Source organism: Nuphar pumila, chromosome 14 (genome assembly GCF_984573655.1).
Source record: "Nuphar pumila chromosome 14, dmNupPumi1.hap1.1, whole genome shotgun sequence".
In the NCBI taxonomy this organism is placed as follows: Eukaryota; Viridiplantae; Streptophyta; class Magnoliopsida; order Nymphaeales; family Nymphaeaceae; genus Nuphar; species Nuphar pumila.
The window spans coordinates 22,247,353-22,319,441 of record NC_143262.1 but is presented as its reverse complement, the minus strand read 5'-3'; the positions used below and the strand labels follow the sequence as shown (position 1 = coordinate 22,319,441).

The following is a 72,089-nucleotide window of genomic DNA, read 5'->3' as shown; positions in this document are numbered from 1 at the left end:
TCGCTACCGTCTTCGTAGGTAACTCCCCCTCTCCTCTCTCTCTGTCTTCTTTGTCTCCCTCAACCCTCTTGTTCTCGGGTCGGTGGACCAGAGCCACCATCATGGTGGCTCTGGGTCTACCAGGGAGGGAGGTGTAAAGCACCTTGCCTCGTTCTTTTCCCCCTCTCATGTCGGGCAGAGGGCTCCTGGGGGAGGGGCCACACGTGCCTTGGTCGGCAGGATGACAGGCCCCCCTGCCTGCCTCTTGTTTAAGCAAGCCAATAGGGGTTGAGACCATGCCACCTCCCTTTTTCTTATTCTTGGTAGGTTGGCAAGGGTCGTGCCCCCGCCACCTCCCTGAGTCCGGGAACGATGGCAAGGACCAAGCCCTGTTGTCGTCTCCCTCTCCTTTTCTTATTGAATGGGCAGGGGTCGAGCCCCTGCCACCTCCCTATGTTCGAATGGGTCAGCAGGGACTAACCCCTGCTGTCTTCTTGCATTTTGGTCGGTCGACAGGGGCTGATCCCCTGCCACCACCTTGGGCTCTTCAGGTGAGTCAACAGGGTTGAGCCGAGCCCTGTCGCCTCCTTGTTTGTCTGGGTAGGTTGGCAAGGACCAAGCCCCTGCCACCTCCTCGATCATCCGTGGAGCATTAGGGGCTTAGCCCCATCGCACCTTCTGCTGAGCCGGTGGGGGTCAAGCCCTGCCGACTTAGACCCCCTCCTTGTCTCCCTGTTGTGGCTGAGAGGGCGATGCCCTCCCACCCCTTTCTTTTTCGACAGAAGAGGGGCTCAATCCCTCCTTGTCTCCCTGTTTCTGCACCTGTTTCCTCTGTTGCAGGGGAGGGGTTGAGCCCCTCCCTGCATTCTAGTTGGCGGGAAGTGGTCGAGCCCTCCTTGTTCTCCTCTTCCCTCTCTCTGCTTTTATCGGGCACACAGGGTCCTAACCCCTGTCTCTGCCTCTTTCCAGCAGGCAGGGGGCGGAGCCCCTGCCTCTGCGCTCTTCCGCAAGGCTGGCAAGGGGCTAAGCCCCTACTCCTCTTTATTGATCAGGCATGCAGGGAGCAAGGCTCCCTACCTTTGTCGTTGCCTGCCGTTTACAACCAGCAAGGCCCTGACAGAAGGCCTTTCTATTCCAGTAGGCAGGGGACCTAGGGTTCCCTGCCTTTGTTGTCTCTGCTGCTCTTCTGTAGGGTTCCCTGCTTGCTGGGTCTGGTACCACTATTGGTATTATCAGACCCCTCCTATTTTGGATTATGCTATGCTAATGCTTTTACGACTCACAGGTTGCATGACGGAGCATGCTCGCCCTCTCTGTGGCTTGAGCCCGTTCACACTTACGCTCGCTAGCGTACGAGGACCCGCAACCCCTCAAGGAAGAGGATTCTTGCGTAAAAGGATAATGAACAAACAAATGCTAAGATAAGAAAAAATAATTAAAAATAGAAAGAAATAGATAATTATACATGTATACATATAAAAATATATACGTATGTCTTTTAACTCAAGGATGCGGTTTCGCGATCCTTGTCCTCTTTACTTTCCCTGCACTTTCCTTTTTTGTTGCCGCTGCGCTATATATGCCCAAGCTTTTAATTCATGTCTTTTCATTTGACGTCTTTTAACTCAAGGACGCAGATTTGTGATCCTTGTCCTCTTTACTTTCCTTGCACTTTCCTTTTTTGTTGCCATCACATTATATGTGCCGAAGCTTTTAATTCTTGTCTTTTAATTTGATGTCTTTTAATTCAAGGACGTGGTTTCACGATCCTTGTCCTTCATACTTTTCTGCACTTTCCTTTCTGTTGCCCCACGCTTTATGGGCCAAAGCTTTCTTTTTTGTTCTTTTTTGGTTTTTAAGTTATTGATGCTCTTACTTTGAGTATTACTTGCTTATATGTATGTTTAGCCGATGTACGGTTTCGTACCTCGTGCATTGCCTTGGGTATTTCACTTGCTTACGTGTTTGTTTGGCCGAAGTCTGATTTTGTACCTCATGCATTGTCTTGCGTGTTCGCTTGCTTATATGGTTGTTAAGTCGAGGTATTGTTTTGTACTTGTGCACTGCTTACGAGGTTTTTGCGCTCAACCCACAATTTTGCACTTTGGGAATCGATCATACTTTACCATCACACTGTAACGTGCATGAGCTTGCTCTTTGTTAGCTTGCACTCACTAAGTGCAACTCCAAGCGTATTTCAACTTGTTCATTTGTCTTAAAGGATATGATGCACACTTATGCACTTAGTTCTCCAAAAAGATGACTTTTAAGCACCAACCTATTTTTGAAACATATAGTTTTGTAAAGCAGATTTTGAAAGCCTTTTGCGAGATAACGGTTGGATTTGCCAAATCGATGCGTTTAAGAGAAATGTTTTACAACTTCAATTCGTGTATTCGATGCAATTCAGATAACCCTGTTTAAGGCATGTGCATGGGGTGGGCGAAGGTTCTACTGAGGAACTTGCACCATCTCTAGACCATTGCTATATCACCTTTGATGTGAGACCTAGTTATTGGGTTTTCTGGCCAAACTAGGATAGCTGCCACTTTTTCTTTGCGAGATTATTGTTGATGGATTTCTTTTGAGAAATCCATGCCCCACTCTTCTTAGTCGTACCCTTATGTTTGGACTACGAGAAGCAAGATAAAAGGTCTGTAGTAACTTTGAAGCGTGTTTTGACACTTTATGATAATCATGTAATATCGACGTTCGCCTAACAGGCAAGAGGCTTGTGACGGTCTAAAGGACTTGAGCATCACAAGTTTAAACTTAAATGGTTACACCATATCTTATCAGCAAAGTAGTGTTGTGGGGATTTCCTTTGAAAAATCCATGCCCTCTCATCGTAGTTGTACTTTTGAACATGTACATTGTGTACTACGATGAGTAGGATGAGAGGTCTGTGTTTACTTCAAACGTGCAATGGCACGTGTTTGAGACCACAAAATTGGTGACATTTTCTCCCTTACTATAAATTGACCCCTCTTATTGTGGTTATATTTTTGAACAGGTACGTTGCATACTACGGTGAGTAGGATGAGAGGTGTGTGGTTGCCTCAAATGTGCACTGACGCATTTAATCACCTAATGGTGGTGGTTTCGCCTTCACAAGCAAGGTGCTCGAGCGGGCATAATGGACCCGAGCATGTAGAATGGGGCGGCGGTTAAGAAACCCTCGACGTGCCCGTTCGAAATGGTTCATCAAGAGAGAGGATGAATGATACAAAACTCTGATGGACAAGCCATTAATGGCTATTTCAGACAAATAACTCGGTTTTCCCAATCATCAGAGTTAGGGAAAATGCTACAAAGATAGCCTTCAGGTCACTTATGTAGAAGTTTGGATGCATCCACGGGCCACAAACGTTGTTGGGGAATTACTCTCTTGGTCACTGGTCATCCCCTTAGGAGAGGACTCCGTCAGTCATCTGGGGTATCATAAAATACATAGCATAATAAACCCCCGAATCGATCTCGACTGTTTCTACGTTTCCTGCCTTGTGTGTACTCATAATGACCAACTAATAATCAAAACAAAATGTAACCTACTCACATTATTATGAGATGTGTATGCTTGTTTGCTCTGTAGTTCGGTGTACACTATTCTTTGAGCTATGCACGCCTGTAGTGACGTTTCATTGGTTTCGTGCTAGTAATAACTAGCTGCTCGGACTAGTTAAATACTTATGATAATAACATTATGCTAGATGCAATAGCATGCATGCGACTTGCTTTGCTACTTGGTTGAACTGTTTGTGTTGGTGGTAATGTAGCACTTGTTGGCTTGCGTCTCTTATGACGAATGTGACTGCTTACAACTCGTAATATGCAAACTGTCTACAACTAGGACTAATATAGTTGCTTGTCTTACAAGCTGTCTACACTTTGTGCTTAATATATAACTGTTGTCGTGTGATTGCTTATCACGTGTAGCTTATAAACTACTTGTGGTGCAATAGCTTACACCTTATGGGCATATTTGATACGCCGTTCTCAACGAGATTCAGACGAAAATCTTGCTGGGAATAGTGATTTTCAACAAACGTTGGATGCGGCGGATGGCGTTCCGCGCGTCTGCTACGTCCATAATTATATGTAATTTTCATTCCACCTCCCCCCCTGTTACAAAATGAATAGGAATGGAGGAAATGAAAAATAAATGCATCGACGGGCGCGCTGCACCCATCGATCCGTCCCTCTCTCTCTGTGCAAGGGCTCCACTGGAGCAGCGGGTGGCAACACCACCGCCTTCGGCCCCAAGACCCAACGCTGCCCCACCCTCCTCCGCACCACTCACATTCATTTTTTTGGCAAGCAACCACCTACGACCATCATTGCCCACCACCTGACGCCTCCACACCACCCATGACCGGCCACCTCAATCACAGGCTCCCAATCTCTCCCCTCTCTCAGTCGAGCCCTCTCTGTGCCCTCTATCTCTGGCCACCACCATCACCGGCCATCACCCATCGCTGACCACCATCGACTCTCTATGCCCTCTATCTCTAGCTAACCACCATCACTGACCACCACCCATTGCCGACCACCATCGACCCTTCTCTCTCTACCCCCCCCCCCCCCCCCCCCCAAAAAAAAAAAAAAAAAACAAAACAAAAACCCACCATCGACCCATTATTCTTGTTTGTCCAAGTTGTTCGCACATCATCATCAAACAACGGACAATTAGAACATAGCATTTGAGTACAGTTCAAACAAACGTTGGACTTAGAACAGTTGTTATAGAACGAACAAAACCAATGCTCTGTTTCGTTCTTTTTGTTCATTTCGTTCAACCCTGGTCAAGCCATCAAACATACCCTATGATTAATATAGTTACTTGTCGGTGGACTAAAGAATTCAGTAGTAATTGCATGCATTGTGAGCTCTATTATGAATGCCTATGCTTATTCAGTTACCTTGCTTACTATGCTTGACTACTTGGTGGAGTTAGTCACTCATTGCCTATAAAATAAGTTGGATTGCTATAAATGCTTATTTTGCTTGTTCAATACTTTGTTCCTTATTGCTCTCGTATTTAGCTACTTGCTTTATATGAGTTTTGCTTGCAGTACTCGACAACATGTATGATTAACTCTGTTTTGTTTCTCCTGTTTACTTTAGTAATTATCATGATTATTGCAATCTTTGTTCCTTCTTGTCTTTTGCACCCCTACTAGTTTTTTGCGAAACTGACTCATTTGATTGGCAGGTGGTGAACATGTTGATACAACTTGCGATGACATGATGACGTGATGAGTTCAAGATGAGACCCTTTCCTTGATGTTTCGCTCTTGAGGACATTTTGATAAATATGGTATAGAGTTTCTTTGAAAGTCACTTTTGATTAAACTCTGAGTTATTAAAACTGTGTTACCAAAACTTTGTTTCTTCTTTTTATTTCAATAAATAAATTTGAGTTGCAAATCGGTTTGTAAAGAAAATTTTGCACTGTAATGCGCCCAATGTCCAAGGACTTTCAAGTTCAAACATGATTTTCCGTTGAACCTCTGTTTCAAACTTTGATAAGTGATAGATTTCAAAGCTTTCAACCCTTTTCACAAAAGGTTTCAAGTCCAAGATTTTTGGGGCATTACATTTTCAGTTCTGACTCAAACAAAAAAGTTACAGACCAGTGTCTCAGCATTTCAACAACTGTAAAAATGTAGGTTTTTGACGTCGGATCAAAGAGATATAGATTTGAGAACATAAATTGTTTTGCAGAAAATATGTGAATATCTTTCTAAACTTGCAAAATTTCTCATATATATGTGATTTTCTTTCAAATATATTAATTTTCTCCTAAATATGTGAGTTTTCTCTTAAATATATGCATTTCTTCTTAAATATATACATTTTCTCTCAAATATATGATTTTTTTCTAAATATGTGAATTTCTTCCTAAATATGCGATTTTCCTCCTAAATATGCAAATTTCTTTCTAAATATATGATTTTTCTCCCAAATATATGATTTTACTCTCAAAAATGTGAATATATGAATTTTCTCACAATTATGTATTTTTTCTCATAAATATGCAAATTTCCTCTCAAGTATGTGAATTTTCTCCTATATATATTTTTTTTCTTTCAAATATATAAATTTCCTCCTAAATATGTAATTTTTCTAACAAATATGCTAATTTCCTCATAAATATGCAAGTTTCCTCCCAAATATACAGATTTCCTCCTAAATGTGCTGATTCTCCTTCAAAATATTTGCATTTTCTCTTAAATATGTAATTTTTTTCTAAATATGTGAATTTTCTCTTAAATATGTGATTTTTCTCCAAAATATTTAAGAGAAAAACAACATATTTCAGAGAAAATTCACATATTTGGAAGAAAAATCATATATTTAAGAAAAAAATCATATATTTTAGAGAAAATTTGCATATTTGTGAGGAAAATCTCATATTTAGGAAAAATATGCATATTTGAGAGAAAATTTACATATTTGATAGATAAATAAGAGAAAATTCATATATTTAGAAAAAAATTCACATAATTTTTTTAGAACACTCTTTATTATCAGATTTATATCTCTCTAATCCTATGTCAAAAACATGTATTTTTATAGTCGTTGAAAAGCTGAGACACAATCCTATAACTTTTTTATTTTGAAGTAGAACCAAAAACCCCTCTAGGGTTCTCGTTGCTAAGTTTCAAAACCAGAACAAAAATATACTATGTAAACTAGAACAACAGAATAGTCTATCTTTTAAAGAATGTTTGTTCCCAACCGCTTATGAGATCAAGGTGATCTTGCTGGCATTGGAAAGATAACATGAAGGCATATCTCTGTACTTTTTATTGTTTTTTTAAATTTTCATCATAAGTAATCAAAAAATAACATAGAATAATCAGAATAGGTGCAATTACGCATGTTCATCTCTTATTTTAAAACACTGTCAGAGTTGTATCTCAACGCTCATTCATCATTTTCCAATGAATCAAGTGTTTTTGAAAAAGTATTTTTATATAGTTTCTTTGTTCTTTTATGTGTGTTTTTTTTAAATTCTTTAATGTCTTGATCGAAAATCAATGGCAAAGTCTGTCACAGATCTTGGATGCAATACTTGGGGACATATTTGGGAGTAAATTCTCATATCTAAAGAAAATTCACTTCTGCGAAGGATAAAAAGGTCTTTTTAAATCAAAAAATTTATAAATTTGAACATGAGAGGGATTTCAAAAATTATGAGGTATTTCAAAAAATATCATTTATGTCATACAGTACAATCACTTTCTAAAATTGTATGTTACAAAATTCATGTTGGCATATATGTCCACCAAGTATACCTTGGCAGAGGCAGGAGTTTGGAAAGGATCAAAAGTGGTGAGAAATGTTGTACAAATAAGGCGACCCTTCTCCCACATCAAATTGTTAAATATAGACATGCCAGATTGGTGGTGATATTGTGACCTTCCTAATTGATGATCTTATTTCTCTAATTGAAAGCTGGAGTTCATCGCTACCTGCAATGTCATGTAAAATGCTGGACATGAATACAACCACTGTACCCAAGCATTCTTTTTGTACTTTGATACTTCATGTAAGATCAAAAGGCCAAATTCAAAATTGAATGACCCTGCTAGCAATTATGTGACCTTGTGTGTGTGTGTGAGAAAGAGAGTTTGAATTTCCATTCCAAAACTGAAAGGTCTGCCAATAATTGTTCATGATTAAGCAATCAGCTTTCATAGAAATCTGATGATAGAGATCAGTTGCGCATCGTGCAAAGGTTCTGCGTTGCACTCCTGCTTACCGTCTTTACTTTGCCGTTGCGCGTTGTGCCGAGGGTTTGCATTGCACTTCTGCTTACCGCCTTTACTTTGCTGTCGCGCTTTGCGCCTAAGCTCTTGCCTTTGCATGTGTTGGTATTGCCTTGCTATTGCAGATGACGTGCAGGTTCTTGCTCTTTGTGTATGCCTTAAAGGCATCCTCGTGGAGGATGCAAGGGGCATTTACCCATCTCCCTCTTGCGACAAAAGTTCAGTCGGGAGCGAGTGGCACATCCTCGTCTAAGGAGAGGGATACCTCGCAAGGATCCTGACCCTTCGTGTGTGCAGTCTTGCAGAGTCAACTTGAGGTTTCAGGGAGCTGCGCAAAAGCATCAAAGACTGCTCCAAATCGAAGCATTTGGAAGGATGTGACTGGCTGGTTCGGCTCGCCTTTTTGGCATATCTCGAGTGATCCCGATTTGGGGGTTCAAGCGAACTTCTTAGAGGGTGTCTTATTGAGAAACCTGTATCCCGTCTATCGAGGTCGATGTCGAGTCATGCGAGGCATGTAGATACCCTGATAGCGGATGTGATTCGAGAAAATCACATGCATAATGTTGGCACAAGGTACTGCTGTTTTAAAAGATAAAGTAAAGTTGATAAACTTTACATCTTTGTGAAACACTCCTGTTGAGGCTTCTATTGAGGAGCTATACCCCTTTCATCCTAGAGTACTTGTAGTCGTGCACGACACGTCTAGTACTGCGATGATTGGATGAGATGGTTGTGCGACCTCGAACAACGCTAAATGCAAAATGTTGTAATCACATAAATGGCCTCACATTCGCCTTCACAGGCAAGATGCTCGAGTGGTTTAAATACCACAGCATAGAATGGGTCGTTAGTTAAGCAACCCCTAACGTACCTATTTGCTTCTGGTTGTCTGTCAAGGGAGAGGACAGAGCGGTACAAACTCCAATGGACAGGTTGTTAACAACCACCCTACGGGCAACGATCCAGCCTCTTCAGTCATTGGAGTTAGGGGAAAGGGGCTACATTAGTTAGCTCAACACTTCTGCAGAAGTTGGATGCGTCCGTGGCACAACCTCCTTTGGGGAATCCTCTCTCGGCTAAAGCCGTCCCTTTGGAGCAAACTCAATTAGCTATTCGGGTTATTGAAAATACATAAAATAACAGACGCCCGAACTAGTTTCAGTTGGTTCTACGTTTTGCCTGCGCGTACCCGCAGGTTCGTAATTATCAAAACATAAGATCTATTCACACTGGTCGTTGAGTCGTGAGATTCGCTTGCACTACTGCTTCTCTTGCACTACTGCTTCGCTTGCACTACTAATTCGCTTGCTTGCTCGATAGTTCAGTATGCTACTCGTTGAGTTGTGCACGCCTGTCAAGGCGTTACTCTAGTTGGTTAAACTGCTTACGCCGTTCTTTGCGGAGTAATAAGGAGCTTCTCATACTGGTTAAATACTTATAATAATAGCATTATGCCAGTTGCTACATATTAGCATCTGACTTGCTTTATCCCTTGGTCGAACTGTTTGATGTTTATTGTAGCGTAGCACTTGTTGGCTTGCATTACTTATGATTGATGTGATTGCATACAGCTCGTAATCTACGAACTGGTGACAACTAGGATTGATGTGGCCGCTTGTCTTATAAGCTGCTTACATATTGTGATATAACTGCTGTCGTATGATTGCTTATGAATGGCTTGTGATGCAATGGTTTATGCTTTACGATTTATTTAATTACTTGTTGATGGACTGAGCCATTTTATGGTAATTATATGTTTTACGAGCATTGTTATGAGTGCTTGTCTTATTCAGTTGTTTTGTTTGGCTGACGGGTAAAGTTAGTTACCCTTCGCTTATAGAATCAACTGAATTGCTATATCTGCGCGTTCTCATGTGTCGTTTACACATGCTTTGAGGGCCCATTTGAGGATTGCAATATTCCTTGTGGCAATAACACGATGCGTAGGATATTATGCTTCTATGTGAAGTGATACGATGCATATTGCTGATATGCATGCTTGTGCCCATATTGTGGCTACCGACCTCGAGGTGGTCAATGCTTTAAAGCAGTCGATTATTGATGCATGCATCATTGAGTGGGGTGTCTGTCGAGCACCTGATCTCCAAAGGATTATCTGCGAGGGCGTGTATGATCAAGACCAGGTACCCGACTAGAGTGGTAGATTCTCTGTGAGGATGTACACTGTCCACGAACGGGTAGCCGCAAAGACGGTGAACTCATGTGAGGAAGTGTATGGTCCAAGACCAGGTATACCATCTAGGGCAGAATTCCTTGTGAGGTTATACATGTCCCAGACCAGGTGATCCGGGCGTTGATCTTGTTGTTTGTATTAGTGGCTATCGACCCTGAGAGCGGTCATTTGTGTGGACGCGTGTATCGCAATGATTTTCATTGGATATGACATTTGTTAGGGACTGATCTCCCAAAGGTTTCGCTGTGAGGTTATACATTTCCCAGATCAGGTGACCCGGCTAGAGTGAGAGATCTCTGTGAGGATGTACACTGTCCACGAACGGGTAGCCGCAAAGACGGTGAACTCCCGTGAGGAAGTGTAGGGTCCAAGATCAGGTATACCCTCTAGGGCGGTAATTCCTTGTCCGGTCGTATATCTCGCGGACCGAACGATCCGACGTGGATCTTGTGTTTTTGCTTACCATAAAAAGTTATGGTGAGCTGTGACGATCTTCTGAGATTGTTTGTGATAGCCAACTATGAATTCATAGTTTCAGCTTTTTGTTTTAGCATGATTACATGCTTGACTCAGGCGTGAGAAGCAGATCGTTAGCGATTTGAGTTAGTGATCATGTTTTGGAGCTTCTACGAAAGGGTGAGCTTTTCTGAGAAAGTATGACGCCTTAGTGCATCATAACCGGTGACGGTTAGCCGCGTAAGACTTTGAGAGATGAGGATAGATTAAGGTCGTTCAGGACAAAGCGTTGGTTAGAAGTAGTGAGTGACAAGCTATGTCCTGATGGTGATTAGATGCAGAGACCTCGTTCTAGGAACGAGGACAAGCTTGTTGCGTAGTAGTTCACAGCTTACGATCAAATTGATCGTATGCTGCGTTGGTCAGTTGCACTGCTTACTTGCTTTGAACTGCTTACTTGCGTTGAACTGCTTACTGTTTGCACTACTTACGCATTTACACCGCTTACTCGCTTGCACTACTTACTCGCTCGCACGCCTTATTCGCTTGTACTGCTTACGTGTTTGCACTATTGACCTGCTTGCATTGCTTACCTGTTTAACTGCATATCTGATTTAAACTGCGTAACCTACTGAATTAAATGTACTTAATTCAGTTCTTGTAGTCTCTCTTGTGCACCTACTAGTTTTTCGCGAAACTAACTCATTCTATGGGTACATGTGATGATTAGGTACACTACAGGCGATGACGCAATTGCAAGATGACTTCAAGACTTTTCTTCCTGCTCTTAGCTCGCGTCCTGGACACTTGGGTTTGTATCATATTTCCCTTAGGATATCCGAATCTTGTGAATTTTGGTTCTTTTAGCTAACGTGCCCAAAGTTGTCAGCTTGCCTTATGATTTATCAACGAAAAATCTTCCGCTGATTTCATAATCAAACTCTGAACGAAAGAGATATTTCTAGTCACTTGTCTATTTTTCTGAAAAGGTTCGCAAGTTTGAAATTTGGGGCGTTACAACTTGGTATCAGAGCTAAGGGAAGTAAGGATTCTTGACCATTGAGCATCTGCATCGCGCTGTAAGTGTACAATTTTTCTTATTTTATAGATGTTTTTAGCGTTGTTAAGCTAAATGGCTTGACGCGTTCTGCTTATGTACCAACATTGCTGGGTTTTTGTGAACTACTCATGCTACGCATGAATAGTACAAATGTTTTTGGCTTCTTTTTCGAGCTTCCTGAGATTTTGATCTTGGGTATTCCTTGTTTACTCCAAGGATGGCAAGGAACTCGAACACAAATTCGGCTTACGAATGGTCAAATATTAGAGAAAAGTTCCCTGACTTGTATTTTGACCAATGAATGCAATAAAAATTTCGCGGACGAAATTATTTTAAGGAGGGTAGGACGTAATAAACAAAAAAAAATTGTTGGATCGGGTCGGATGTAGTTTTGGACGCGACCCAGATCCAAAGGGGGACAGGCGGTCGGACACCTCGACCGTCTCTCCCGTGCCTTTTAAGGTCGAGGCAAGGGAGGTGAGGGAGGTTCACGAAACCCCTCCCTCGCTGTCTCTCTCTCGCACCGCCTCTCGGTCCTTTTTGTTTGCCAGCAAAGGCCGATGGCCCTTGCCTTCTTGTCTGCCAACAGGGGCCGATGGCCCCTGCCTTTTTGTTTGCCAGCAGAGGCCGATGGCCCCCTGCCCTTTGTGCGCGAGCCTATACCCTTGGCCCGGAAAATCTTTGGAAGCTACATCGTGATGGGGACAGATCATTACAATTGTTGGTCTCCAACGAGAAATTCCTAGTAAGCGCGAGTCATCTGCTCGCATTGACTACATCCCGCTTTTGGCAGCAAGGGTCATTTGGCCCTGCCCCATCCTTTCTTTTTTCAAGGCAATTGGGACGGTTGGCCCCAACCCTATTTATCGAAGAAGTTGAGCCTTCTCCTTGCTTTTGCTTTTGTTTGGGTTGCATGTTAATATCGCATATTTGCAGCTACGACAGATCCCACTCGCGCTCCGCGACCCGAGCGTCAATCGTGTACATCTACAGACGTCAGCAAGCTTGCAACTCTCAAAGGTAGGGGAAGATTGCACAAAAGACTTGGACAATTGAATTAAGTTCAATTAACTAAAAAGGACAATCAAATAAATATATATGCATATATATATCATATATATTTATACGAGTACGCATTTAACTCAAGGACGCAGTTTCGCGATCCTTGTCCTTTACTTTGCCGTTGCGCATCGTGCAAAGGTTCTGTTTGCACTCCTGCTTACCGTCTTTACTTTGCCGTTGCGCGTTGTGCCGGGGGTTTGCGTTGTACTTCTGCTTACCGCCTTTACTTTGCTGTCGCGCTTTGCGCCTAGGCTCTTGCCTTTGCATATGTGTTGGTATTGCCTTGCTATTGCAGATGACGTGCAGGTTCTTGCTCTTTGCGTATGCCTTAAAGGCATACTCGTGGAGGATGCAAGGGGCATTTACCCATCTCCCTCTTGCGACAAGAGTTCAGTCGGGAGCGAGTGGCACATCCTCGTCTAAGAAGAGGGATACCTCGCAAGGATCCTGGCCCTTCGTGCGTGCAGTCCTGCAAAGTCGACTTGAGGTTTCAGGGAGCTGCGCAAAAGCATCAAAGATTGCTCCAAATCGAAGCATTTAGAAGGATGTGACTGGCTGGTTCTGCTCGCCTTTTTGGCATATCTCGGGTGATCCCGATTTGGGGGTTCGAGCGAACTTCTTAGCGGGTGTCCTGTTGAGAAACCCGTATCCCGTCTATCGAGGCCGGTGTCAAGTCATGCGAGGCATGTAGATACCCCGATAGCGGATGTGATTCGAGAAAATCACATGCATAATGTTGGCACAAGGTACTGTTGTTTCAAAAGATAAAGTAAAGTTGATAAACTTTACATCTTTGTGAAACACTCCTGTTGAGGCTTCTATTGAAGAGCTATACCCCTTTCATCCTAGAGTACTTGTAGTCGTGCACGACACGTCTAGTACTGCGATGATTGGATGAGACGGTCATGTGACCTCGAACAACGCTAAATGCAAAATGTTGTAATCACATAAATGGCCTCACATTCGCCTTCACAGGCAAGATGCTCGAGTGGTTTAAATACCACAGCATAGAATGGGTCATTAGTTAAGCAACCCCTAACGTACCTATTCGCTTCTGGTTGTCTGTCAAGGGAGATGACAGAGCGGTACAAACTCCAATGGATAGGTTGTTAACAACCACCCTACGGGCAACGATCCAGCCTCCCCAGTCATTGGAGTTAGGGAAATGGGCTACATTAGTTAGCTCAACACTTCTGCAGAAGTTGGATGCGTCTGTGGCACAACCTCCTTTGGGGAATCCTCTCTCGGCTAAAGTCGTCCCTTTGGAGCGAACTCAATTAGCTATTCGGGTTATTGAAAATACATAGAATAACAGACGCCCGAACTAGTTTCAGTTGGTTCTACGTTTTGCCTGCGCGTACCCGAAGGTTCGTAATTATCGAAACATAAGGTCTGTTCACACTGGTCGTTGAATCGTGAGATTCACTTGCACTACTACTTCTCTTGTACTACTGCTTCGCTTGCACTACTGCTTCTCTTGCACTACTGATTCGCTTGCACTACTGCTTCGCTTGCACTACTAATTCGCTTGCTTGCTCGATAGTTCAGTATGCTACTCGTTGAGTTGTGCACGCCTGTCAAGGCGTTACTCTAGTTGGTTAAACTGTTTACGCAGTTCTTTGCGGAGTAATAAGGAGCTTCTCATACTGGTTAAATACTTATAATAATAGCATTATGTCAGTTGTTACATATTAGCATCTGACTTGCTTTATCCCTTGGTCAAACTGTTTGATGTTTATTGTAGCGTAACACTTGTTGACTTGCATCTCTTATGATTGATGTGATTGCATACAGCTCGTAATCTACGAACTGGTGGCAACTAGAATTGATGTGGCCGCTTGTCTTATAAGCTGCTTACATATTGTGATATAACTGCTGCCGTATGATTGCTTATGAATGGCTTGTGATGCAATGGTTTATGCCTTACGATTTATTTAATTACTTGTTGATGGACTGAGCCATTTTATGGTAATTATATGTTTTACGAGCATTGTTATGAGTGTTTGTCTTATTCAATTGTTTTGTTTGGCTGACGGGTAAAGTTAGTTACCCTTCGCCTATATAATCAACTGGATTGCTATATCTGCGCGTTCTCATGTGTTGTTTACACATGCTTTGAGGGTCCATTTGAGGATTGCAATATTCCTTGTGGCAATAACACGATGCGTAGGATATTATGCTTCTATGTGAAGTGATACGATGCACATTGCTGATATGCATTCTTGTGCCCATATTGTGGCTACCGACCCCGAGGTGGTCAATGGTTTAGAGCAGTCGATTATTGATGCATGCATCATTGAGTGGGGTGTCTATCGAGCACCTGATCTCCAAAGGATTACCTGCGAGGGCATGTATGATCAAGACCAGGTACCCGACTAGAGTGGTAGATTCTCTGTGAGGATGTACACTGTCCACGAACGGGTAGCCGCAAAGACGGTGAACTCCTGTGAGGAAGTGTATGGTCCAAGACCAGCTATACCATCTAGGGCAGAATTCCTTGTGAGGTTATATATGTCCCAGACCAGGTGATCCGGGCGTTGATCTTGTTGTTTGTATTAGTGGCTATCGACCCTGAGAGCGGTCATTTGTGTGGACGCGTGTATCGCAATGATTTTCATTGGATATGGCATTTGTTAGGGACTGATCTCCCAAAGGTTTCGCTGTGAGGTTATACATTTCCCAGATCAGGTGACCCGGCTAGAGTGGGAGATCTCTGTGAGGATGTACACTGTCCACGAACAGGTAGCCGCAAAGACGGTGAACTCCTATGAAGAAGTGTAGTGTCCAAGATCAGGTATACCCTTTAGGGCGGTAATTCCTTGTCTGGTCGTATATCTCTCAGACCGAACGATCCGACGTGGATCTTGTGTTTTTGCTTACCATAAAAAGTTATGGTGAGCTGTGACGATCTTCTGAGATTGTTTGTGATAGCCAACTATGAATTCATAGTTTCGGCTTTCTGTTTTAGCATGATTACATGCGTGACTCGGGTGTGAGAATCAAATCGTTAGCGATTTGAGTTAGTGATCATGTTTTGGACCTTCTACGGAAGGGTGAGCTTTTCTGAGAAAGTATGACACCTTAGTGCGTCATAACCGATGACGGTTAGCCGCGTTAGACTTTGAGAGATGAGGATAGATTAAGGTCATTCAAGACAAAGCGTTGGTTAGAAGTAGTGAGTGACAAGCTATGTCCTGATGGTGATTAGATGCAGAGACCTCGTTCTAGGAACGAGGACAAGCTTGTTGCGTAGTAGTTCACAGCTTACGATCAAATTGATCGTATGCTGCGTTGGTCAGTTGCACTGCTTACTTGCTTTGAACTGCTTACTGTTTGCACTACTTACGCATTTGCACTGCTTACTCACTTGCACTACTTACTCACTCGCACGCCTTATTCGCTTGTACTGCTTACGTGTTTGCACTATTCACCTGCTTGCATTGCTTACCTGTTTAACTGCATATTTGCTTTAAACTGCGTAACCTACTGAATTAAATGTACTTAATTCAGTTCTTGTAGTCTCTCTTGTGCACCTACTAGTTTTTCGCGAAACTAACTCATTATATGGGTACAAGTGATGATTAGGTACACTGCAGGTGATGGCGTGATTGAATGATGACTTCAAGACTTCTTCTTCCTGCTCTTAGTTCGCGTCCTGGACGCTTGAGTTTGTATCGGATTTCCCTTAGGATATTTGAATCTTGTGAATTTTGGTTCTTTTAGCTAACGTGCCCAAAGTTGTCAGCCTGCCTTATGATTTATCAACGAAAAATCTTCCACTGATTTCATAATCAAACTCTGAAGGAAATAGATATTTCTAGTCTCTTGCCTGTTTTTCTGAAAAGGTTCGCAAGTTTGAAATTTGGGGCGTTACAATAACAAATGTAATGCTTGTCCAGTTACGCATGGTTAATGACTTGTGGCATAAGGGCCACATAAGAGAACTTCCATAAGCAAGAGTCCTAGTGACCTAAGTCCGTTAGGTCAACTTCTACGTTCATAAACTGCAGCAGTCATTTGCCCAGTATTTGTTGAAAATCCTAGAACAGGCTAGGATGGACTTCATGCTCAATGTGATAATTTCTAGAGGACCACACTGAAACTTTCACTTCTGATCGGAATTGGAAGAGTAAGAGAAATTACTGATAAAGCACAGCCGGGGGCCTGTTTGGATTTTCTTTAGACATGCAGCATAAATTAACATCTAAATGAAAATTTCACGAGCAAAATGTTTTTGATGCATCGAAGCAATATCCAAGCCATTATGATATCAGTCATTCATTTACTCCTCTCTTCTTTTTGTCAATTATGGTACAGGAATGCATACAAAATCAGAAAGTCAGACCTGTTCACTACCCTTGAGAATATTGTACTTACAGAGTGGACAAGTTGCATTGATCTGAAGCCATCTGACAATGCACGATGAGTGAAAATGATGCTTGCAAGGAAGTGCTTGGACCTCAACCCCATCTTCATAAGCTGACAAACAGATACAGCATTCCTGAAACAGTAAAAAGGAGTATAACCATCTAAGTCTAACGAATATTTCATTAGATCAGAACAAATAAAGCCTGCCACTGCCATAAAACATCATTTAATGACTGCTAATCCCTTTCCCTAATCTAAAGTACTAGAGACAATACATTTAAACTCGTCATGACATAAAGTCTAAATTTAAATTTACTTATAAAAATTTCATAGACGATATTCATTGCAACAAAAAACTTCAAAGTGTCAGTTTTTATAGCATGGATACTGGGTTTTATATTTAGGTTAGTGCCTCACAACCGACAATCCAACATACCATGTTCTTTATAAGTTCACTTGAACCTACCCTAGCAGAACCTTGTGACCTACAACAAACAACAGACTACACAAATGAGCATGTACACAAAATTAATCTAAAGTGCATCAACATGTTTCAATGTTACTTTACCTTTTTCCTGATTTCTTTGTATTCAATGTGTCCTTTAGTTGTTTAGGGGCATTTAGGTCATTGGACCCTCTCGTAATCTTGTGACACTGTAGAGAACAGTGGGTCTTTACATGCCTTTAGACTCAATGGTAGATTGAAGATTCTGTTATTGTTGTTTACGAAGATATTTGTCTGGATTGCATTGTTGCAGCACTGTTTGATATCTTTATATGCATAAAATGAATGCCATGGATATCTTGTCTTTGCCTTAATGGTGCTGCTGGTATCGGATCCAAGAACAAAGAATTCAAAAACTTCTATCAAAGCAATCTTTAATGAGGATGGGGCCATTCACTTTATCCACCTATTTCAATAGATATGGTTGGCGTGCAAGCAAATTTAAGTCACTGGTTATATGACCCTTGATTAGGGGTGGCAATCGGGTCGTGTCGGTGGGTCAGCATACCTCAACACGAACCCGACCCGTTTATTAAACGGGTCGGCTGTGGCAAACACTAACCCGACCCATTTATTAAATGGGTAACCCGACACGACTCGGTTAACCCGTTTAATAAACGGGTTGGCGGGTCGGGTTGGCGGGCGGGGCGGGGCGGGTCGGGTAAACGGGTTGGCGGGCGGGTTGGCAGGTTGGGTTCAGGTAAACGGGTTGACCCGCCCGCCTAACCCGTTTATTAAGCGGGTCAGCCGGGTTGGCATACCCCTAACACGAACCAGACCCGTTTAATAAACGGGTTAGGCGGGTCGACCCGTTTATGACATGAACCTGTTTATAGCCAAACCTGAACCCGCCTAAGAGGCGGGTTGGCGAGTCGTGTCAGAAATTGCCACCCCTACCCTTGATATGCAACTATATAGGCCAAGATCACCCCAATGGAAATGGTTATGTGTAGGCATGATTACCTGTTAGACTCATAACATTTTGAATGCTATGGGATGCCAGTGACTTGAAATCCACATAGTTAATTATGACATTAAGAGTTCTCACGAACTCAAATATATCAATGTGGTGCCACAAACAATTGGTAAACACTACATTTATCACTGGACCATCCTTGTGAAATTAGAGGCCTTGAACGCCTAATCCAAAGTAACCAGAACATCTTTTCACAATGTTTCAGAATATTTTCAGAGATAAAATTTCAACAAGATCAGGAGAAAAATATACTTTTTTACAAAATAAAAATTTCAAGCTATCATAAAGTATAATATCATGCAAAGACTTCAGAAATTACCTAACTTTCCTTTTCTTCAAATGTCACTTGTTTTCTCAATGTTCTCTTTGGCTTGTATTGAATCTCATTTTCAATATTTACCAAATTTAATTTATCAAAATTTCTAAATATGTACTTTTATTCAAACAAAATTTCTAAGAAAATTCTTTTCCCAAGAACTTATGGGATAGCAAAGTTTTGTTTTACAATGCACACTTTTTGCATTCCATAACATGATAAAAATAACCTGACACCGTTTGACCTTCCCAAAAATGTTAAACATAAAGTTAGGAAAAACTTACTGCATCATCAGGTGAAAGAGGGAGTTCATCCGCTGAGACTTCAGAGCCTGTTCCAATTGGTCTCAATGATCCTTCACCCAATCTCTTTTCAGCTTGTCTGCCATCTTGGCAATATCTGTATCTTGGCAGCAAACTGATGTCAGCATCTGAGGCACCTTCCTGTTTATTCATGCCAAATGAACACACAATCAGTTTCAAAACAATGGCTCATCAGTGGCTTTTCAAATATTGATGATCCTGATATTCCTCTAACCTGTCCTGCCACAGCATATAGAATTGCAATGATGCAAGGCAAGCAAAAGCAGATAGCAATCCCAATTAGACAAGCCAAGACAACACAAAAGATGGCAAAGAACACATCGAAGGCCAGAAATGCAACAGTTAACCTGCAAAAGCTCATGAAAGTCATAAGAATATCAGTCATTTAACCCTACAAGAAAATAAAAAGCACGAGATATTGACAAACACAAGCTCCGAGGCCACTCTTTGTGTAAAGCCCGTGAAAAAAAAAATCGCGTCCGACTCGTGTCAGACACGTGCCCGGCACGTGTCGGACACGAGTCAGGGTCTGACCCCTGTGTCGGGCCCGGATCCGGGCCAGACCCGAGCTCAACCCGGACCCGGGTTCACGAACTCTCGAGAACCTGCATCTTTTAAAAAGACGCAGGTGTCTCGGGCGAGGGGCAAAACCCTCGCCCCTTCTCTCTCTCCTCTGCTCCGCCTCCCTCGAGCTGTCGCCGGCGATCGGAGACGCCGACGAGCGGCTCCGTCCGGCCGCCTCCTCTCTCGGTCCGGCGGGCCTCCCGACGACACGAGCACCCCTCGGCCTCTCTGACGACCGGCGTTTCTCCCCCTTCGAGCTCCGGTGAGTCCACGATCGCTGCCGACCTCCCTGCTTGGCTAGCGGCTGCTCCAGGGACCCCGAGCACCGGCGACCCGCCGCCAACCTCTTCCCCCTCCCTGCTGTTCCTCCCTGCGGCCACCTCTTCGCCTTCGCTCTGAGGTCCAGCGACTTTCGAGCATCGCCACCACCCTCCGTCCGAGTGGCCTCAGTCGACAGTGGCCTCGTCCTTCCGGCCTTGACGACGCGAGCTCTTTTCCACCCAGCATCGGAGTACCCCCGTGCGAGCAACCCCTCCGACGGTCCCGTGGCTTCGGTCCTCAGAGGTAAAACCCCTTCTCCCATTCTCTTCTTTCTTTCCTAGCGCCGGCAGGGAGCTTCGCTCCCTGTGTTGGCTTAGCTTTTCGGTAGGGGGGCTCCGCTCCCCTTCCTCTAGCAGGTTTTTCGGCAGGGCTCGATCGAGCCCTGTGACCCTCCTCTTCCTCCTTTTGAGGAGCTGTTCGACAGGGGGCTGGGCCCCTGTCGGCAGGGGGTTAACCCCCCCTGCCTTCCTCTTTGTATGGGTCGACAGGGGGACTTTGCCCCTGTCATCGTGCTTGTCGGTAGGGGGCTCGGCCCCCCCTGCCATTTCGCCTTGCCGGCAGGGGGCTCTATCCCCTGCCATCTGCCTTTGTTTAATTTGCGGTAGGGGACAAGCCCCCTACCTTCTTTCTTTTCTCGGCAGGGGGCGAGCCCCCTTGTCGTTGCTCTTGTGTTCGGCAGGGGGCTTCGCACCCTGCCTTATGTTGTTGTTCCGGCAGGGGGTTGAACCCCCCTGCTCGCCTGTTGTTTTTCAGTAGGGGGCGGGGTCCCCCTGCCTTTGTGTTGCTTCTCGGCAGGGGGCCTCGTCCCCCTGCCTTCTTTTGTTTGCCGGCGGGGGGCTAGGCCCCTGTGCCTTCTGTTGTTTCTCCTGCAGGGGGTGGAGCCCCCTGCACCCTCTGTTGTTCCTGGCAGGGGGCGGAGCCCCCCTGCTCTTTTGTTGCTCCTCGGTAGGGGGCTCTGTCCCCCTGCCTCTTGCATTGGGCCGGCAGGGGGCGGCCCCCCTGCCTCCTGCGTTGTGCCAGCGGGGGGCGAAGCCCCCCCTGATTTCTTGTTTTCGAGCCCGGCAGGGGGCTGCGCCCCTGTCTCTTGTTCTGACAGGGGGTGTTACCCCCCTGCCTTGTTGTGGCAGGTGTGGCAGGGAGCCCCTGCTCCCTCCCCTGCCTTTCCTTGTGCTAGCAGACAGGGAGCTCCTGCTCCCTACCTCTGCTACTGTTGCCAAGCAGGACTGAGGCCCCTGCCTTTGGCACCCTTGTCTGCAGGATGCAGAGCTCCTGCCTCTACCTTCTGCAGGCAGGAGACCTTGCTATGTTTGCTTCTCTTTTCTTATGTGGCATATACTAACGTTCTAAGATCTCCAGGTTGAACGGTGGATCCAGCTCGCCCTCTGTGGCTCGAGCTCTTGCTTGCCTACGCTACATGCGTACGAGGACCCGCAACCCCTTAAGGTAGGGGATTCTTGCGTGAAAGGACAATGAACTGATAAATGCTAAAATAAGAAAGATAACTAAAAGAGGACGATATATGTATACGTATAATATATATACGTATGTCTTTACCTTCAAGGACGCGGTTTCGCGATCCTTGTCCTCTTTACTTTTCTGCACTTTCCTTTCTGTCGCCGCCGCGCTATATGTGCCTAGGCTTTCTATTTCTGTCTTTACATTCCATGTCTTTTAACTCAAGGACGCGGTTTCACGATCCTTGTCCTCTTTACTTTCTCGCGCTTTACTTTCCTGCTGCCCCGCGCTTTGCGCCTTGGCATTTACTTGCTTATGTCTGCCTTGTTCTCCAGGATGTAGATCCTGGTCCTTCTTTACGTTCTTGCACTTTACTTCCTGCATTTATTTGTTGCCCCACGCTTTATGCGCCATGGCCTTGCTCCTGCTTTACTTCTCGCGCTTTACCTTCTTGTATTGTCGTGCTTGCTCTTGCACTTGCCTTTTGCTTGTGTTTGTTCTTACCTTGCCGTTGCCCTTCATGCATGTATTATTATCTTTGTCGTATGCTTTCTTTCTTGCTTACGCTTATCAATCTATCGAGGTGCAACCCTATGTCCCGTAAGTCGTCTTTTACACTTGGGTAGTCAGTATAAGATCTCTTACCTCACGAGTTGCTTGTGTAGTTGCCTGCTTGTGCGTTACGATGATCGAGGTATGATCTCATACCTCGTGTGGAGCTTTAGTGTTCTACACTCGCGGTGCGGCTTCGCCCACCGAGTCTTGTCCCTCGTTTTGCCTTTGTATTAGTATGTGCATGAGTTTGCCTCTTGTCAGCTTGCACTCCCTGCGTGCAACTTCGAATGTATAGTGTATATCGTTTCACTTGGCTTACAAGCCACGGCACGCACTTATGCACTTCAGTTCTCAAAAGACATCGTCTTAGGTGCGATCCTATTTTCAGGAATGTATAGCTTGTAAAGTGATAGCGGCCAGATCTCCCAAATCGGTGCATTCGGGATAGGTGTGTTACAATCTTAGTTCACCTATTCGTTTTGACTCAGATAGCCTGGTTTAGAAGCCTGTGCACGAGTAGGGGCGGGAATCCTGGCGAGGTACTTGCGCCATCGCTAGATCGACGTTACCTCACCTCTGATACGAGACCTAGTTTCTAGGCTTTCTGGTTCAACCAAGATTGTAGTGCCTTCCTTTGTAAAGGTATTGTTGGATCTCTTACGAAGGATCCATGTTCCTCCTCTTGTAGTTGTACCTTTAGTCACATACGATATGTTTGGGCTACGAGAGCAGAACGAGAGGTCTACAGTAACCTCTAAGCGTGTATTGACATAGTAAGCTAATCCTGTTATGTTGTTTTCGCCTAATAGGCCGATCGCTCGCGATTGTCTAAAGGACCCGAGCACGATCAGTTGGAACTGGAATAAGTTCACTGCGGGTTTCTATAAAGTAGAAGCTTTGGGATTTTCTGCGAGAGATCCATACCCCTCTTATCGTGGTTGTACTTTTGAACAGGTACGTTTCGTACTACGATGAGTAGGATGAGAGGCCTATGTCTGCCTCGAACATGCAATGGCATGTGTTTGAGATCACAAGAGTGATGTTTCTATCCTCACTGAGGATTGACCCCCTTTTCATTGTGATTGTATATGTGAATAGTTACAATGCGTACTGCTGTGAGTAAGATGTGAATTGTGTACTTGTCTCGAACGCGCAATGGCGTGTATAACTCACCTAAATAATAATCATGCGCCTTCACAGGCAAGATGCTCGATTGGGTTGAAAGACCAGAGCATGAGAATGGGACGGCGGTTAACAAACCCTCCGTCGCGCTCATTCGGAACGGTTCATCAAGAGAGATGATGGATGGTACAAAACTCCGATGGACAGTCATATATGGCAATCTCGGGCAAAGATCCGACCTTCCCCAGTCATCGGAGGTTAGGGGAAATCCTTCGGGCCACTTCTGCAGAAGTACGGATGCGCATCCATTGGGTCTTTGTTTGCCTTTGCGGATTTACTCTCTTGGTCACAGACCGTCCCCTTAGGAAGCGGACTCAGTCAGTCATTCGGGGTATAATAAAATACATAGCATAATGGACCCCCGAATCGATCTCGGCTGTTTCTACGTTTTGCCTTGTGCGTACCCACAATGGCCTGCTCAGTAATGAGACAAGATATAACTTATACACATGATCTTGAGATATGCATATTGTGACATGCATTGCTCGCTTGCTTGTTAGCTCGGTAGTTAGGTATGCTACTCGTTGAGCTAGGTACGCCGGTCGAGGCGTTATCCTTGTTGGTTAAACTGCTTACGCAGTTCTGTGCTTGGTGATAACTAGTTTCTCATACTAGTTGATTGCTTATCTTGTGTAGCTTATAATTGCTTGTGATGCAATAGCTTGTGCCTCACGATTAATGTAGCTGCTGGCCGATAAGCTGAACCATATAATGGTACTTGTATTTATTTCGAATGTTGTTATGAATACCTGTCTTTCGCAATTGCTTTTGCTTGGCTGGTGGATAGAGTTAGTTACTCTTCACCTATTATATTTGTGAGGTTGCTATAGTGGTCTGTTCAAGCACTCTGATCCTTCCTGCTCTTTTACGTAGCTGTCTGCTTTACTAGAGCTTTGCTTACTCCACAGCACATTTGGTTAGATCTGCTAGTCTTGCTTGTTTCTGTTTGAGCTAGCGTTTATCTTACTTATTGCAGCTTCTGCTCTTTCTTGTCCTTTGCACCCCTACTAGTCTGTTGTGTGACTGACCCATCTCCATGGGCAGGTGGTGAACAGGTTGAGACAGCTTGCGATGGCATGATGACGCGATGCACTCAAGGCAATGCCCTTTCCTGACGTTGCGCTCTTGGGGACTCTTTTGATAGACCTGGTACAATGTTTCTTAGAAAGCATCTCTTTTGATTAGAACTCTGGATTTCTAAAACTGTATTACCAAAATGTGGTTCTTCTTTTCATTTCAATAAAATATATATTTGAATTGCAAGTCGGTTTGTAAAAGGGAAAATCTGCTTTTTGGTTGTAATGTGCCCAAGGTCTAGGGACTTGTTGTTTTGAACCTGATCTTCCGCTGAACTTCTGTTTTAAACTCTGATAAATAATTGATTTCAAAGCTTTCAACCTTTTTCATAAAAGGTTTCAAGTCCACGATTTTGGGGCGTTACACTTTACTTCTATATTTGCAGTATAAAGATGTCTAGAAGTAGTTTGGGCAAATGTTTATGATGAAGTTAACATTATATATCCAATTCCCAGTAACTAGTATTAAGTTATTAATATCATAACAACCAGTTGGACAGTAATAAAGATTTTGGTTGTCTACTATTTTGAGCAAGTAATCTTTCAATATCATTGATTGTGGATTGATCCCATCCACTTTTGATAGCTAAGGATATTTGCACAATCAATCCCATGAACCAAATTAACGATTAAAAAGCAAAAATTAACAATACCAAGAGGTAATTACGGACAATATATGGTCATGTTGTTAACAAAATTAGCCCTAGAATTATTCTTCCTTAATATAAAAACTATCACTGTGTAGTAAATTAAAATATAATATTCATAGCCCTTACCAGTAGAGCAAGGGAGCATTTTGCACAAGAGTCTCCCGATCAGAAACCACCCAATAGAATCCAATCATCCACCAGAGGAATGATACCATCGTATTAACAGATTCACATTTCATGGCCATGCTGCAGGCAAATCACAACTGTTCTAATCAGAGGTACCGCTATGGTAGGTTCCATTTAAGTAAACAAAAGAAAATCCTGTTAACACTGAGGATTGAAAAGAAGAATGATATATAGAAACCAAGGCAACTCACGAACTGTCAATCAACTATGAACTGAGATTTACTTCCAAATCATGAATGAATTAAGGGAAACAACTAAATGAGTCTTATATATTAAAGTTTTTCATGGATATGCCATTAGAAAGAAAGGATAAAAGTTAAGAACATGCCCCAACAGTATAGAGCTAATGATAAAAAGTGATTACATGGCCCCTTCTCATGTTAATGAGAATAAACTTCTATTGTTTGAACACACTAGCTGCATCACTAAGTCACACTAACAAAGGGCTGTTGGGTTCCCATCTCCCTGGGTGCCATCCCCCTACTGCACTACTGCAGTTCCATGGGCACCTTATATAACTACCCATTGTTCAAAGCATACAGTTGGATAATTCAAAGAAAATGAACCCAGCAACCCTCATTATGTAAAGTATTCCTGGATGATTTATAAGCCTTCATAAAATATATAGCATGTGGCTGTATTTTAGATCAGTGAGCATCATTCATGGAGTATACAGGTAGAAAAATCTATAAGAAAAACTTAAGATACAACAGTGAGTAATTATATGACAATAAGAGAGGGAATATCAATTATAAAATGGAACTTTTTTTTAATGAATCTCAGGTACGGTGCATAAATAGTTTCATAACAATTTGATTAATAAATTCATGGATTATTTTTTTTACTTACATTTAGTGGTGGGCAACAGGCTATCCTGGTCCATATTTTGAAATAGTCATGGACCCCACCAATAGTGAATAGTCTAAAACCAGGCTTGAGAAGTTGGGGCACTCTTGTCCTACAAGCCACCTTATCCAATTGAATAGGTAGGCAAATGGCCAAAACTGTAATATCTCACAAATTTTGCCTAATTTTGAGAGAGAGGGAGAGGGCTGAAGCACAGGAAAAAAAGGGGCTGTACCGTGAGGGAGAAAGAGAGAAGGGTAATGAGAGGGAGAGGAAGGGCAGGCTGACCTGTGCCTCTTCGTCGTCTTCGACCTCTTCTTCTTCTTCTTATTCATCTTTATTCTTCACAGTTTGAACCACAGCGAGTAAGGTACGGGTTCCTCTCCTAATTCGATCGGTAAAGGGATTTTTGCATGAGTTGACTATGACATAGGTTTAATCCCAGCCAAAAACGAGTTCAATCACTGCATTCTTTTTTGGGTTTTACCAGCAGGAACCAATCCTGTGTAACTGAGTAAGATCCGACTTTTTTATGGTCTGATCATACTACCAACTTTTTTAAATTGGGTGTGGTTTGTGTACAGATTCTTTGGGAAGAACAGTTAGCATAAGTAGGATTGTTAGGATAGATTTATTAGGGTTATATCTGATTTTATATATTTGTTTTTTTTTTTTTGAGATTATTGTTCAGTTAAGAATATATATATATATATATCCACTATAGTTATCTTGTTTGATGCACACGCTCATTAGCTCATATCGACTGTATTAGAAGTAGCATACAGTCTTTGAAGGTTCAGACATCACGTTTTACAGATTTTAAATCTGCATACTTGACTGGATTTAGGTTTAAAATAAAAGCCTGCGTGCTTTTTCGCAAAACCAGTCTTTACAGTTTGCGTTTCTGGGTGGATTACAAAAATTTGGTTTATGTCTATCGTTTCTTTTTTGTTCAGGCATGACTGATTGTGCTGTGCATGTGGGACTGTCACAGATATCCAAGTTGTTTGTTGTTGCATAACCTGAATTGTTGCGTAACTTAACTGCACCAAGGTGTGCTGTGTTTTGAAAGTGTCTGACAGCATGTGTTTTTGAACCAGCTGTCGAATTTCTGTTGACTAACTCCTCAATATCCTGTTTGTGCTGAGTCGGTTGAAATATAATGATTTCTGATCTTATGGTGAATCTGTTTTGCAACCTACTGAAAAAAATATCATTTTCTGTTTAAGTCTGTTAGAACCAATCAAATCCTGTCTATATTCTGTTATGTATCTTGCTGCACTAGAAATGAGTTTTGAGGGAATCAGTGGAAACAGCTCGGCCACTGTTAAGAAATTGGTTGAAACAATGTCATTTCGTCTGTTTGAAATCTGCTTGTGAAAGTTGATCGATCAATCTGTCTCTGACTGAATTCCATCAGCTAGCATAGACTCGGTTTGCGTTGACAGCAAGAGATTTACCTGCAGCAATATTAACTGTGGATGATATCATCAACACCATTGCTAAAGTCTGTTCATCTATAACCTGTGAATCATATTTGTTGTCTTATCTGTCCATGAATTTCTGCAATTTCAAGCAAACTCCATTTGAGTTCCTATTGATTAAACAAAGTGAATATGTCTGAAATCTGATTTGAAATATATATATATATATATATATATATATATATATATATATATATATATATATATATATATAATGTGTGTGTGTGTGTGTGTGTGTGTGTGTGGCATTAAGCATTGGGACTCTGTCAAGATCGTTAAGTGTGTTATGTGCCTGAATTAAAAATCTGATTACGGTAATCACGGCTTTGCATACATGAGATTGGTTTTTTGTATAGAATTTGCTTCCTTAAATTTGAGCAAATTGTTTTGTTAAATGGATTGGAAATCAGATTTGAAAGGTTGTTCGAAAAACTGAAATTTTCCCTATGTTAAAAAAAATTTGTTTTCTTTTGGAACTATGAAATCTGGTTGGTCATAGATATTTTATTGAATCTAAACTTAATGAGTGATGAAGTTGGTCGGCATCAAAAAGTTGGATTCTAGGCCAACAGAATAAAACTGATTGTGCTTTACAAAGTTTGCATTTGTTCACTAGCCATGAATATGCTTTGGTATCATATCTTGTGAAATGTGATCATTAAAATATATATGTCTATGTATGTTTTTTGTTACTGAAAGAATTGGCAATGTTATTTAATTACATAGTGGTTATGTGTGAACCACTGATAGGCCATTAGAGGCCAGGAGCATGTGTTGCTCATGTTATAATAAATTGTAAAATACATTACAAAACTATTTTGGTATTACTTTTGAATTAATTACACTGTGAAATTTGCCAAAGCAATGGCCCAAATCTATTATTGCATGACGATTTGCATAAGTGTTCTTGTGTAAAGATCTCTTAATTGATTAAGAATGGTAAAAGAGACCAAACAATGTAATGATTTTTCTTCCTTGATGTCCCTTTAAAAGGGTGAAAACCTAAGATGATGGTTATAGGAGAGCGTGAGGATACTAAACACCATGTGCATTTGTTTTTCCCAAGAACCCGGTGTGTGATTTGTGTTCTCGGTCACGGTTGTAAGGAACTTTCGCCACTTTGCCTAGGGGTGTTGTTGTTAGACTCAACTGCAATTATTGGTATACCGAAAAAGTGGAATCGATAGATGTTGATTTCCTTGTCGTCATGACACTAGGTGATGAATCCTAATGTTTCGATTAATGGTGATGATTCTTGACGTCAGTTGAGGAACATGTGTAAAACCCAGTAAATAAAATACAAATTATGTGTTAAGCTACTATTGAGAACTGCCTTGAACCTCAAAAATTTGACCTGTTTTTTAGTATCCGTAGGTTTTAAGAAAGTTGGAATTAAATTGTGTGCATTAAGTAGAGACATGCATACAAAAACAATACTGATAATTGAATTTAACAAGTTATTTATGTATATTGCATATATCCATGCATTACCTAAATGTTTAATTTAGCATGAGATGGTTGATTGTTTTATTTGAATTGTTTAGATTGTAAGTTTATCTAAATACATGATGTGTGTTGAGTCCTATTAAACTTATGTTTGATTTAATCTATATTAATTTCCTTACTATTGGATTTCGAGAGGGTCTCGTATGAGAACTTTGGTTCTTACCCTGTTTTTAAAAATCTTTTTAGGTATTGAGGCACAATGATGAAGGGACCAGCTTGCTGGAAGGAATGAGGGTTATGATGTGATGGCCTGGGTTTTGATTGGTTTAGGGAGTTTTTGTTTTAAGAAAACATGTGAACCCTAAATGAGGATTATTTAATTAAAGTAAATTCAATTTTTGATTTATTCTATGTTTGGAATGTTTGTTAGGTCATGTATATTAAATTTGTAATGTACCCCGAGTCCCTAGTATATTTTTCACAATGTTTTAAAAGTATTTATTTAAAAAAAATCACATTTTTCTAGGGTCGGTTTGGGGTCGTTACAAAAACAGGCCAAGCAGGCTTGACTTAGGTCTTGTTTTCGGCAAGCCTGACCAGCCTATTAACAAGTCATAGGTGAGTTAGCCGTCCAAACCTAAGCTCAATCCAAGCTGGATTGGAGGTCAAAATGTTGGCGAGGTTGCACAACCCTATGCCCACCCCTACCTATATTTTAAACTGCAGGCTTATATGAAAATTTGCAACTAATGTAATATTTGATAGCAATAGATAAAATTGCATTCAAACTTCTTTCTCAAATCAGTTTCCACAAACGAATTCAGCTAGCTGCTATAACCATACTCCATTGATTTGGCCAGAGATTGGCATTGAATGGGCAAGTCAATACTTGTAAGCATCACTCACAGAAACTATTTAATTCAAAGTATAGAGCTGCATAATACTCTAAAGGGCATGTTTGGAAGCAAGAAAAAATCTCATAAAAAAAGAAAATTTTACCTATGAGAAGTTTTTATATGATAACGTTTCCAAATAAAAAAAATTCACTTGTTTGGTTAGCATAAGAAAAAAAATGAAAAATGTGAGAAAAATGAGAGAGAGAGAGACCTGAAAATGGTGGTGGGTGGAGGAAAATGAAGATGGAGGAAGCTTTTCTTGTGGCAGTCCATGGAATGAGATGTGTTGTGGGTGAATGGTTACCCTAATGCAAAAAGAATTTTTGATAGAAAAAATTCCCTCACCTGAGAGATGGGGGTGGCTGGAGTGGAGGAATTTTTTTTATCAAAAATCGGATTTTTTAGAAAAAGTTTCCTTTCAAAAATTTTCTCTCATTTGGAGCGGTTGGAAAAGTTATAAATTTTTTTTTCCTACTTTCATTTTTCCTATTATTTTCTAACTTCCAAACATGACAGGAGAAACTTTTCCTTATTCTAGAACACTAAGGAGAAAACTGTTTATTCTAACAATCAGAGGAGGCAATTATGAGGGTTCACCAACCAAATCATGCTAAATGTTTGATGAAGCTTGCACCCCTCATAAGAACAATCATTAGGCTCATATTTTTGTCTTCGGAAGAGCCCACAACTGTATATTTTTAAGCAGCATTTATGTTATTAACACTTCAAAATATTTACCAGCATTTAAGAACTTAGAAACCCTTCAAATCTTCTATCACTTTATAGTCACCACTAGGGGTGGGCAACGGGCCGGGCAGCCCGATGGGCCAAGCTGACCTGCCCGCCATGAGCCGGGTTTGAACCAAAGTTTTAGGCCTGGGCCCATTAGGTACCGGATCGAAACCCGACCCATTATATACGTGGGCCGGGCCTGGGCCAGCCCATGAGCTACCGGGCTGGCTTGATGGGTCTGAGTTATTTATTATTTTTTAATAATATAAAAATTTTAAAAATTAACTATTGCATAATAACTTGGTAACTATTACTATTTACCTAATTTGTTACATTAATTTTATGAAAACTAAAAAGATAATTAATTGGGTGCATGGGAAGTTGGGAACTTGTTAATTATTACTATTTACAAATGGATTTGTCTCGGGCTGAGTTAGACCCGGCCCGCTTCACATTGGCCCGTTAGGCCAATGGGCTAGGCCAGGCCATGGGCTGCTCTTCAAACCCGAGTTCGTTAAGAACTGGGCCAAAACCCGGCCCGTTAGTAAACAGGCAAGGCCGAACTTAAAGCCCAGCAGACCAAGCTCTAAACGGGCCTAGGCCCGGCCCGATGCCTAGTCACCACTTCCTTTTGGGGAACAAAAATAGAAAGTAGACCACTTGTTTCACTAAGGGGTGTCAACGGGTCGGGTTTACCCGAACCTGACTCCGGGTATGGTGATAAATAAGAAGACCCGAAGGTTCGATTAATACATGGAGTCGGGTATAGATTGTGAAATTTTATACCAGACCCGGGCCCGACCCAAGTTCCAATTAAGATACACAAATTTTCAATATAAAAATGGTAAAAAATATTATTCTACCGGGTATGGCCTGGGTCTGATTCATGTAGTTCCTATAGGGTCCGGGTATGGTTTCTCTTATGGTAGGTCCGATTAGACCCGGGTCTGGACCCGATACCATACCCGAAAATCAGAGCCTGGTTCCACCTGGGTCCGAACCAAACCCGACTCGTTGACACCCCTACTTTTACCAATTATACCCTATATTATTTTTAATAGATTACTAGCAAGTTGTGGTGTATGAGAGTGTTGAGATATCATGTGTATCATATGCGTATTACCTATAGTGTGCTACCCCTCCTTTATTTAAATATAAATTGCATTGTTTTCAAGGGTATTTTTGTACATGTATATAGTGTAGGGTAAATCATTTTTGTCCTATGGTGAGATAGAGAGAGGGGGTCAATCCATATAGGGATATATTTTCTTTCTTGATCGCCAATGAAGTTTTGGTTCCCTCTCTTTCCTTGTTTCCTTTTGTTCTTATCTCTCATGGCTATGTGTATTTGGATACGGTATTAGAGCAAAGACTGTTGTTGACACCATCCTCAAATCAACGATCCAGATTGAAGGAGAGATGATCTAAGATTTGAGTCTAGCAACTGGTGCGACTTGATTTTAGAAAATTTTCAAATCAAGTAGCAGTGAATTTGGGTAAGGGGTTGATTTTCTAGAGGTTTATTTTGGATTTTCGGCTAGGGGCAGTAAACAGGGTGCATATTCGAGAAATCTCTTTTCTGGTGCCCATTTTGGTGCTTTTGGTAGTTGAGATATGGCTCAGATGTCGATTAATGTAGGCTATAGCTGGCAGATAAAGATTTGTTTGAGTTTTGTAAAAGATTTGGGGCTTCTTTATTGACGTTAACTGGTTATCGACTTGTTTTTTGTTGGTGGGCAGGCAGTTGAAATAGTGTGTTGATTAGCTTCTGAGTTGCTACTGAATTGATTTAAGCTTTGAATCGGTGTCATCTGATCCAGATTGTGGTTTGTTCAAGTTGTGTGACATTAATTTCAGTTAATGTTGTTGGTCATTGCAGATTCCTAGTATTTGACCGTTGTGGTGTACCAACGACTTCAGCTTGATGCTGAACTGGTTTGGGTGCCTTTACTACATCACTTGGTTATGATTGTGATGATTTTTGGGCTAGTATTGTTTGTTTCTAGATAGTTTGTGCCTTCAGTTTCATCTCATTGAAAGTTTGAGAAGCACATTTGGTAGTAATGATTGTTCTACTGTGTGTGCATTTGATTTTGTGTATTGTGGTACTTGCATTGCTGCATTTGCATGTTTGTGCAGGACTTGAAATTTTGTAGTTGGGGGTTTGTGTGATTATGGAGAAAGGATAATCCATTCAGCTTGTCTCCCTGAAGCTTGATGGGACAAACTATGCTTATTGCTCCAATTTCATGACTGTTGTAATTGTTGGAAAAGAGCTTGGTGGTTGCTAGGATGGGTCTAAAGGAAAGCCGAAAGCCACTTATGCCAATTATGAAAACTGTTGTAGTGGATGATATAAACAATACAAGGATGAAGGAATGAATCCTAGGATCAATGGAACAAAGAATAACAGTGAATTTGTCTAAGTTCCAAGAGGCTAAAGAAGTTTGGGGATATCTCAAGCAAGCATATAAGCAAGAAAATCGGGCGAAACAATATCAACTTGTGCAGGAGGTGAGAGCTATGAGGCAAGGAAGTAAATCCATTGAAGAATTTTATTCAGAGATGCAAAGAGTGTGGGATAACCATGCACTTATGGAAGGTCATAACAAGTATGAAAAATGAATGAAATGTGAGAATGTAGTGATTGTTAAGCTTGTATAGATATATTTAATCAGCATAGAGAGACTAGCAAGTTGATTGAGTCCTCATGGCACTTCAACCAGAGTTTGATGGAGTGCAAGCCATTCTTAACCTTTGTCACTCAGGCACCTATGTCACATGGATACTCTATTTTTTATTGTCTTTTCATATCCCCTTGTATACTAGTTACTTCATGAAAATGGTTGTATCCTCGTATTTTCTACCATATCCATGTGACATAGTCAAATACTTGCTAAGTTGATTGTAGAAGAGATCAAGATAAGTCCTCTTAGAGCTTATCCTTCCATTGATTCAGTTATGGCAGTTCCACGGTAGTCAGGACAGGTGGCAGGTCAAGTGGCATAGGTGGTGGCAGAACTAGAGGTAGAGGTGATTTGAGCTCCATCCAATGTCACTATTGTAGAAGATATGGCCACATGGAAAGTTCTTCCCCGGAGTGTATATAACATCTTTTGATAGAGAGGGCGCTAAGCCCAAGGATAGCCACATTGCTGGTGGTGATCAATCAGATCTTGAGAGATCTTCAGATCAGTCAAGTGGTGTCCAGCTTCAAATTTTAGAGAAGATGCAACAATAGATACAACAACAAATTCACCAGTTGCAACTTCTAGCTTAGTGTGTCATTGTTCCCTCTTCCTCTTCCTCTAGTATTGCCTTTGAAGGTATCTCTGATTGTTCCCCTGGTTGATTGATAAACTCGTGAGCTTCATGTCACATGAGAACTCATGAGTTTGTCTTAACCAATTGTTACCCCTTTAGTGACAGCTTTCGCACTGTAGATGGATCATCAATGTCTGTTTCGAAAGTTGGTTCTATTACCTCTAGCTCATATCCTGGTAATAAACTTAATATTTTTCAAGTATATCATGTTCCCTCGCTTGCTATGAATTTAATTTTTGTTGGCCAAATTACCAAGTTTAATTGCAATGTTACCTTTTCTCCTATTGATTGTGTAGTGCAAGATCAAATGTTAGGAAAGAGAGTTGAGATTAGTCGTAGGAGGAGAGATTTGTACTAGGATTGGCTAGATATGAATGCTTAAATGAGATCTAGAGTAAGTCTGAGAGTGATGGTCATGGATGAGCCATTTTGTAGCACCAGAGATTGGGTCATATTTCTAGCTCTAGGTTGTAGTAGCTGGTGCCTTTGATGAGTATTGATAGGTCCAAGCAGCGTTGAAGCATAGTGAGGCGCTCCACTAAAAACCGAGGCGAGGCATAAAGTGTAAGCCTCAATTTTTTTTTTGAAAACTTTATTTTTTTAAAAAAATATCTAAAAATACAAATAAATAAAAAAATGCTTTATTGATGAAATAACAACCAATAAGAAATAGAAAATCTCAAATAAGTACTAAAAAATATGAGATTAACATATAAAAGTAACTAAAAATTGATTACATAACTGGAAAATATATAAGATTAACTAACAAAAGTTAAAATATACTAAGAAACTAATTACATAACTGAAATAACTGGAAAATATATGAGATTAACCTACAAAAGTTAAAATATATGAGATTATTCTAAAAAATATGAGATTAACATATAAAAGTAACTAAAAAATCGATTTCATAACTGGAAGTCTAAAAAATATATGAGATTAACCAACAAAAGTTAAAATATACTAAGAAACTGATTACATAACTGAAATAACTGGAAAATATATGAGATTAACCTCAGAAATCTTGTTGTACAATTTTCTTTTGCTCCTCACGCCTCAGGCGTGCGCCTTGAGGCATAGAGGGCTGCGCCTCAAGGCGTGTTTTTGACAATGCTGGGTCCAAGTTAGTTGTATTGTGTCATGTAAAAGAGCGTATGAGTTATAGGTTAGCAAAGGGTCATGCTTTGTAATTTGGGTCTAGAGATAGAGTGTCAAAGAGTCCTTTTGAGCACATTAAGATGGATGGGGTCCTTCTCCTATTTTGTCCAAAGGTGGTTCACCATACTTTGTTACTTTCATACATGATTGTACAATGTTTACCTAGATTTATTTCATGAGAAATAGAAGTGAGTTTTTTTTAATCTTTAAGAATTTCTATGCTATGATTGAAAATCAGTTTGCAACTTAAATTAAAACTCTTCATACTAACTTTGGTGGTCAATACATCGGTTTTGTGTTTAAGAAGTTCTTGCAGGAAATAGGAATAGATCATAAAAATATTGTCCTTATGCTCCTGAGCAAAACATAGTGGTTGAAAGAAAGAATAGTCATATTTTGGAGACGACAATAGTTGTTCTCTTTGGTGGATGTGTGCCTAAAGGTTACTGGCCCGATACAATTCAGTTGGCTATCTATCAAATACATCACATGCCATCAAGTGTTCTTAAGGGTATATTTCCTTTTTAGAAGTTATATGGAATAATTCTGAATTATGACATGATAAAAGTATTTGGGTGTATTTGCTATGTGCTTTTACCCGATAGATATAGAGATAAGCTCTCTCCTAGAACTATTCAGTGATGCTTTCTTAGTTTCTCAAATGGTTAACAAAAGTGTTATGATCATGTTGGAAGAAAAGTTTGGGTATATAGAAATGTTGACTTTCATGAGGATTCTCCTTATTTATGCCAGGTTGGAGATAATGTAAGAGATGAGTTCGATTTGTTATTTTTTGGTATCATTTACTGAAAAAGAATGAGTAAAAGAGTATATGAAAGTTCAGGGAGAGCAAGTTCACTTGAGAGATAATAGGTTTGGACAAATTTACCCTCTCCAGTTGAGCCAGATCACTCAAGCTTAGAGTCATCTTCTAAATCGTCTTCTCCTCCTTCGGTCTTTCCTTAGGTACGTAGAAGCACTAGAGTATATATATTCTTCCTTCTCACTTTGTGTTTTAAGAGTCTCTCTCCTAAACATCATGCATTTTTTACATTGATTCATTCTTATGTTGAGTTTGAGTCCTATGCAGAAGCGACTTCAAAAAAGAGTGACAACAAGCAATGGCTGAGGAGATGAATGCGATGAAGAGTATGCAGAAATGGAAGCTGGTGACGCTTCCACCTAGAAAGAATGTTGTTGGGAGTAAGTGGGTTTATAAAATTAAGGCAAAGGCAAATGAATCAATTAAGGCAAGATTAGTGGCAAAGAAATGTAGTCAACAATTTGAGATTGACTTTTAAAAAACTTTTGCACTAGTAGCTCACATGACCACCATAAAAACTTTGATTGCCGTAGCTGCAATAAAGCAATGAAATTTATGGCAACTTGATGTAAATAATGCCTTCATAACTGGGGATCTAGATGAAGATATATTTATGAAATTGCCACAAAGATACCCAAATTCAGAGGGTAGAGTTTGCAAAATGAAGAGAGCATTATATGAACTCAAACAAGCACCTCGAGCCTGGTTTGAGAAAATTTAGTTCTGTTGTTAGATCTCTTGGTTTTGATCAGAGTCATCATGATCCGACTTTGTTCGTGTCTACTTCTGCAGAAGAAAAGTGTATATTACTCATATATGTTGAGGATATGATTATTACAGGAGACAATCTGCTGAAAGTAAGAGATACTAAGGAGAAGTTGGCAAACATTTTTGAAATAAAGGGTGTAGGAGATCTAAAATATTTCCTTGGCTTATAGATTTCATACTCAAAGAGGTCTCTATACTTGTCTCAACCTAAATATGCAATTGATTTGGTTTGAAGGCAACATTGGCAGATGATTCAAAGAAGGTTAATCTCCCATATAAGCAAATTTAAAACTAAGAGCATAAGATGGATTGGAATTAGAAGATCCAGTATTGTATAGATAGGGTTGTCAACGGGTCAGGTTTGGTTCGGACCCAGGTGGAACCAGACTTGGACCCGATTTTCGGGTATGCTACTATCCGGTACAAACCCGAGTCTAATAGGGTCCACTATAAGAGAAACCATACCTGGACCCGATAAGAACTACATGAATAAGACCCGGACCATACTCGGTAAAATAATATATTTCATCATTTTTATATTGAAAAATTGCGCTGGTCTTAATCGAAACTCGGGTCGAGCTCGGTCTGGTATAAAATTTCACAAACTATAACCCAGATCCATGTATTAATCGGACCTTCGAGTCTAGACCTGGGTCTCAATCGAGTCTTCTTATTTATCACCATACCCGGACCCTATACCGGACCCTATAGGGTTTGGTCCGGATAAACTCGACCCTTTGACACCCCTATGTATAGACATCTAATTGGGAGCTTAATATATTTGACTATATCCAAATTAGACATCACATATGTGGTTCATTGTCAGCCAGTTTATGAGCTTTACAAGGAGTGTTTATCTTGCTATAGTTTTCAGGATTATTAGATATGTGAGGGACACCATGCATTATGGAATGGTCTTTTCGTCATTCTCCTCTATAAATTTGAGAGCTTTCTGTGATGCTGATTTTGAAGGGTCTACTTGTGAGGATTTTGCATTTTTCTTGAGAGCTTTTTAATCTCATGGAAGAGCCTGAAACAACAAAGAATTACTTTATCTACAACTGAGGCAAAATACAGGGCGATGACACAAGTTACATATGAAATTGTTTCGATGAAGTGGCTACTGAAAAAGTTAAGAGTTTCTATTGTTGATTGGACTTTCTTATACTGTGACAATATGAGTCATCCATATTGTATATAATCTGGAGTTTCATGAAAGAACTAAACATATTGAGATAGATCGTCACCTTAAAAGGAGGGCTTATGAAGATAGAGGCATTGCTCTTGAGCATGTGAGCTCTAAGGAACAGATCACAGATGTGTTCACTAAGAGATTCACTCTTTTGCACTTCAACACGTTCCTTTCCAAACTTGGGATAATTCGTCTTGCATCATCTCAAGTTTGAGGAGTGTTGAGAAATCATGTATAATATGTGTACTACCCCTTCCTTTATTTTAAGTGTAAATTGTATTCTTTTCAGGGATATTCTTGTATATGTACATATAGTGTAAGGTCAATTATTTTTGTCATCTAGTGAGATAGAAAGAGAGGTTCAAGTCATATAGGGATGTATTTTCTTTCATGCTTGCCAATGAAGTTTTGGTTCCCTCTCTTTCCTTGTTGCCTTTTGTTCTTATCTCTCATGGCTATATGCATCTAAATAGAGAGCATGAATCTATGAATCACAGGTTTTACTCTTCTTTCCCAGTGAGACTTCTAGAAGATAAAAGCTGAAAAAATGTTGTTGAGTTTGTGATTTTAGGACAAACAATCAAATACTGAGTGTTAATATGCCATGTAGATCCACAACCATTCTCTATAATTTTTGTGCTTTTTATTTGATCTTATTTAATGGACTCATTTTTCAGTTTATTATGCTTTTCACTCTAGATTCATTCTTTATATTTTCACATCTATCTCCTTAGGTCTCCTCAAGGGTTATTTCTGGCCCCCATATACCCACAGCCTCAATACACATTTTCCATTGTAAAGCTTAAACCAGGTTGAAAACTTGTTTGGATGTCAAAACAAGTTTTTACCTAAAAAACCTAGTTTAGTGTCTGTTTGGATGCAATCAAACCATGTTTTAAGTAAACTTGGTTTGGGCAAAATTGAGTTTTCAACACAGTTTTGCAAACCCTTACAGTTTTTCAACTAGGAGAAGGGGCAGGGGTATTCACGACCCTCACCACTGCCTCTTTTTCTTTATGCCCTAACTGCCTCACCCCTTCCTATTTATGTTCAGACATTTTTGGCAGAAAAATGGTTGGACTGGTATTGCCTAGCAAGGACGGAACAGGAGTCTGAACTAGGGTGAGCACAAACTCTAGCACTGAGAAACGAGATGAACAACTTGCCATTTGGCTTGGCTCGACTCAAAAATTGAGCTCAGCGAACCAAGCTATCATCTAGCTCAATTAGGTAAATGAGCTCAGATAGAACATGGCAAGTTCGATTGGCTTGACTTGTATATGTCGTTTTACATATTATATATATATATATAGATTGTATATTTATACATATATTATATACATAAAATGCATATTATATATTTTTATACATAAAATAAACATATATTTATATGTATTGTACATATATTTTATATATTATCAAGTTTTAAAAAAACACTTAAAAAACATTTTTTTTAGAATATATACTTATAGTGAACCAAGCTCGAACAGGGGTGTAGCCTTAACGAGCCAAGCTCGAACAGGGGTGCCCCCCTCCCCCACCCGATGACTTTATTGGCTCGCAAAGTGCAGGGATGTAGCCTTAAAGAGCCAAGCTCGGCTTGTTTACCAGCCCTAGCAAACGCCTCCATTGGGGGGATTGTCGGGTAGAGAGAGAGAGAGAGAGAGAGAGAGCACTTAAAAGATTAGGGTGGGCACTTGCCCACCATGACCTCAATGTGGCTCCACCACTGAGTGCCAGCCAGCCATTTTGCAGCCAGTGACCTGCCAGATTCAGTATGGCTTTCTTTTCATTTTCTTTTTTTTGGCTAACAATGTTCTGGCTACCCACTGACTAAAAAATGGCTGGGCCGGTAGTGCCTATCATATCCATCATTTTCCTGTTGGTAGGCGGCTGAAATCATCAGGGTTTAAAAAAAAAGGAGGCTTGAGGGTGGTACCATTCCGGCCATTTCCTGGCTGAAAAACTGGCCAGAATAAATTCTCTTAAAAAATGTGATTTTCAGCCATGTTTTGATGACCCACCAGTCAAAAATGGCTAAGATCGTACCAATCTTGTCCTGATCCAACCATTGGATGGCCAAAAAATGACCTCCCTTCTTTTTCCTTATTTTCATTTACTTTTTATTTTTTATTTTTTTGAAAACCTTATAAATTCATGTTTTTGAATTTTGGAAAACCAAACACTTTAAAACCCAAGTTTTTGGCAAAACCAGATTTGCCAAAAAGTTGGTTTTAAGGTAAAACAAGTTTCTCAAAACTTGATTTTGCCACTTGTCATCCAAACAAGGCATGAGTGATGGAAGTCACTATGGATATACGAGTGAAGTTTTTTAACAAGATAAATCATGAAGTAGATGGAAGCCAAGCCATATCCAAAGTCAACATAATTCCATTTTTTCTCCCCATCAACCAATCAATGTTGTCAAAGATCTATATATGGGTAAGATGGCAAAATGACCAATACCAAAACTATTGTCATTTTGGTGCATTTCCCATGAACCGAAGCCATAAATAAGATTTCTCCAATTAATTGGCTGTAGGCAATGTTTCATGTCCTAAAAATATAGTTTGAAGAATGAGAGTACTTGAATAATTAAAAATCTCCAAACTCCTATTTTATAGTGTAGATAGATTGGCAATGATGGATAGTTGATACATATACAATTAATGGTGCAGGTGTTGGTCCTTATTTGAACACCCTATGGGTCGACCTGGTGAATTGCCCCCTACCAGATCAAACGAGATGGTGACCAATCCACACATGCCTAGTAGCTTTATGTGGGTAACACAATACATATGAATTCTAAAGTTAAAGATAGGATTTACTTCTTGCATTTGTGCATCAATCCATTCCTACATTAACTTGCATCAAGGCACACTTTCAAGCATTTTCAAATTGATTCCTCAATTAGATTGAAAATTTTTCATTTTTATTGATGATATCACAAGTTCATGACCAAATTTCCATGTCATGCTAGGTTGATTTTAGAATTTGATAAGTTATCCATGTTAGTTGTTGGTTGTACATTAGCATAATCCCTCACAAATTGTGAGTTGATTGTGCATGCTTGGTATACTAGCTAAATCACTTACAAAATGTTATGAAGCTATACTTTACATTGGTATTTTTTTTATTTTTAGGTACGAGTTAAATCTTTAGAATTAGTCAATTGTTGTTTATCTTATTGATGCCATAGTGACTTCCGCCATTATCTACCATATTTACCAGCAATTTCCACCCATCCCTAGCTCACCAAGGTCTCCTTCTACCTTGGAAGCTCCTTGGTACAGCTAACAATGCCGGTCTCTCTATGTGTAGGGTATTCCCCTGAGGATATTGATTTTCAAGAGTTGAAATTAGGTGAGGTTGCCCAATTGGAGATCATACACTAGATTCTACGTGGGATTGTGGGGAATGAAGGAGCACTTTGTGGTGTGAGCTAAATGTTAGAGATAAATTTTGGTTCAAATTTGATAATTCGACCACATTGTTTGTTATAGTTCTTGTGCTGATGTTTTAATAAATGAATTATCCAATAGTTGATTTGCTGGATGGGTACTTTCACATTGGATAACTGGTTGTCGATAATTCACAATTTCTCATGAACGTTTTCATTTGTATTTTATTTTATAATTATTTCACTTAAGATTGCCTTGACAAAAGCCCAAAAATATATACTGGATAACAAGAACAACCAAAATCAATGACACATATTGCAGTAGAACTTGATGATAAAAATTCAAATTTGCATTTAAAGAAGTTCAATCCAAATCATGATTTTTAGTAACTAGGCACTGATAAACACATCTATAAGTTCATATTAAGCAAAAAAGCTTGCAACTACGATCTTTTTGAAGTGGCTAGGACTGTGAGAAGGATAAACTGGTTGGGACCCATAAAAAGATATACACTAACCTCAAAGTCCCAATCTCAAATCCTAATTTCTATTTAAGAAGAAAAATCATAAGGATGACAATTAGGGGTGTCAATGGATCAGGTATGACCCGATCCAGACATGTACAGGAACCTATAGGTCAGGGTTTGGTTACAAAGAAGGGGTCCTGAGTAACTATCCCGGTAGGACCCATGAGGTTCAATTATTAAATAGGTTGGATATGGTTTATGAAATTTTATACCAAACAGGGATTCACCCGAGTTCCTTCCGATTAAGATCTGCAATTTTAATTTTTCAATGTAAAAAATCTTGAAAAATATTATTTTACCGAGTATGGACTGGGTCTGGTTTGTGTAATTTTTATGGGATCTGAGGTAATGGTATTTCTTATGAAAAATCTGCTAGGACCCGAATCCATATCCAATACCCACATCACTTAGTAGGATCTGGGTTTGAACCCACCCATTTTGGTGAGGGTCCAACCCGTTGATCCCTGGAGGTGTTTGACTCGCGGGATGCGCCTGAACGGAGACAGACTGACTGGGTAAGGTGTCGTTTGATACGCTGCAAGCCTGCAACGCAAGTTCGGACAGCACAAAAAGCGTCCCACTGAAAATCTATTTTTGTTTTATTTTTTGTTGGTTTTCTGTTTTATATTTTTTTGATATTTCATTTCTGAAAATCTAATTTTTTATATTTTCTGTTTTATATTTTTTGTTGTTTTTCTTTTTTATGTTTTTTTAAGATTTCATTCCTGAAAATTTAATTTTTTTATTTTTGTTTTATATATGTTTTTGTTTTTATGTTTTATATTTTTTTGATATTTCATTTCTGAAAATCTAATTTTTGTTTTATATTTTTTCAAACAAAGAAAATACCATATTCTCTTATTGGAAACTGGTGTCTTAAAGAGGCAACTATGAAATCCACACATCCTCCCAAACAACTTCAAAATGGATTTGGTAAGTGCTTCATGAATTTTGATGGTGCTCCCAAACAAGAAGGTGGGAAATACCAAATCTACTGGATTTGTGGATTCCATACTTCCTTCCCAACTACAGTGTATCGAACACCCCAAAATTACAACTTTGAGGAACATAAATAACCCAAACCTCAAGCCAATGCTTCAATTCTTAATCGATGCTGTGGTTCACGGAGAACACGCAACAGAGGAAGATGAAAAAGCACGCGAATTTCACACAAGTGGAAATGGGATTACCTGGTTCGGTTCTCAGAGCCGGTCCCTGCTTCTCCACCCTCTTCATCATCATCATCTTCACTTCCATTGGCACCGGAATCCTGTTCCTCGACAGCAGCAGCGGCGTCGGCGTTCCTGGTGGAGAGTGGGCGGCTCCTCCTCTGGTACTCCAACCAGACAAGGACGATGTGAAACAGGCAGTGGAAGGCGTACCCACATATCCAAACCCTAATGGCAGCGGGAGCCTTCTCCCTAACCGAAGCAGAGAGGACGACGACGGAAGCGAGGATGAAGAAGAGGTTCCAGGTGATGTCGAGGGCTACCACCGACTTCGAGTAGCCCCATTCTGCGCGCCGCTCTTCCAGCTGCTGGGCTGCCGTCTGGCGGATGACCGTCGACGGTGCCCGCAAGCTTCGGCTGGTGGCGACGCGGCTGATGAGGAAGGCGAGGTGGTCGCGGCGGGCAGCTGATGAGTCGCTCCTGGAAAGCAAGGGGCTACGGTCGAGGGCACCCTCCGAGGAAGATGTCGCTAGAGTCGAAGCGGGTGTTGCGGCGGTGGAGGGTGACTCCTCCATTGTTACTGCAGCAGGCGGAGGGCTTGGGAGGCACAAGAGAGAGGGATGAATGCATGTCCATCATCATCATCATCATTTCATTTACATTCTGAGAGAGAGAGTTCCGTCGTTGAAAGGTAGTTAGCTGTAGTTGGATAGCTCGTGTTTCAATTGAAACCACTCCACTTCCTTCATTGCCTTTTGCTTTCCTCTCTGCTATTTTCAGAATTGTCAGGGAGGGTGATTATGATCTGACGTAAGGGAGAATTGTGAGCATCCGTAAAACATCGACATGGTACATTTCGAGGAATGAAGTTTTTTTTTTTTATCTTGTGTTTTTTGGCAAAATATTGGCTAAAATAAATAAATTAAGTTTTAGAAAATATGAGTCAAAATAATTTTTTTTTAAAAATGATACAGGTTTAATGTCTTGTTGAAAATTCAAACTTAAATTCAAAACGTTTAATTTTCATGCCGAATTTTAGGAACATTTAAGGCCATAATTTTCCAAAGATGCATTTTTGTGGTGTTCTTGGTAGATGAGAGGACGGTTTATTAGTATTGAATGAGAGAGAGAGATTCATTAAATAACAGTTTAATGAGATTTTATTCATCTAAACATGACATTGTTAGTACATTTTAATTAAATTTAAAGCAGTTTTTCTCTAAAATAAATAAATTTAAAGCAGTTAACTATTTCTATTTTTTTTTAAACCTCACGACTAAAACGTAAATATCAAGATAAAAAGGTGATATTTAGATTTTAATGAATATACCGTGATATTTTGAAATTATCACGGTATTCTAAAGTTTATAACAGTGAGATAATATATCGCATTTTTTTATGAAATTTACAAAATATCGCCTATATTTGTCACAATGGTCCCATCACCTACCTACCACACCTTATTATCTACCTCCGATTGGTAAAACCTTGAGATTCCCCCTGCCCACCAGGGAAAATACACCCCCAATTATTAGTAAGTAAAACACACCAGGGAAAATCCATGGACTCTCTCCAACATGATTACTTAAGGTCAATCTTATGGTTTGGATTACGAGAGAAAGAGGAAGTCTTGCTTAGTTTGCAAAGTGCAAACCTATCTTGTAGGATAGATTTTCCCTTCAATCGGCTCAATTGAAGCAAATAGTTGGAACAATGTACTTGTTTAGTTCATTTTCTACATGTCTTGAATCTTGATAGATTTATTAGAGAAAAACTCACTTAAAGGGGGTCCTGTGCCAAGCTGAAGGCCCAGGTTCGAATCCCTCTGCCACATGGGGCTTAAGAGATGTCCGGTAAGGGTATACCTAACCCCAGCTTGCCTTTCAAAAAAAAAAAAAACTATCACTTAAGATAGGAGCTTGTCTGCAATCCTATCAATGCCAATTATGCCTGAGAATGAACAAAAGGAAAAGGGGAAATCACTAATCATGAGCAAAAATAATGTACACAAAAACAACGAAGAGAGAGATATATATACACATAAGATCTCGAGGATGAAGAATACTTGATGCCTTATGTCGTGTTATATGTTTAGAGATCAAAGGCGGGGTGTAACACCTCAATTTTTTTTATCCTTAAAATCATGTAAAATTTTTTAACTAGTTTTTATAAAATTACAATAGAAATTCAAACAAGATAAAACTTTGGCGTATTACTTCACGACCACATCTTTTTTTAAATATACATCAAATTTAAAATTTAAACATCCATATTAATCAAATATTCATTACATATCAAATTTGAATAATAATAGTCCATCTCAAATTAAATTAAAATCATAGTCATGAGCATTTATAAATTCTCGCAATCCAAAACTATCAAAAAATGGAAAAGGATTGGCTCGGTTCTTGTCACAACCTTCCATCATTGTTTCATCCCTCATTCACTACCTGAAAACATTTGATTTTAAAAGAGTTAAACAATTAAGTCTTAGTAGGATAGAGCTATTCAAAACACATAAATTAAAACAAGTGTACAAGTATTAATCTGATCTTTCATACACCTAACTAAGATTAAATACATCAAAATTATATGCATGAATTTCTTACAGGGCATTCAAGCATGCACTTACAAAATTTCTCTCAAACAAACATTCACTTAGCTATGGACAATTAAATATGCATAAACAATTAAAAATGCATGCACTTACCATTGCAGAAATCAACTTAATGCATGAATAATTTATTATCTTTAATTAGGTTTTCTTTCTTACATGATGCATCATGATTTATGTAAGTGCATTAAAATCATAACTAAATGCGCATTCAATTTATGTTAGAGTTCTTATCTCTGTGGGTACAAACACAAGCAATAATCTTGGATCAAGACTACAACGCATGTAGTATTTTTAAATAAGGGTGACTTTGGTATGCCAGACACCATTCGTCAGTGCCAGATGAGGGGCGACAAGAGTGAGAGAATCTCTCAACACCATCATCCCGATGCATCAAACTTTACTCATGAGATGTTATTCATCCATGTTGCAGTCTAATGTGAAGGGTTTTCTTATCTTGTGGTTGTGGAGGAGAAACCTTCCATACTCAAATACGATACCCACAAAGTCAAACTAGTACCACTTACCCTCTCTTTATAAGCATCAATATTTAGTATTATATGGTTAGACTATTTAAATTAATTAACTTTCATGCAACAATCACATATGAATCCACTTTAGGGATTTGTCTTCTTTGGGGCCCATGGATGTATATTTTTAAAATATATGTTACAAGTATTGTTTTATATGTTTTTCTTTTATTTTGGACTTTAGCATATACGCAAAATAAAACAATGATATTAAATAAATAAATACATCAACACTTTATTCAATGCATGCCTTATATCTGACACTTAATTCTTTGCATAAACTGATCTTAACAATACATATACACTACGATGTTCATTCACAAAAGTACACACAAAAACACAGAAATCACCAATCTAAGCTAACTGAGTCTTGAATTGGCTTATAACTTGTAAAAACTCAATTTTGTTCGACTATTGCAGAGGTCACTGAAAAATATACATTCGTCGAACATAGCTGAAATTTTTACAGGTTATAGATAATTTCATCATCTTTTGGATACCATAAACTGTTCGTAAAAATTCATCTAGATGAGGGAGATACAACTAGCTTAGTTTACGCCTATACTTTTCTATTCCGACTGTCATGGTTCAATGCTTATTCTTAGAACAGAGCTCAAAAATTCATATAAACTGTAAAATTTTGTTAGCTTTCTAACATAATAAACCGTTCATAAAAACTTTTATGGATGACAGAGAAACGAATAATTTACTGGTCAAGTGTTAAGCCGAAAAATGTATTAATAGGCAATATGCATTCGGGTGAGCCAAAATAGGCCACCCAAATTCATATTTCCATTTTTTTACATAGAAATATCAAATAAAACTTCAAAACTACCATCACATAATCTTTAAATAATCTACCATAGATGAATCCCAATTTTGCAGTTGTTGGGCTGGAAAATTGAATCGTCTCTCCAAAACCTATTTTCTTATAAATAGCTTCAATACTTTTGCAATAACACATATAACAATTCATATTTTTTCATGACAAAAATAACAAAAAATATGCTAATCACCATAATACATATACATGAATATTAACCATAAATTTTAACTAAAATTTTTGCAATAAATAAATAAACATTACATGAATTCTAAGAATTTGTGATTTTTGTTTTTGATAAAATTCATAACATGCATTACCTAATTTTTGTTATGTTTTTAATTTTAGTAGTTCGACCATTTAGGGGGGTGAAACAAACTACACAAGCGAACCGGCCGTCTACTTTGTATGGTGGATACGTTGAGATGATCTACTTGCTTCACCCATGTACGTAGGTTCACCGTTTAGTTGCGCAAGAGGAAAACCATAAGAAAAAGTGGAAGAGAAAGAAGAAGAAAGAAGGAAAAGAAGAAAGAGAAGGAAAAAAAGGAATTTGAGCAAGAACAAGAAAATTCCAAAAAGGGATCAAATAAATAAAGGGGGCATGAGCCCCTCCTCACTTTTTATAGTTGTGGGGACTAGATCAAAGGGTTGGGGTTAATCTCAACCCTTGATCTAACCCCTTCTATCTTTTCTATCTTCTAATTCCTTAAATTTTTTTTCTTTTTTTATTTGTCCAATAATTTTTTCTAGCTTGTAACTTAGGTTTGTATTGTATTAAGTACTATATTTAATATATACTACATCATATGAACTGGTCGACAACCCCCCTTGGGTGTTTCCAACCTTTCCATATGCAAAGGTTGTTAAACTTGCTTGATTGGCAAGCAAGTTTGACTAGGTCAAGTTTTGTTTTCTTTTTATTATAATAATTTAAATTTTTTTTTAGACTTTGACTAATGTATATCACATATATAATATATACTATATATGATATACCTTATATGAGTAGGGTCTATGGGTTGGTGGACACCCCCATATGGTCTCAACCTTTCCATATTATACTTTGTCAAACTTGCTTGCTTGGAAAACAAGATTTACTTGTTAGATTAGTTTTTTTTTGTTTTTTTTACTTTCTTTCTTCTTAATTTTTTAGGTTGGGACCCCCCTCTTCTCCTCTTGGGATGCTAAATTTAGCAAATAGGTAAGTTTTGACTTTTAATTAAAATCTTGGTTTTTGGTAAATTTTAAAAACCCTTGTATAAAGCTTTAAATTATATTTTTTATTTTTATTTAAATTAACAAGGAGGTGCCACATAGGATGGGCCTCACCTATGGACCTCTACCATTTAATACAATTTACTTTTCTATTTTATTTTAACTATTTTTCTAATTAACTTTATGTTTTATTTTGAATTTCAATTCTTTCAAAACTATAATTTAAGTTTAATTAAAGTGACTATAAATATAAACCAAATTATTTCAAATTCATACAAACATTTTTTAAACACCAATTTGTCTAGTTTATTTAATTTCTTTGCTAAAAATGTTATTTTCTCAAAAATAAACTTTGAAAGCAATTTCCACTAGGGCCGACAAGACCTATTATCATTCTGAGTATTTTATTTTATTTTATTTTATTTTTAAATTAGATTTCAATCTCACAAAAGAAAATTTAAATTTATTGAAATTAAATTACATATATATCAAATTATCTTAATTTCGTCTAAAATCATATTCGATTTTATTTTGATAAAATTTATCAATTATTTTATTAAATTCCATCTTTTTCAAAAATTCAATTCTGAATGCGAATCTCACTAAAATAAACTAAAATCAACTTTAAATTTTTATAAGATATTTTTTATAATTTATTTTAGGATAATTTAAATTTTTTTACAATTTTTTTCTTATAAAATTCATGATTAATATTATTTTATTAATTAAAATTACCTTAAAGAATCACAAATATTACATCCAAATTTAATTTAAATTCTAAACTTAATTTTGATGAATATTCAAATTATTGTATAATTCAAACTTGAATTGACATTTAACTAAATCTTAATTTAAGTTCAACTTATGCCCAAATTTAATTATAATATTCAAAACATATTTATTAAATTTGAATCTAAATCTGATTTGAATTCAATTTTTTAAATTGAAATCTAAATTTGATAAAACTTCAGAAATTGAAATCAAAATTCAATGAGGCTCTAAATTGAAATGCACACTTTATTTAAATCTTGACTAATATTGAAATTAAATTTAACTTCTATTTAAGTTCAACTTAAATCCAGATTAAATCCGATTATAAATAAAAAACCTGATTCAAAATAAATTCTCAACTTAAAATTTATTCTAAATCCTAATTAATGTTGAAATCATAATTTAATTCTCATCTTAATTTCAAATAATATTTTAGCCTTAAATTCAGTGTTAGTTCTTGTAAAAATATAAAAAATTTGCAAGTTTTACATGGGACCTCTATGTTTTTATAAGAGGACCAATAGTGGGGTGATGGTAGGCTACATGATATTTACCCTTTCTCTTTACGAGGCTTCTATAGGTAAATTTATGAGGGTTCAACCGGTTTGGTCGACACAAGATGGTTCTTGGGACATTGCTTTGCGCAGGGATCTGACATCTATTGTGTTACAACAATGGTCAAAAAGCATGAATGCACTAACGGTTCACCCGTCTGGCCAACGAAAGGATATGATTATATGTGCACTTTCGAAACATGGTGTTTTTTTGGCCTCGAGCTCTAGGTGGTCACTCGATGTCTTGGCTCCCAAGCAAGGCATTGTGGGGAGGGGGTCTTCTTAGTAAGGGCTCCCTCTTAGGCTGACTTATTCTGAATGATAAAGTAAATACATAACTCTAGCTAAAACGACGAGGATCTTACTTGGTAAGCAGATGTTCCCTTTGCCAGCACGAAGAGAGTCTATCATACATCTTTTTGGGGACTGCTCATTTATGCGCAGCATGCAGAAGGAATTTGATTTTATCTTCAAGTCACTCTGATGGATTGTTGCAGACAGGGTGCGCAGAAAATGGCCTGATGCAACACTAGCTTAGATTGGCAACCACCGGGCAATGGTTTGAGCAGTGGCTGTGGTCAGGGACAGCACGGTTGAGCTGTTGCCGGACACTTGATTAAGCTGTATGCCTCGTGCACTAACCGTGAGCCTGCAGGGGGTTCTCTCTGCAATTTAGCATTCCCATTTCTGAATTTCTGCTCTCTGTATCAGAAATTTCCTGTTACTTCGTTCTCCTGTACTGATTTGGGCCCAAACTGATTTAATAATATCTTTCTTTCAAAAAAAAAAGGGAAGGAGACATCGATTTTTTTTCAATGTTGTCAAAAAGAGTTTCGGAATTGAATTGGTTTCCAAAAAAATCCCCAACTGGTCTGAATCAAATGAAATGAAATCATTTTGAATCGGGCTACTAAAAAATGTTTTTAATTCAAAAATCAGAAATTTTCAAAAAAAAAAATACCATGCATATAGTCCGATTCGGCAGATTCAGCCAAGTACAACCGATCCGGGCCTCGATGGGCCCATTCTGTATCGGTCCCAATATCGAATAAAAAATGGCCGATTCGATCCAATTTTGACAATATTGGTCTGGATTATTTAAGGTGTCAGTGTATATCACAATGAATATTCATCAACGCTCCAAATTTTAAACAAAAATGATCTCACACATTTAGCCCTATTGATCAAGATGGTCAACAATAGGAAACAGATGGTCATTTGTCCCTTATTTTTAGGGGGAATTCATCCCAATTTATCAACTGATTAGATAGAATCATTAACGTCATTCGAGTCACTCAAAGGACAAAGAGCCCAAGGTCATACACTTTTGTTAATAGATAACATGGTTAATGATCTAATTGGGTCAATTTGGTTAATTCGGTTAAAGGCAGCTAAGTTCATTAAAAAAGAGTGAACACCGTTTCAATGTGTTCTATGGCAACATGAACTGCACCATCCAAGGGCAACATTACCCTCTCAACCACATTTCACTCTAAACACTAGCACGTAAATGAGCAGAACAAGCTCAACACAGGGTATTAGGGTTAGGTAGCTGAGCTCGAGCTCATGACGAGTCAAAGCTAGTTTATGCAAAAAATCGTATCTATATTTGAAGAGTAAAAACAGTGGAATTTGAACATAGAACCTCCTTTTTGAAAGCCATATAACTAGGGATGGCAGGGGACAAGGTCTCCACCCCCGCCCCTTCTCAAAATTTTGCCCTTTATACTTGCCTCCATCCCTGCACGGGTTTTAATTTTAACTTTCATCGCCGCCACCATTCCTGTTTCATGTCCTCCATTCCTGGTGCAAATGGGGCGAGGCGGGACAGGGCTCCATTTCTCCCTGGTCCGCTGTTATCCCCAAAGGCATTTTTAGTAATTTTATCAACGGGGATCAGGGACGGGGTGGGGGCGGGAAAAAACGTAAGTCCATCCCTACCTCCATCCCCACACAGGTTTTGATTTTAACCTTCATCCCCGCCTCCACCTCCATTTCATGTCCTCCATCTCAGGTCTAAACAGGGCGAGTCGGGCCCATTTTCTCCCGGTCCACTGCCATCCCTACATATAACCAGACCCTCTTATGCTGTTTGCTGTGACATGTTATAACGTGATATCACATATACCATGTTTACATGAGCTCACATGTGCTTAGCTGAACACCATCTGTTCGTAGTCCACTTAAGCTAAACAAGTTGCTCATGGCTCCTTTTGCTAAATTCACTTGATGAACTTGGACCTACTTCATGTGAGCTGAACCGAGCCAAGCCACAAGCTGTTCGGTTCGTTTACCGGTCCTACTAAAGAGTCTCATAACATACACATACAAAAGAAAAACCCGGCTTGAATTGCCAAAAAAATTGTTCATTTTTTCAATATGAGACTATTATTTTAATGACCATTTTGAAAAAAATACAATCTTAAAACAAATAAATACCTTAAATCTCCTCTACTACTTTTTAATAAAATACTTCAGTATATAGGATGAAGATGGAAAAGGCTATCAAGACAATTTCTTCTCCCCTGTGCAATTGTGTCAAGAAAGCATTTTCTTAAGAAAATTGTGATTTATGTTTAAAGGCATACAACAAGAGAAGCACCTACTCTTAAATATAGCATGAAATTATTTATCAGCTTCTCGCTAGGATCGCCTAAAGAGACATGCTCATGTCTAAGGGAAGGGGAGACTAGACTCGAGCCACTTTTCCTCGGCGTTACTCTTGCCTTTCGAGTCAATGGCAGCTTGTTTTTCTCCCAAGGTAATTGTGCTGTGGTAAGCGATGGTATCCTGAGTGTGGATCGGGTCCAAAGAACCTTGGATACCATTCATCACCAAAATGAACCACACCCATAAAACCACCATAGAAAAGATGTTCTAAACTAATCGTAGCCGTTCATTTTTGCAACCGCTTTTTTTTTTCGACAGAAAAAACTGAGGTTTAGGCTGACCCCAAATAGTTATTTAACCGTACCATTGGGATTCCAACTTGCAACGCCAACGCCAACGCCCCAAACACAAGGTGATGTTCCCTAACTGCTCCCGCCACAGGTGGGATTTTTTTGTTTACTGGGGTTTTAGATGTTGTTCGAATTGGTCATGAAAGGCGACACTTTTCCATCCAAAGTTCCTTAGACCAGGGATGCCAGTGGACCAGGGAAAAATGGAGATCCGTTCGTCCTGTTTGGACCAGGGATGGAAGACATAAAACGGGGAACGAACCAGGGATGAAGGTGAAAATCAAAACCCATATGGGATGAAGGCGGGGATGGACTTATTCTGGCTCCTGCCCCTCCGATCCTCGTTAATAAAATTATTAATATATTCTTATATATTATATAATATTTATATATACATATATTCCCAACTCTAAACCCTTCCTCTCCTTATTTTCTTTTTATTCCTCTTAAAATAAAAAATAAAGTTATTTTGAGATGGAAACAGTGTTGTGAGAGGCGTACGCCTCAGTACCTGAAGCGTACGCCTCAGAGGCGAGGCACATGCTCAAGGTACTGAGGCGTGCTGTGATGCGCAAATTGCCCCTCATCAACCTCCAGAACCCCCTCCTTCATCCCCAAGTCTTCCTCCGCTCGATTCATCGACTGTGCTAACCCCAAGTGCCAGTGGATCCACCGCCACGTGCCAGCCAACTGCTCCTCCGCCGCTCCCTGCCTCCCCTCCCACCGCTTCACTTCCATACCAGTTGTGAGAGGCGTACGCCTCAGAGGCGAAGCGCAGGCTCAACGCCTCGCTTCGCCTCATCACATTTAACAACCTTGGATGGAAATGGGGACGGATCCAGAGATGGGGATGGAGACAGGGACATCTATTTTGAGACAGGAATGGATGGCAAAATTTTTAGACAGGGCGGGGGTGGAGATCTTGTCCCCCCGCACCCGCCCCTGTCCACTGCCATCCCTACCTTAGACCTGATTAGCTCTCCCAGTATCTCCTTTTGATCAATTTACCAATCAAAGCAGTTAGCTCCTCATACGTCCTTCAATCTCCACAGCAGTAGCATCACGCGGTGGCAACTTTAAGTTATTAATATAATGGCTTCTTTCACTTTCATACTCTTTGACAGATATGAGCATGCCTGTGACTGTAAGCCAGAGATATGATTCGAGATGTTGCATCTTCCACTCTCCAAAAACAAAACAAATAAAAGATGGAAGAAAGAGTGGTTCACAAGAAAGGAAAAGGAGAAAAAGAAGAGAAAAGATGATACATGTGTATATCTTCGAGGGGAAGTTAATGACTACCCTCACGGTTCCAAACATCCTAATTGAAATTCATTGGGGGAGGCCTTTTAGTCTGACTCCTTGGATGTGTTTGGCATGATCAAAATAGTATGAATCGACCGTTGGATAGCATATGTAACAAATATACTTTTCAAAAGGTTGAAAATTCAGATAATTATAATCAGCTGATTTTTAACCTAAAAAAAATCTGACATATGCACGTTGAAAAAACATGATCCATGAACCGTTTCCTACTAAACCAAACATGTACATCACTTCTGGAAGGTTAGGTTCACCAAAAAAGTAGTGATTTATAGTAATACGTTTTGAACCCACGAGGGTAGCAAACATTGTCATCTTTGAGCATCATCATTTCGTTCGTTAGTTTGAAAGCATTTCTCTCCCTCCTTTTCGTTTAGTACCGTTCTTTTTTTTTTGAGGGAGGATTAGGTGCAATGTGATTGCACACTTCTAGTGTGCTCCTGCACCCGATCACTACCCATCTTTGGGATACAGCTGCCTCAACAGCAGATGGTGGGTGTTCTGGTGCAGCAGCACACTTAAAGTGTGCAAACGACATTGCACCTGATCTCGATTATCTTTTTTTTTTTTTTTATGGCGTTCAAGATTCAACGGGAGGACTCTTTGCCATTAAGTGGAAGTGCAGAGGACACATCACAGTAACATGTGAAATTAAATTATCATCACATGATCAGTTGCTCTCGACATATCACATGCAACATTTCCATCTCTTGAAAAAAAAGTGAAGAAAACAAAAAAGGAAGAAAGCAAAGCATCATAGGACAAAGTATGAAACATTGTACATACACATAAATATATCAAACCTACAGTAAGTTCCTTGAATTACACCAATTAGCCTAAATGAAAAATAAGAAAAAAGAATAGGCCTGGTGTTGCCAAGAAAAAACAGCAAACCAGGCCGATACAAGGAGGATCAATCGATTATCGACCAACCGACCTCTCCTCTCATCCCCTACATACTCCTAAATGCTTGAGATAAAAAAAAAACAGATAAGAAAGGGCAAGAGCAGCTCTGCAATTGCCAAAAAAACCCACTGCAGCAGCTGCTGAAGAAAAGGAAGAGTGTCACAACCAAGGAAGAGAAGGAAGCTTAAATTGTTCATGAACAATCGGATAGAAAAGCATCCCAATTAACGTCCATGTCAAGAGAAGGGAGCTTCTGTAATAGCAAGGCCTCAATTTCAGTCCATGAAGGCACAGTGTCGTCGTCCTGCAGCTTGGCATTCAAGGCCGGAGAGGATGCTCCGAAGGAAGTCGTGGGGTCATCGCTAGAATCTGATAGCGAGTTCTCGGCCTTCCCGACGGCAGTCGAGTTCTCCAGGGAGGATCTTTGTTGAGGAGCAGGCTGGCCTGCCATGGCTTGATGATCGGCGGCAAGACAGATGGATGTCGTCCCCTTGCAAGAAGTCACCGGGGAAGCCAATCCTTGACAAATTGCCTGAAGCTTGGCATCCACAGAGGATTGCAGAGGCAGTTTTTCAGGATCATGGAAGCTCTGGTGGGCAAGGCCTGGGAAATTCAGCCTCGCACACTCCCCCCTGAGCTTGTAGGCCGCTCTGTCGTAAGCCATGGCCGCGTCTTCGGCGGTGTCGAAGGTGCCCAGCCACAGCCTGGTCCGGTTCTTGGGCAGCCTGATCTCGGCAACCCACTTCCCCCAGTGCCGCTGCCTCACTCCCCTGTAGAGCTTGGCAGGTTTGGCAGAGGGACTGACACCAGCCGTGCGCTTCATCGCCTTCGCCCTCGGGCCGAGAACTCGGAGGTCCTCCCCTTCTCTCCCACTCCATTGCTGCTGCTGCTGCTCAATAGAAGCAAAATGCTGGTATTGTGGTTGGTACTGCGCCTGGAACTGCTGTATGTGGAAAGGGTTGAGCTGTTGGAAGGTTGCAGTCTGTGTAGGAGACGCAGAAACCGCACCCTCCGAGGAAGGGAAGGAATTGTAAGCGGTGTTGAAAACCCCGTTAAAAAACATAGGGGTTGATGTAGTAGTAGGCAATCTGGAAGAAGAAAGATTTGCAAAAGAAAAGGAAGTAGAGGAAGGAGAAAAGAGGGGAACTTGGGGGGGATTGTTTGGTAAAGGAAAAGAAGACGAAGAAGAAGGTGAAGAGAAATTAAATGAAGCAGCAGAGGAAGAAGGTAGAGAAGAAGAAGGGCCCTGTGACGAGGAGTTCTCAGACGGAGAGGATGATAAAGCACCCTTAATAAAAGGTTTAAGTGCTCTCATCAACTCCCCTTTGGGAGAAGGCTCAGAAACATGAGACCAAACATTGTAGGAATCCATTGTTGCTGCCATACACTTTAATCACAAGCAAAATAATCTCAGAATTAAACAAATTAATACAAAATGAAATCACAAAAAAGAAAAAGGGTGCATGCTTGTATTCTTATCAAAAGCAAACAACAAGCAGGACAATGAAAAGAGAAAAAGGTGAACAGAAAAAAAAAATCCCTTTTTGGCTTTTACTTTCCTTACAAGCTAGGTTTAAAGAGGTACACCCATGAAAAAAAAGGAGACCTCTTTTCCCACCTAAAATGAGAAAAAAAAAAGAATGAAAGAAAGAAAGGATTTAGAAAAAAACCAGAGGATTTGTAAAAAAGGAACCCTGGCTGATCTTAGCAAGTAACCCTGTAATAAAACAAAGGGCTCTTCTTAAAATAAAGGAAAAACAAAAGAAAATCAGAATCTCTATTCTGAAACATCTGGCTTCGAAAAAACACTCCTTGGCAGGCTTCGGATCATCATTAATCATCAAATACCAAACAAACAAAGCAAAACCTTGAAAAAAAACTTCCTTGTAGAAGACATAATCACAGAACGGGATTCAGAGAAGCGGGAATTTAGAAGGGGGGCAGTGCGAGAAAACAGAGAAAATCTTCACACACAGTCACTCAGTACACAGAGAGAGGGGGGACTTTCGTTTTTCTCGCTCTTGTTTGGCTGTTCAGTCTTGCGGTGGTGATACAGGTTTTATACACGACGAAAGAGCGGACAGGTGCTTTACTTTCAACCCAATCAAATTCAGATGGGCCCCACAAATTGTTTAAGCAGCCAGTCAAGTTTCAGATGAACGACGCTTTAGAGCGTTTTGAGATGAACGGCTAAGAGCAAGCCAATACAGATACTGTGGATGAAAGCCGTCCATTGCTTAGATGAACGGCATCCGAGGAACCCTTTACTATTCCGCGTTATATTACGTTTTTTATTTCCTCTCAAGCAAAAAAATAAAAAGAGTCTTTGACTTCTTACCTTCAACTGACGCGGTAGATCTCAACGTCAGTACGTCACCATCGACGCCCCCATAAAAAAAAAGCTTTTTTGAACCAAGCAGCCGTCGACACGTAGCCCTGCACACGCAGGAGTATAGCACGGCCACCTGCCGGTGATAGTGGTGCCAGGTGTCTACCATATCACAACGTGTTGTTCTGTGATTGGGCGAAATGGTTAGAGAGTGTTTCGGTTAACCGAGAGAGTGGGGGAACAGAAGCTTCACGCGCGGCGTCGGTTGTGAAGAATGGAATCAGCCGCCGCTTGATAAGCGTGACAAAAGCACAAGTTCTTAGGGTGTCAACGGGCCTGGTTTACCCGGACTCGACCCGAACCAAACTCTAAAGGGTCCGGGTATGGTGCTAAGACCCAAAGGTTCGATTAATACATGGACCATGAGTTTGTGAAATTTTCTACCAGACCCGAGTTTCGATTAAGACCTGCAAATTTTTACTGTAAAAATGATAAAAAATATGATTTTACTGGATTTGGTTAATGTAGTTCTTATCGGGTCTGAGTACGATTTTTCTTATAGTGGATTTGATTAGATCCAGGTCGGGACCTGATACCATACCAAAAAATCCGGTTCAAGTCTGGTTCCACCTGTCCGAACCAAACCCGACCTGTTGACACCCCTACAATTACTGCAGAAGAGAGAGTATGGAGGGCATGTGTGAATGCTTCCGCCGCAAGCAGGGGGGCTGGTGGAGCTGGTCAAGTGATGAACCACCTTGAATGAGATGCGGTCTATGATATGAACGGACCACATCGGAAGGGTCTTAATACAGACATATCATGAAAAGTACTAATACATGGTTTTAACCATGTGGTGTGCTGCCGGGACAGCGACTGTAAATACGACAGGCGAGCCCAGCACGACTAGGTCTCTGATCTTGGGAGTGGTTTCTCTGTATAAATATCAAATGTGGTGTGTTGAATGCCGTTCACATCTAGGTCACCCTTAGCCACAGAAGAATACGCCCAGCTTCGATCTTGGGCAAGGGATGTCTCCTGCAGCTTTCAAACTTGTGACATCCTGTCAACTTGGTGATGCTCATAATTTTATTATTTTAATAAATAGTCCAGCTGAGCTTAGGCAGACCCATGCACCAAATATACAACCATACCATTGGGATTTGAACTTGCAACATCCCGATACAAGTTGACGTACTCACTGCTTCTACCAGATGAGATGAGCAGAACCCTTGTGGTTGTGGGTACTCTTGACCTGATAATTGATAAAGCTTATTTACACAAAATACGTTAAGTGAAACAACAAATTGTAAACGAATGAATATATGACAAAGGGTTTCACGTTCAAAAGGACCAACGATTAAAAAAAAGACATAAAAAACAACAAATAAAATAAGAGAGATGTCTATGAGATTTTTCATTGAAAATCAAGATAAGGTATAGGAATTATAGGATTCAGATACAAGATTCGATGTGAATCAAACCAAAGATATGAAAACATGGATTTGTATTTGAGTTTTTTCGAAAAAATAATGTCTAAACATAAATTTTCATGTTTTAAAATGTTTCTCAAAAGAAACAGTTTTTCTGCACATTTCTTTGAAAAAAAAAACTTTTCTTTTAAGGGGTGATCCAAGCTTTTTGTCTTGTTTCAAAGAAATGGTACAATGGTTGTTTTAGGGGTTGAACACATCTAGTTAGCACACGGTATGTGAACATAAGGATGCATGATCAAATCTCATTGCTTCCAAGATGTACTCCATGTCTCTTAGTCAGTGCCTAAGGCATGGAAAGTTGTAGACTACCCAGGGTTTACTTCTTACAAAGGTGAAACCATTAAGTGTAGGGGTGTCAAAGGGCCGGGTTTGGTTGGGACCCAGGTGGAACCAGACTTAGCCCCGATTTTCGGGTATGGTATCGGGCCCGCTGACACCCTAATTAAGGAGTTGTGTCCTTAGGAAGGTTTCTCGTTTTCAGAAAAAAAAGTGTTGTTAACCATGGTGGAACCTAAGTCCAACATCTTTTGCGTATTGACACCATGTAAAATAAATTGAAGAGGGATAATATCCATTTCGTTGGACCTAGGGTTAACGATGAATGAACCGAACACCAAGTGTTCAAGCTCGGCTCATTTTTGTGGCGAGCTGAACCGATATCGATTTCATGATGACCTTGAACTGAACAAGCCAAGTTTGAAATGATTCATTTACCATAAAATACACTAAGTCAAAGCTGAAAATACCAGGATTTGAACTATAAACCTATTGAGCTACATTGAAGCACACTTTTTTTGATTTATAACCCAAAAAAACTGCACCGGCACGAAGACCTGATCATGCTAACTCAGCCTGTCATACCTACGGATGTTGTGCCGGCAGCTTAAAACTCTGAGGCTAGGACCCCTGCCCCAGGGGCCTATGCTGCGCATTGGCTTGCGCAAAGGGGCTATGTTCATGAGAACCGAACTTTGACTGCCCGTCTAGCAGCCAAGGCCCCCACCCCAATACACCAACCCTGCTTGGGATAACACTGAAGCTCACTTGTTCAAATTAAAAAATACATTGTCTCAATGCTTAAAGCAATAGACTTTGAACTCTAAGCCAAACATTTTGACTATTTATTTTACACATATAAAATAAATCTATAATATATTTATTAAGAATTTTTTATTTATTTAAGGGCTAACTTTTTGCCCTTAATCTCAAAAAATGGCACACTTTTTTTGAAATTCCTTATATGAACCACAGGTTTCCTGAAAACTGTCAAATAGGGACCACTGCTTAACATCCATCATCTTGGAAATGCAATTTCCTTTTGTTTCCTCTATCGTCCTTCCAAATTAAAAAATATTCATTCAACCTCACAAGAAAAAAAGAGTGTACATGTTTTAAACATTTGATTAAGAGTTATGAAGGTTATAATGTAATTTTACTTATCATTTATGCAAAATGACAATCCTATCCTAAAAAATGACATTTTTTTTTGCAAATGCTTAAAATATGTCATCCTCAAAGAGGTCCCAATACTTTCCACTTTGAGTCCCACAAAAATCAGAAATGCCCCCACCTTGCTAAACTTGCCTCCCATGATGCAATTATCCTATTGCCTTCTATTTAAAATACAGAAGATGCATGAAATTATATTAACTACTAGCTATCTATATATTATCCTACATAATGGTCAAACTAAATGCAAGGCTAAATTGAGAATGCAACTTAAATTCTGAATAGCTGACAAATAAAAACGTCAATTTCACATTAGTAAACTATTGACTAAACATCCTAATATTCTAAGTGCAATGAATCTAGACCTAAAGAAAATGAGAATTTCTTAAATACCATACGACTTACCTAAACACAAGAACCTGATTAGTCCAGCAATGGCTGCCAGACCCTATGTGGAAGACGACCGCCCTAACACTCACTAAATCGGTTTTACAAAAACACCACAATTACTACTTAATTAACCACAATTATAATAATTCACTATATGTTATTTACACTAATTTATAGACTCGACTCGATCCTAGACTGTTAAAATATATTATAAGCTACTGTTATTTGCTGAAAATCTCAGAACAATAAAGTAAAAACTAAGAAACACCAACCGATTTGCACAATCACTAAGAAAACTCGATTTTTCCTTTACTAACCAAAACAAGACTAATGAAAAGCTAATTTAATCTACACTAATCCTATGACTCAACCTGACCCTGGACTATATAAAACACTAATTTAACCTATGTTACTAACACACAAAAAAAACCATACATTAAAATGACTAAAACCCAAAAACCGACTAGATTGCATCTAATCGATTTTTGCAATTTTGACATGAACAAAAAGCTGCAATAAGTAAACACTGATTTCAAGACTCAACTCGACCTTACAGATACAAAAAATACAAAAATAAGGACAGTGGTTTTGCTGTCAGAAACCAGAAAATGAGAGAGGGTTAGGGATGAGAAGAAGGTTGACGCGATTCTAACTAAAAAAAGGAGAAGAAGAAGATCGTACCTCAGAGAGCCGTTTGACAAGTGAGGGGGTGAAGTAGAGCGGTTGATGCCGTAAGAACTACGCTGTCAAACTCGTATAGGTGTTGCTTTCACGTCAAAAATGGCTGCTGCTGCTACAAGGAGTACATCCAAGGGAGGTGTCGAGTGGTGGAAAGCAAACCGAGCCGCGCTCGAGTGGAGAAGAAGACCGGAGAGGAAGGGTCGGTCGTTCCTAATGGTGTAGACAACACACCATCTAGGAAAAGCCCCTTCTTTGCTCTGCCAACCCTGCAAAAATAGCAAACCCACGTTAACCAATGCTAGCAATGTGAAGGGGAAGAGGATGGAGGAGGAAGAAAACAACGATGGAGAAGAAATAATGGAGGAGAAAGGATCAATGGAGGTGGCATGAAGAGGACGACATGGAGGAGAAAGAGGAGCTCTGGTTGGGTGCAATTCCAAAGGCAAAAACAAGGGAGCTAGGGTTTTTTCATGATTTTAAAGCCAAAAGCCCTCTTTTTGGTATTTCCAAAAAGAGGATTACAATATTTTTATTGGCTAGGTGCCTTTTAGTGGGGGGTTTTTAACAAATATTTTTCAAAAATGTGGCTGGGGCTAATGTGGGTTGGATTAGGTACTTTTTGCCCAGATCCAAGGCCCAAGTAGCCGTTTGGATCCATTTTGACCCGTTTTGCCCTGAGGTCCAACCCGCTACATTGTAAACACGATATCTTGCTAATTTTAAGTTTGATTCAAATGAAATTTGAACTGTAGCTCAATCGTACCTAAATGAATCTAAGTGTGAGTTCTAAACCTATAAATGATGCATTTATGCAATAATAATATGTTATATTTATGAGTAATTCATACATTATCATCCACAATGAGAAGTAGAATTCAAAATTGAACTGATGGAGGGTACAAAGCCTATATCGAGAGATTGGATGACACCAACAGAGTTGGAGAAATTGAAGAAGCAACTGCAAGAGTTGTTGGGGCGCAGTTTTGTGCGACCTAGCATATCTTCTTGGAGAGCACTTGTCCTATTCGTGAAGATAAAAGACGGGTCTATGAGGTTGTGCATAGACTATCGAATGTTGAACTAGGCAACCATGAAAAACAAGTATCCGTTACCGCGTATTGAGGACCTATTTGACCAATTAAAAAGGAAAAATGTCTTCTTAAAGATTAATTTAAGATCTGGATATCATCAACTGAGGATAAAGGATGAAGATATCCCTAAGTTAACATTTAGAACCAGATATGGGCATTATGAATTCATGGTGATGCCATTCGAACTCACGAATGCCCCAGTTGCATTCATGGACCTGATGAATCAAGTATTCAGGCCTTATTTTAATACCTTTGTAATCATTTTCATTGATGGCATACTAGTGTATTATGAGAATACAGAGGAACACAATGAACACTTGAAGATTGTTTTAGAGACCCTTTGAACACATCAGTTGTACGCCAAATTCTCGAAAGGTGAATTTTGGCTTAAAGAAGTCATGTTCCTTGGACATGTGATCTCGAAGGATGGAGTCTCAGTAGATCCAGCCAAGGTTGAAGCTGTGATGAATTGGGCACAACCAAAGAATGTTAGTGAAATTCGAAGCTTTCTAGGATTAGCCGGGTATTACAGGCGATTCATCCAAGATTTCTCTCGAATGGCTATGCCCATGACGAAACTCCTAAGGAAGGGGGTGAAATTTGAGTGGAATGAGAAGAGTGAAGAGAGTTTCTAGATCCTTAAAGCAAAACTTACCACCGCTCCGGTGTTAGCCTTACCATCTAGAAGCGGAGGATTCGTGGTATACACATATGCTTCTAGTATTGGGTTGAGTTATGTGCTGATGCAATATGGCAAAGTCATTGCCTACGCATCACGATAATTGAAGACTCAAGAAGAACTATCTCACTCATGATCTGGAGCTGGCGGTCGTGGTCTTTGCCTTAAAGGTTTAGAGGCACTATTTGTACGGAGAACAATTTGAAGTCTTCACTGATCATAAAAGTCTGAAATACCTGTTCTCTCAGAAAGAGCTCAATATGTGGCAGATGAGATGGCTTGAATTCATAAAGGATTATGAGTTCATTATCTCTTACCATCCTGGGAAAGCAAATGTGGTCGCAGATGCCCTTAGTCGCAAGACTGGGAGAAATCTGTCCAACTTGGTAAACATCAGATGGAAGATGATTTTTGAGTTCACAGAGTAGAAGCTCTTCTCCGAGGATCGAGGTATACTCAGGATGTCAAGCCTGACGACACAATCATAACTGCAAGAGCGAATCATTGTTAAACAAAAAGAGGACTCGCAGTACGAAAAGATAGAGGCACTGGCGCTACAGAAGGACACAACATTCCAGTGCAAGGAGGACGAAAGCATATGATTTAAAGTTTGACTGTGGGTGTTGAGCGATCCAAAATTAAGAGAGGAGTTAATGATCGAGGTACACAAGAGAAAGTACACCATTCACCCAGGCATTACCAAGACGTTCAAAGATCTACAACACGGGTACTCGTGGAATGACATGAAGCGCGATATTGCAAGATACATCATGAAGTGCTTGACATGTCAACAAATCAAGATTTTGCGGGTTCGCGGCAGCCCCATCATAAAATCCATTGTGATATGCTTCCATTTCTATTGAAGAATTTTCATTTTAACCTCACAATCTATTGGAAATTCCTCAATAGAAATGGGAGCATATCATAATGGATTTTGTGATGGGGCTGTCGCGAACTCGCAAGAATCATGATGCTATTTGGGTAGTGGTAGACCGACTCACTAAATCAGCACACTTTCTACCGATGAGGAAGGGTCAATAATTGGAAAGCTTGACTGAGTTGTACATCCAAGAGGTAGTACGACTATATGGAGTACCAATCTCAATAATTTCCGACAGAGACCCTCGATTCACCTCACGATTATGGAGGCAGTTACAGATGGCATTGGGCACCAAGTTGAAGTTCAGTACTACCTTTCACCCTCAGACCGATGGTTAGTTAGAAAGAACCATACAGACACTAGAAGACATGTTGCATGCCTGTATGTTGGATTAGAAAGGAGAATGGGATGCCCATGTGGTACTAGTAGAATTCACCTACAACAATAGCTACAACACAAGCATCAGTATGGCACCTTTTAAAGCATTGTATGGGCGGTCTTGCAGATCACCGGTACATGAAGATAAACTTGGTGAAAGAGTGATCGAGTCACCAATAGTACTTCAGCATTACACAGAGCATATACAAAGGATCCGAGATCGGTTTGAGCTGCATAGAGCCTACATAAAAGTTATGCGGACCAATAACGCAGAGAACTCAGTTTTGGAATAAGAGAAGCAGTGTTTGTCAAGGTATCACCGACCAAGAGCATCTTCAGATTTGTCAAAAAAAGAAAGCTAAGTCCTAGATACATCAAACCTTTTCCAATATTTGAGCAGATCGGTGAGACAACATACCGAGTAGAGCTACCTTCTCAGCTTGCCGGGATTCGTAATGTATTTCATGTATCAATGTTGAGGAAATACATACATGATCCTTTGCATGTGATTCAGTTCGATGACATAAGTGTGAAAGAGGACCTGACAGTAGAAGAGAGACCGATCGAGATCGTGGATCATCGGGAGTGGGTAATGCGAAACAAGATCATCCTGTTAGTCAAGGTGAGATGGAGACATCATGGCTTAGAATGCATGTGGGAACCCGAGGCAGCGATGAAGGATAAGTACCCTTAGTTATTTGAGTGATATGCATCATGAATTTCGAGGATGAAATTCTATTTTTAGGAGAAGAAGGATGTAAAACCCAGGAATTTTAATGATTTTTTAGTGAAATAAAAATGTGAAATATTGTGAAATGATATGATTTTATCAAATTCAATGCAATTCGGCTCAATCCGGGTTGGTCCACACGAATCCAACAAAGAAAGCTCAGATTTGGACTCCAGGGAGATCCGACCCGATTCACGAAGGTATCTTGAGAAATTTGAATACTTTAAGACTCTGGTGTGAGATCCAAAGTATATTAAATGGAAGTTAATTCAAAGATAAGAATAATAAAAAAAATATCACTTGGAGACGGGAAATCCGCCAAGAAGAAAAATGTCAACAAAGGCTTATATAAATTAATTTTGCCAAAACAAGCAACAAGAGAGAGTGTGGTGTAGTGGTGAGGCTTGTTACACAACTCACCGTGTGCACATGTGTAGTATAAAGGAAAACATTTTTTCTTTTTACACAAAAAACAAAAATAAGCCCAGATAGGTTTAAGTAAAATAAATTTCGTATTATTTGCAACAAAATTGAGCATAGCACAGTGGTGGGGTTCGTTGCGCCTTTGAGTGTAGACCATAGTTTGAAACGCTCTGTGCACGAGGCCTTTTTGCATAAACTATATGCGTAAAAGAATCCCTATCTTTTATCCATCCCTCCACTAAAAACGTGAGAGGAGTTGCTACTCTCATTTTTCCAAAAAAGTAGGGGAACCCACCAAAAATCATGGGGAATGGGGGATGTCCCATGAGTTCAATTTTTGAAAACCACCTAATTAGGTCGAGATGAAATAGGGGAAGGAGTTTGGAAAATCGTGAATCACAATTTCGGTACATAGCTCTCTCTCTCTCTCTAGTCCCTACACTTCCATTGTTGGATGTGGGACCTTCACCTTCACCTTTACCTTCCTCATTGTGACATGGTGCTTCAACCGAAGGGGGAAGCTTCGTCTTTGTTGGCTTGAATCTTCAAACATGTAATGGGTATTTTATTTTATATGTACGTGTTAGATGCTCTGCAACACAAATATGTTGTACTGTCATCGAGTCAAGTATGGACAACACCGTCGACACGGTTGGTGGTCCGTGTCATGAGGCATGATTGGGCATGGACCGAACCTTCTGTTCACTTGAATAACGAACCATGGAAGTGCAGCCAACGACCTCGACTTGATGGCCGCAGGGATCGCTTGATGCTGTTACAAGTTAACAAGCGATCTGGTGTGTTGTTACAAAAAAAAAGAAATAAAAGGAAATGCATGCCACCAGGATGTTTTATTTCCTAAGGGTCTACATTCTCTTTTCTACATAAGCTGATTTTGGTAGTTAATCCGGAAGAGAGTGTATCGTCGATAATGCCATGTGTATTTAGAGGAATATTGAAATACCGCCTGAACTTTCTATACATTCTCTTAAATAAAAACTTAGAAATCGTGAGGTAGATAGTTGGATTCTGTTACTAAAGTGTAGCATGCTCTTTTGTTGCACAGATAGTACTGAATCTATCTTTGAATCACCTGAAGTGTTTACTTGTATTATAAGGTTGCTGAAAATATAAGTCAGAACACATGCCACCCACTCACATACACGATCTGTCAAAAAAGAAAAGAAAAGAAAAGAAGCCCATTATTAAACTGGGGTACTGAGAAAGTAGATGTCATATTTTGGTTGATGCGTTGAAATACAAACGCATCTGAACACACAACCTGCACACACGTCATTTTCCAGCATGATATATGTTGGGTTGGGAACCGGATCCGCCCATGATGGGAATGATTCGGACCCAGCCCATCGTGTGAGGAGAGGCGGTTTACTAACCGCCCACTTCCCCTTTCATAAGGGATTCTCTCTAATAGCGTGAGAGACAAAGAGAGGAAAGCACACAAAGTGAGAGAGACTGTGTAGTTGCTGAAAACAAAAGAGGAACACGGTGCACAATGTGTGCACAATGCAAAGCAAAGGGAAGAAGACATTGGGGAGCATTTGGACTCGTGGGAATCATCGTTCTCTTCAAGTGAGGGCACACATCCGTTGAGAAAAAAAGAGCATCATCGATCCGCTATTTTTTTCGCTTCTGCAACAACGAAAAGGTATCATTTGTACTCTACATTGGTATCAGAGCATAAGTTTTTTTTATGCCATTTTCGCTTGCGAAAATATCCCTTCGTTGTTCTTGGTCGGGACTCTATGCGTTCATGGTGGACGCTTGCGGCAGGGCTTCATACGATAAGAAAAAATATATATTTTTATTGTGTTGGCATGGGATCGTCCAACTTTAATGCCCGGACCAGATCCACACATTTTTTTTATGTTGGCCTTGCTGTTACCAAACCGCAGACCTGGTCGGCAGGCTTGTTTTTGCCGCCGGCCCTGTGGCTAGGGAGTTGGCCTGGCCTCCGGCTAGGCGGTCTACTACAGCCACAGGTACTGCGATTAGTTCGCAGACCTGGGCTGCAGCCATCTCTATTGGGGAGCAGGCCCAACCTTGGGCCAGACCATGCGGCACAGACTGTAGGCCTGCCCAGATCTTACGGCGGCACTGGCCGCAAGTTTTTTTTGTTTGCTCTCAGCTTGCGGCATAGGCCGCAGGCTCAATCCGGCCTGACCCAACTCTGCGGCACAGGCCACAGGTTTTTTTATGCTCCCAGCCCTGCGGCATAGGCCGCAGGCTTAGCCGGCCTGACCCGGCTCTGCGACACAGGCCATAGGCCTTTACTCCTTGCCTTGCGGCATAGGCCGCAGGCCTAGCCCAGCCTGACCGGCCTTGCGGCACAAACCGCAGGCTGAGTTCCTGGCACTGCGGCACAGACTGCGGAATTTCTTTTTGGGATGAACCCTGGCATGGCCAGGGTCCATGTGGGTCAAGGCATTTTGGCTAATGGTTGGTGCCATAAATTTTTTATGGAGCCACGGATGAGCCAGGCATTCATGAATACGTTTTATTATATATTTTATTCATGAATGTGTATGAATATGATATAATCATATTGATTATATGATGAATTTTTAAGTACTTTGGAAGTACTTATTCAATAAGTTGATATCCGATTCAAATAGTCATAATACAGTTTAGGTAAATATAATCATCTTAGGGAAAGTGGGAGATGATTGTGAATGTAGTGATCTTTCAATTTCATGCCCTATGAAAAATTATATGTTATCTAATCGTGTGATTATGACTGCATATAGATGTGCTAGTGATTAGATCATAACATGCTTGAGTAACATTTTTGCACATTGTTTTACTCTTATTTTTAAAAGGACATGGCTGCACCAAATAAATCAATAATGGACTTGGCATGAATTGAAAAACTGAATGGTGATAACTATGATATATGGCATAGAAAGATTCAGTTTACACTAGAGGAGACTGAGGTCTTGGAAGCTCTCAACCATACTATGGATCAACCTAAAATTGGTAATGGGGCACAATCTCGTAGAGACATAGAGACCTATGAGAAATGGAAGTGCATGAATACTGTTGCGCGTGTCACCATGCTATATTCTATGCAGGATGACATAATGTGCCAATTTGAGCATTATAAGACTGCTCAACAGATGTGGATGACCCTTAAAGATAAGTTTGGGGGAACATCAGCCACAAAACTAAGGATACTGACCATCAGGTTTGATTCATACAGAAAGTCCCCTCAGCACACCATGAGCCAACATCTCAGGGAGATGACAAGCATGATTAGAGAGCTCAATAGTGCAGGGCATACCCTTACAGATGAACAACAGGTCCAGGCTGTGATTCGCTCTCTGCCACACAATTGGGAGCATATGAAAATTAATATGACTCATAACGAAAGTATTAAGACTTTCGATGATATCGCCCATCATGTAGAGCTGGAAAATGATCACCTTGAGGTGACTCAATCATCTAGCATGAGGGCATATGTGGCAGAAAGATCTAAAAGGCCAAATTCTTTTAAGAATAAATTTTATGGACCAAGGAGGTTCAAGAAGGGTGACAAGAAGGGACAAGACAAAGAAAAAGAAAAGAAGCCTTATCAGTGCTCTGGGAAGCGTGGAAGCAAAAAAAAAAGGTAAATGCAAAATGCTTTAAGTGTGGCAATTTGGGTCACTATGCTCGTGAATGTCATGAGCAGGAGATGATACATTCTCTTATGTCTCCTATTTTATGTGCAAATGTTTGTAGTTGTGCACTAATTATTGAATCTAATCCTATGTGGATTGTAGACTCAGGAGCTACCGACCATGTGACCAAAGACCGCATAAACTTTGTCGAATATACGAAGATGCCATCTGGTTTGAAGTGGTTGTTCCTGAGGAACAACACTAGAGCAGAATTCAAAGGGTCCGAGACTTGCAAATTTGATTTGCGAGGAGGACGATCTTTATTATTATATGATGTTGTTCATGTTTTAGAGATTCGACGAAATTTGATTTCAGTTTCTGCTTTGTCTATATTAAACTATAAACTTGTGTTTGGAGATGTCAATGTTGACATCGTTTGTGGACAAACTTTAGTTGCTTTTGGTTTCTTGATGAATGGTTTTTATGTGTTGGACACAGAACTTATAATTTTGAATGTTAACGATGAATGTTTTTCTCTTGTTTCAACTGCTAATAATATAGATGTTGATGTATCTGTATAACATGCTCGACTTGGGCATATAGGCAAAAGAGAATGGATAGGCTCGCACGAGAGGGTCTTTTGGGATCCCTTGCGGAGATTGAAATGCCTATATGTGAACATTGCCTTGCTGGAAAGGCAACTCGATTGCCTTTTGGAAAGGCAATTAGAGCAACCTATCCTCTTCAATTAATTTATTCAGATATATGTGGACCAATGAATGTGACAACGAGGCATGAAGCTTCTTATTTCATCACTTTTATTGATGATTATACATGATTTTTGCCATGTGTATTTAATTTTACATAAATCTGAAGCATTGGATTGCTTTAGATCCTTTATGAACATGGTGGAGAATCAACTTGATCGTAGGATCAAGGATTTGAGAACAGATCATGGACGTGAATATCTATCCGAACAATTCAAGGAACTATGTGATGATAAAGAAATAGATAGACAATCAACTACTTCTCAAACTTCGCAACAAAATGGTATTGCAGAAAGGAGGAATAAGACCCTCGTAGAGATGGTCAGGTCCATGATGGCACAAACAAATTTACCCATTTTCTTTTGGGGTGATTGCTTGTTGACTGTCGTTCATGTATTAAATCGTGTACCATGTAAATCTATTTCTTCAACTTCCTATGAATTGTGGAAAGGTAGAAAGCCAAATTTGACTTATTTCAGACCCTGGGGGTCTGCTACATATGTCCATAATCTTTCTCATCAATATGAAAAATTGGGTCCTAGGGAAAAGAAGTGTATCTTTATAAGATACTGTGAACATTCAAAAAGATATGTGTTCTTAGGAGAGAATACTGATGTGAGTGTTTCTGAAATAGATTCTAGAGATGCCACATTTATTGAAAGTGACTTTCCTAAAAGAGGAGAGATAGAGCGTCACATCCAGTTCTATGAATTGGATGATGAAGATCAATCTAAAAAGATTGATCATCATGTTTTAGAGACATAAGAGGATGTATCTATACCACTATTGGATAGTGGGAGTAACACTCAAGTGGATATCGATTTTGATAAAGATCTCACAACTCGAAAGAGTTTAAGGAAAAGAATTCCTCGTCGGAGATTTCAAATCGAAGGGGAAGCTTTTGTAGTCATACCCCAAGATGATGAGATACCTAAGAGTGTTAGAGATGCTCTGTTTTGTTCAAAAATGGATGAATGACGTAAAGCAATGGAAGAGAAAATGAAATCCATGGCATTAAATGAGGTTTGGGATCTTGTTAATCTTCTAAAAGGAAGAAAACCTATTGGGAGCAAATGGGTTCTCAATATTAAGTGGAATGCCGATGGATCAATCGAGCGATATAAAGCTCGTTTGGTTGCTAAAGAATACACACAGATGGCAGGGATAGACTATGATGAAACATTCTCACTTGTGGTCAAATTGACCTCTATTCGCCTTTTGTTAGCCATAGTGTCACATATGGATTTAAAATTACATCATATAGACATTAAAACTACATTCCTTAAAGGAAAACTGGATGAAGAAATATATATGGAACAACCCGAAGGATTTGTTACTGTTGGTTTTGAGCGCAAAGTGTGCAAGCTCAAACAATCCATTCATGGATTAAAGCAGTCATCCAGATAGTGATATTTAAGATTTCATGAGACCATCATGAGCAATGACTTTGCTATGATTGATGAAGACCACTGTGTTTATCTTAAGCGTTAAGGTCCAAAATTTGTAATTCTAACTCTATATGTGGATGATATTTTATTGGCTAGTAATCATTTGGAGTTTCTAAAAACCATTAAAAAATGGTTCTCTATTCATTTTGAAATGAAAGACATGGGTGAAGCATGTTTTATGCTGGACATAGAGATTAAAAAAGATCGTTCAAAAAGACTTCTTTCTCTTTCACAAGAGTCATATATAAAGAAGGTCTTAGAACAATTTCATATACAAGATTGTAAACTCATAGATACTCCTGTTGCAAAAGAGAATGATTTAAGTCTTAAGATATGTCCAAAGGAATCTATAAAAATAGAAGCTATGTCCAAAGTCCCTTACTCCAGTGCAGTAGGCAGCCTTATGTACCTTATGATGTGCACCCGACCTGACATATGTTATGCAATAGGGTTGGTGAGTAGATATCAAGTTAATCCAGGACAAGCCCATTTGAAGGCTGTCAAGAGGATTATGAGATATCTTAAAGGCACATCAGATTCAGTTCTTTGTTACCATAGTGGTAACATATGTGTGGTAGGATATACTGATGCAGATTGGGGCAGAGACCTTGATGAGCGTAAGTCTACGTCTGGCTATGTGTTCTTGATGAACAATGGTGCTATATCTTGGTGTAGCAAGAAGCAAACGTGTGTAGCCTTATCCACAATGGAAGCTGAATTTGTTGCAGGCTCGTTCGCAGTGCAGGAATGTGTTTGGTTAAGAAGATTTATCAAACATTTATGACTCTCTTCTGAAGCAAAACTGCCAGTGACTTTATTCTGTGATAATCAAGCGGCAATTGCGTTTGCTAAGGATCCCAAGTTTCACAATAGAACCAAGCATATTGATACAAGATGCAAGTATATGCGCGATATTGTATCTAAAGGGAAGGTTGCCATGGCATATGTTAATACCTAAGATATGGTGGCAGATCCCTTTACTAAGCCAATCAATAGGGATTCTTAGGTTAAACATGTAAAATCTATGAGTATTTGGAAAATTTGATATGCTAATGTTATTCCTATTTCTTTCTATGATCTTTGTATATCATGTTGCACATCTATATAAGTATGCTACCAGGTTTGAGATAAATCTTCTCACGCGGATTTATTGCCTCAGACGCTACTTGTGGGTGGGCTAAGATGATATGTAACAAAATCCAGGGTTGCTGAATTAATAAGCATGTCAGATTTTGGGGATATCATATGATAATAACTCAGA

General features: G+C 39.9%; 2 protein-coding genes and 1 long non-coding RNA gene across 3 annotated transcripts; 1 reads left to right on the top strand and 2 right to left on the bottom strand.

The window, feature by feature from the left end:
• Positions 1–16,737: 16,737 nt before the first annotated feature.
• On the bottom strand, positions 16,738–43,503 carry LOC149816612 (E3 ubiquitin protein ligase RIE1-like). Its single transcript, XM_089986646.1, has 5 exons — positions 42,793–43,503; positions 24,947–25,066; positions 19,232–19,364; positions 18,979–19,137; positions 16,738–17,030 (listed from the first exon to the last, which is right to left on the bottom strand). The coding sequence occupies exons 1-5, from the start codon at positions 43,344–43,346 to the stop codon at positions 16,869–16,871; spliced, it is 1,128 nt and encodes a 375-aa protein (XP_089842772.1). The 5' UTR covers positions 43,347–43,503; the 3' UTR covers positions 16,738–16,868.
• On the top strand, positions 26,141–41,230 carry LOC149816613 (uncharacterized). Its single transcript, XR_016427562.1, has 2 exons — positions 26,141–26,222; positions 40,997–41,230. It is a non-coding gene; the product is annotated as an uncharacterized LOC149816613 (long non-coding RNA).
• Positions 43,504–54,331: 10,828 nt separating the features above from the next.
• LOC149816611 (ethylene-responsive transcription factor RAP2-4-like) lies at positions 54,332–56,497 on the bottom strand. Its single transcript, XM_089987658.1, has one exon. It carries the CDS (start codon positions 55,852–55,854, stop codon positions 54,664–54,666), a length of 1,191 nt encoding a protein of 396 aa, XP_089843784.1. The 5' UTR covers positions 55,855–56,497; the 3' UTR covers positions 54,332–54,663.
• Between the last annotated feature and the right edge of the window lie 15,592 nt (positions 56,498–72,089).

What these genes read in the sequence shown, in the direction of transcription:
- LOC149816611 (XM_089987658.1), bottom strand. Translation starts at nt 55,854, where the DNA reads ATGGCAGCAACAATGGATTCCTACAATGTTTGGTCTCATGTTTCTGAG.
- LOC149816612 (XM_089986646.1), bottom strand. Translation starts at nt 43,346, where the DNA reads ATGGAGGAGTCACCCTCCACCGCCGCAACACCCGCTTCGACTCTAGCG. An exon ending in AATGCTCCCTTGCTCTACTG is followed by an intron (nt 19,365 to 24,946) that starts GTAAGGGCTATG and finishes GAGCTTTTGCAG; the next exon opens with GTTAACTGTTGCATTTCTGG. An exon ending in CTCTTTCACCTGATGATGCA is followed by an intron (nt 17,031 to 18,978) that starts GTAAGTTTTTCC and finishes TTACTGTTTCAG; the next exon opens with GAATGCTGTATCTGTTTGTC.